Source organism: Haemaphysalis longicornis, unplaced genomic scaffold (genome assembly GCF_048455015.1).
Source record: "Haemaphysalis longicornis isolate Haplotype H1 unplaced genomic scaffold, Haemaphysalis longicornis Haplotype H1 scaffold_4, whole genome shotgun sequence".
Classification (NCBI taxonomy): Eukaryota; Metazoa; Arthropoda; class Arachnida; order Ixodida; family Ixodidae; genus Haemaphysalis; species Haemaphysalis longicornis.
In genome coordinates this window covers 84,689,308-84,761,396 of record NW_027526361.1, presented here as the reverse complement: position 1 = coordinate 84,761,396, position 72,089 = coordinate 84,689,308, and the positions used below count along the sequence as shown (strand labels likewise).

The 72,089-nt window shown below is 46.4% G+C and overlaps 1 long non-coding RNA gene across 1 annotated transcript; it reads left to right on the top strand.

Annotated features, from left to right (window-relative positions):
* Nucleotides 1-30,361: 30,361 nt before the first annotated feature.
* LOC144180418 (uncharacterized) lies at nt 30,362-68,479 on the top strand. The gene is made up of 5 exons (XR_013324410.1): nt 30,362-30,766; nt 33,175-33,236; nt 49,033-49,210; nt 60,471-60,597; nt 67,470-68,479. It is a non-coding gene; the product is annotated as an uncharacterized LOC144180418 (long non-coding RNA).
* The last annotated feature ends 3,610 nt before the right edge of the window (nt 68,480-72,089 follow it).

Below are 72,089 nucleotides of genomic sequence, written 5' to 3'. Positions count from 1 at the left end.
GTATCTGCCGTAAGCAACTCATGTGCGAACCAAGGCAATCACAAGTATACCACGAATCGGGTTTTTAAAAATACTGAACGACTGACATCAACTAATTTTTTCGTTTGTTTTTACCCCGATGGATCCTTGATAGTCCATAAAGTGCGTATTGCAATCCGCTGACGTGCTGCCGGTCAGGAATTATGGTGCCATTTATGTAATCTGTTTCTGTTTCGGTGACGTTTCTTCCACTATTAACTTTTGACGCAGTCATTTTCTGGAACCGTAGACGCTGTTAGTTACATTGTTTATATCCACGTGTTGGATTAATTGGCTCGCACCCATGTTATTCTACTTTTAGCAGGCGCCAAAGTTCCGAAACCCTGCTTCCCATACAAGTAGTTTTGCAGCTTGCTAATTTATCCTATTCTTCAATATCCTCCTCACGCTGTGCGAATACGTATGTATACAAATTCTTTCTAAATCCCACATAACGGTTTTTGTGTTTGTTGCTGGTCCCGTGTACTTTTACTAATTTCGTCCGAAATTATGCAAATGACAATCATTCGCAAAAGCATTCCACTTGCGGAATCAACCACTTCAGTAAAAAGAATATTTGTGAAAAAAAACTAGAGAGAAGAAAAGAAACGGAAAGCAAACGGAAGAAAACGAACAGAACGTTTATTCACTGTGAATAGCCAAATAAAGCGTAGAGGAAGAGGGAGACTCTGCCCCATTACGGAATATCCGCACTCCCCGCACGTCGCAACTAGTGCACCGTTAGTAAACACGGAAGCGATGCGACGACTTAACAGAACAAACAAAAGAAAACACAGAGTGTTTGTTGTTTCCAACCACAAAGAGCAAAAATACGAGGAGGCACTGCATTTTCCTTTCCCTGTCCGGTTCTCGCGAGCCGTGCCCATAACCACACGACATTTCAATGCTTCATCTTTATACGCCAGCGGGCGCGATAAGTATAAAATTTGTTATCAGATAAAAAAGTTTTAATCGTGGCATTCCACTCTCTATTTTTCCTCCGACTCGATATCACCACACTCCGTGAAGAATGGGCAGTGAGTCGGGAATCGCACACCTTTCTCCGCAGATGCAGCAGTCGGTGTGGATGGGAGAAACTCGAAGGCGGGGCTGCCGGCGCTACCGAGTGTTTAATGCCGGACAAACTCGGATGAAGGTGCCAATAGAAACTTGTAAGCCACAGACGGGGAACAGAGACAAAAACAAAAGCACCACATAAACCTCAAAATAAAAGAAGGAAAAAAAGTGAATGCAAAGGACGAAGGAAGGCAAAAATTGGGATTTAAAAAAAGAAACAGAAGTGCGAATGTGCTAGGCGAGGGGAGCACTGGATCAGGAGTAGATTATACGAAAAGCCTTATTAAAACCATTCCAATGACCTCATGTTGGCGCGTTTGTGCGTGGCGAACATTTACATTCCGTCCAGACTACTTATCAGGATAGCCCTGAATTACCCCCGAACGCAAAGCTCAAACTTCCCATAGCACGTTCGAGACCACGGGCTCTTTCTTGCCACGTTTTCGGCCGCAGACTAGGCCGAAGCGCTTAAGCAAAGAATAAGTGCAGATGAACGCCGCTCCTTTTTTCCAACTTGAGTTGCAGGTGATGCATGAACGAGTGCCTAAATCTTAGTTCATGAATGATGTAGGACAGAGATTAGTAGCTGTGTCGATATGCGCCATGAATGAAGCAAAGCACTGAGAGAGAATGATACCAAAAAATTTCCCCGCATTTCCCCGAGGGGAAAAATGTGAAAGTGCGAATGCACGAGTTGAATTTGCGCGGTTCAGTAATGTTCGCGAAAGAGAGATCACACACACACACACAACTACAAAGAAAGAAATATGCATTTATTCACAGACACCTATTTGTGTTGTCGTTGTACTTGATTGCTAGAGCGGATCTCAGCTTTGAAATTTCGTGTCAGTACTCCTTTAAGCGGGTGCATTAGCCCTTCTCACGCCCGATTCCTGGCCAATCCCCCGCGTGGGTATGTTCCATGTCAGCGGCCAGGCAGCGTGCGCCCATCTCCCCCCGTTGCCAAGGAAGACGAGGAGATTCCTGGCCAATCCCCCACGTGGGTATGTGCCACCTCCCCCCGTTGCCAAGAAAGACGAGGAGCGCGCGCACCCGCAGCTGTTGCTATGTGGACGGACGGCGGTCAACGGAATTCAGGGTCGCTTATAAAGTGCATTCGCACTTAAAACGGTTTTATAAAACGACAAAAAATGTGTTTTGTGCAATCTTTTGCCTCACAGCGTATAAACCTATAGGAGAGGAAAGAAGTAACGTATTAAGAGCCCCACTTTCGACGGCACTGCAATTAAAGCAGAAGGGGGGAATATCAGCGAAATCTATCCCCAGGCAAGAAAAAAAAAATCACGTACTTTGAACGGTTGCCGAAATAGGTGTTTTCGTTATTGCATATTTTGCGCGGACGTTGTCATACCATGCAATAAGAAAACAATTGGGACTTATTACCGAAACCACCGGCAAAATACTTCGAAATCAGGTGCAAGCGAGAGGTGGCGAAGAACAAAAAAAAATGCAAGCGCAAGAAGAAATAGCCGTGAAGCGGAGAACGTTGAACTCGAGGTGTAACCAGCAAAAGCAATCGACAATATTACAAGAAGTACCGTATGAAACGGGCGACTCTTAATCCAAGTTTTCCTCCTTGCGGAAGACGGGAGCGGGTCCGACATAATCAGTGGAATTGTGAAGTGCAGCCAAAAACAATTCTTCACTACTGGAAATCCATAAATGAAAAAAGAAAACTTGTCAATTGTGGAGTGCAAGTGAATGAGTTAGTATCCGCGCTATCGAACTGCAATATTTTTGATTGATTGTAGCTTTTAACGCGCCGACGCAACATAGGTGAGGAGGTGCGCCGTAGTGGAGGGCTCCGGATTAATTTTGACCACCTTTGGATCATTAACGTGCGGCGAAATCTCGTACACGCGCGCGTTTTTGCTTTTCGCCTCCATCAGAAAAGCGGCCGCCGCGGTCGGGAATCGAACCCGCGTCCTCGTGCTCAACAGAACAACGACTTAGCCACTGAGCCACCCCCGCGAGTTGCACTGTTTTTGATCTACAGCGGGCGTTGTGTGGAGGTCGCACCGACCATCTACTGGCGAAACCGGGAAATTATATTTCGCCTCGCTTTTTTTAGCATCAGAGCTGCTGTTACTGGCCGTAAGTTTGGTACTGCAGGAAAAAATACAAGAAAATGCCGAGCGCTCGTGAGCGCGTGCCTCTCAGCGACCACCGAGTTCCCGGCTCGCGCAGTGGCTCTAGCAAAAAGAAACAAAAAACTCAAGCGTTCTCCATACTTGTGGCAACAATTGCTGGGAATGAGAAAGACGTTATAGTGTACGTCGCTCATTCATTCGTCCTCGGGTCGTCGTGCGCATACGCTGGGAACTGTAGAAGAGCCCTCGTGCGCGGCAGCGTCTAAAAGACACCCTGCATGGGAGCGGTCACAGCGGCCGCCACATTCTCTAGAAACCACTATGGATAATTGGACACATGGCTACTAGTGTGCTACTCGTCCCCGAAACGACTTGCAGATCCCGGCACCGCTGCCTTGAGTCGATGACGAAGAGCTGGTGGAAGTCTACAATGCTGAGGATGACCTTGCAGCCACCACTCGCCGCAAAGAAAGAATACGACGACCTCTTCGATGCATATGACGGCGATTACTAGCACCGCAACTATGCAAATTAACAATGATACTGAAACTTAGCCATGTGTCCTGAAATGTTCACCTACAACAGCTTCGCTAATCAAGTCTTGCGCGTGAGTGCAAGTTTCCTTGAGTGTTTTTCTTCATTTTTGCAAGAAGAGCGCCTCTGCACGTTATGCGAGCGCCCTAAAACGTATGAGCACGCACTGCGGGGATAAACAGTCAGACTGAGGAAACGCTCTGCTCATAGTACAAGCGCTTGCCACAGACGGCGCGACACGACAGAAGTAACTACACAAAATGGGAGGGGCAGAACTGGGACCCCAATGCAACCAGAAGTAAAGAAATTTCCTTTCTGCTGTAACGAAGCTCCTGGAGACATTATTCGGTCCACCCAAGACACTTTTCTTATCCCAGCCCGGCTTGACAGAAAATACAACAAGTACAGCACTAGAAAGAATTTCTTTACCTGATTTCAATAGGTTCTTGTACGAGTACGAGGTGCGTGGAAGCGATTATACTGCGCAAACAAAAATAGTCCCGAAAGGCAGCGTCACCATTTAGTCATTACGTACATCATCAACGTGTTCTTTTACAGTGAATGAGAAAAATTAGTTTTTTGGGAGTACATGTATGGCCAGTTTATGTTTACACAAAATTACCAAGAACACTGGGTGTGATTATTGTGACAGTGTTTTCATCCCGAAGAACGTGCCAATTAGTGATGCGAGCAGCAAACATGAGAAATTTGCGCAGCGAAAGATATTAACAGCCTGCTTTGCTTTTCCGCGTCGTTACTACGCCACTTCAAAAGTACAAGGTGTTCATACAATAAATGAGCGAGTACCATTGCGCCAAACGGGAACCCCCGCTCTGGGAGTCAACGAGTTAAAGGCGTCGACGGTGTTACCGCGGCGTACTGCCACGATGTTGTTCAGGCTCGTTCTACCAAACACCCGGAAACACACATTCAAGAGCGCCTTAAACTTGCGGCGGGGGAGCTACGAATGGCCTCCTTCATATTGTCGCGTGGATTAGGTGTTAACAAGAGGAATCTCTTGTTTAGGATGTGTACGAGTCACTCTGTTTGGTACAATATCTGACTGACGGATACGTGGCTGTTCCTTGGTAAGCCGGGTAGCACGAAGACGACGACATAAACGCATGCCCCAGGTCGGCGTTAGCCATTCCGTTAGACATTTGCACTGTGACCTGAACTGCTGTCTTGCCCCTCCATTTTAAGCGCCGCGGCTAATAAATCGATGCAACACCGTAAAACCAATTTTGCCGGCATCTATCGGGACGCAACAATATAAAACGAAGCATTTAAAACTTTAGGTGGGAATTTGATTTCCCTTCGTTTATTGAAGCCTTAAAAGCCCGGAGGCATTGCAAACGGCATTATATTTCTTGATTATTTCATACCGCGAATCAGATAGCAAATGTTTTCACGCGTCTTGAGTGCGTATTTCAATTTGTAGACATAAATACGAGGTGTATTATTCTCAACACAGTAGTCCTATCAAAAACCGTTTACTTTGTTATTTCGTTTTTGTCTTTGTATATACCTAAGAGGATAGAACTTATGAAGATGGCGATACAATGCTGTACCAGGTCATAAATAAAAAGCGCGGCCTAAGTTTAAGGGATGGATAAAAGCAATATTTAGCCAACCTTCCGGGTACAGTTAACATTCAAAATTAAAACGTAATACGAATGAAAACTAGCAAGAAGCAAAAACTGCCCTGTTCTAATAAGCTAATCATGTTAATTGTGAAAAAAAGTTTCTGCCGGAAAAATGTAAAGAAAAAGGACAGAGCTTGACACTACGCAATGCTGCGCAGTTCGAAGAACTAGAAAAATATACCACAAAATTGGGCCCATCTCCCCGCGAGGGGGACTCGAGTAAATGCGTCGCATAGGGGGTAGGTCTATTGCGTTAACGTTTAGTGTTTAAAGAGTTGGTGGTAGTGAATGCGTTGTATCAGCAGCTTCTTGACGTAGTTTGAATGAATCAAGGATATAAGGCGCGTTCGTAGCCTCCCATTCTGTGTCGGCTTTGTGGCGAAGTGGGTAGAGCACCATGTACATTGCGTTCCGCCCGCAGGGTCGAAGGATCGAAACCAGGCGCCGGATAGTATTTTTTTTATATAGTGTAGGGGGAGGGGTGCGGACTACGACTACGGACGTCAACGCGGGTGACATCGTGAGTTACTGAAATGCTCTGCATTTAAAAGTTTTACAGAAATAAAAGAAATTTGAAGTTACGTCAAAGGTAGGGCTCTAAATAATTATGTTTCAGGATGATCATGCACGCAGGTGGGTAGCCAACAAGTTTCTATCTCGCGCGGAGCGGGCCTCACACTGCTTATTTGGTAAAGGTTTATTCCTTACAACACCTAAAAACCTGGTAGTGCCACGCCACTAGCCGGGGAGCTTCGATAGAATTAACGAGCTTTGAAAAATCTGTGCTTGGGCGCGGCCCACTTCATCGTGTAACCCCCCCCCCCCCCCCCCGCACCCTCCCACCCCCACCCCCCGCCCCCCCAAAAAAGAAAAACGCTGGACAGTGACTGCGAGAGAACGGGGAAACCCATTGCATTAACTTCGCCCATACCTGTGACCCTCCCCACTGACAACGCGAAGGACAAAAAAAAAACGAAAACAAAGAAGCACAAAAGACGGAGATCGTGGATGGGTGCGGGGTGGTGGGCTACAACGACGGCGGAAGCGACGAAACGAGACAGGAACAAGAGAACTACGGGAATAGCAGCGAGCAAAAGAAGGCGATTCCGCGTCGTTCCCACCGAGCTCACTGTTCAGACGGAATCTAACACCATTACCCGCAGTGAGTTTACGTTACAGCAGGGAGTATGCGGCGGAATCGTCGTTATAATTATTTTTGTTTTTTATTCTTTTATATCTGTACGTCGTAAATGGCCTCGCTTCTCTTTCGAGTCTTCTTACCCTTTCGCCACCCCTTTTCCACAGCTTCCTTTCTCTGCTTTTCGTTTCCTTCTTTTGATACATTGTGTTTGCCCGTGCGGTGTACTCCCCCTTTTCCCAGTTTTCATTTGCTTCCTTTCAGAAGCGGCTGTGCCAGCTGTCAGTTCCAGGTTTGCAGCTTTCGGCATTGGCCTCTTTATTCTTACGGTAGAGCGAGCGCATCCCCAGGACTCCACCTGACGACGTAATCCGTTCTGTGTCACGTCGGATTTTCCGTTTCCTCCCCCCCCCCCCCTTTCATTCGCTTTTTCTATAAAACAAAACCTGCCTCCCTTTCCGTAGGTAGTACTTGCCGTCTGTTGATTTACTTTTACTGTGAACCTGTACATAGCTACCCTGCGATGCCGGTTGATGTCCGTCCTGTGGTAAACCTGTGGCCACCCACTTCATTAAGATGGCGCCACACATCCCACCTGTGCTTTTGCAGGAGCCTGGAGATTATTTTCTTGCGGTATGCAGCCTTTTCCGTGACATTTGCGCCAACATTGGCAAGCAGCGGCCTCACAAACTTGGCCATCACTACGGACAGAGTGGTTGTAGCCTTTTGATCTCTTTATTGGCACGTGAGCAGGAGACAACGTTCTAGATGAGGCAAAATCAGTGCTTTCATCGGCAAAAAATCGTTCCCTTTCCCGATGTGCGGCAGGGCGATATCAAGAGTTTTTTTTAGAGCTGCCAGGACAGAAACATACTCTGGCTTTGGGAAGTGTAAACCTCCTCGTGCCCACAAGCTAATGAGTCGGGGCGCTGTCAAAACAGCACACGACGAAAGGGCACGCGACAGAAGAGCACCGACATAGCAGCACGGCGTCAAAAGGGCACCCGACAAAACAGCACACGACAAAACAGCACGGCGTCAAAAGCGCACGCGACGGAACAGCACGTTGACAAAACAGCACTGCGTCAAAACAGCACAGCGACAGAACGGCACGATTTTATGGAACGCCTAAATGGGCAAATATTTTGATTTTAACATAGATAAAAACACTTTAGTTGGCGCAAACTGCTCTCTCTGAGGTTCTCTTCACGTTGCGTTACTCTTTCTCGGGAAAAATACTACGGCTTTAATTATTACAGCATGTGGGATATCTGAAATGAAAGAAGCAAAAGCCAGGGACGACATTTGGTAAAACTTTTGTTCCTTTTTAGGTAGCCCTACAATTTTTATGATCAATCAATCAATCAATCAATCAATCAATCAATCAATCAATCAATCAATCAATCAATCAATCAATCAATCAATCAATCAATCAATCATGTTTATTTACGTGCCCAGGAACAGCCAGAGGCCTGAGTGCTGGCGCACGGATAGTTATATGAAAACAAAATACAAGAATCATATTGCAAGAAACAAACAAGCGACAAGACACACACATATTGAAGTAGCGAAAATTACAAAAATAAAGCACAGGCGGAGCCTGGGTACAGGTAAAAAAGAAAAAAGAAGATGCCTTTGTGGCTCAGCTTATTGTAATGAATACACAACAAGCAGAGAACAAAGTTTGACAGTAAGACAACAAAAACAATGACAAGAGTATAGAGACAAATGATAAGACAAGCATGATAAGTAAACAGTTTCAAAAACAGGCAACTATATTGGTTAAACAGAACCGCAGTGAAACCAAATTTCAGCAATAAAAAAAAAAGAAAAACGAACGACAGAGATATCATAGATGTTTAACATACTGTGTTCAACAGCGCAGTACGGTAAATTGTAAAGGAGCTTTGAAATATGTCAAGGCGTTCAGAGAAGCGGTTGTAGCAATTCTGTATTTTGCGCACTGGAGAATGATTGGAGTTGCGCGGAGCGGTCAAGAAAGGGCGATGCGACCTGGTGGGCCTCTGTGGAACACTAAACTCTAAACAGTTAAGCAGGTCCGCGCAAGAAAGGTCACCATGAACAACTTTGTGAAGAAATGTAAGGTCTGCACGCATACGTCTGCAGGTCAACGAAGGAATGGAAGGAACTATGGGTAAGTCAGAATCAGGACCCGGACTGTGATTGTGATGACGGTGCTTAAATATGGATAAAAACTTCTTCTGCACACGTTCTATTAATTCACTACTAGATTTGGAGATGCCGTTCCAGGCAACAGAAGCATATTCTAACTGGGGGATACATATTGCATTGTATAGCATTAGAAATGGATCTGGAGAAGAGAATTCCTTTGTAATCCGACACACATTTCCAAGACTTCGGAGCGCTCGCCGGGTGATGAGCCTAATATGAGAAGAAAAAGAGAGGGTACTGTCGAAAAGAACTCCGAGGTCCCTAATCTCCTCAACCCTTTGCAAAGGAGCTCCCTCTATACTGTAGGAAAACAGTAGTCGATGGGTTTTCCGGCTGTACGTGACAACCTTTGTTTTAGCTGGATTTAAAATTAGACAGTTTTTGCTGCACCAGACCGATAATTCCGACACATCCCTCTGCAGGGCACAGCAGTCCTGAAAACTGCTAATGTGCCTAAATAGTTTTACATCATCAGCATAGAGAAGAAATGAAGATTTTGTTAACACTGTTGACACATCATTGATAAAGATAGAAAACAATAGTGGACCCAGCACAGAACCCTGAGGTACACCACTCGTTGCAGTGTAAACACTAGACCTTTTGAAGTTTACATCTACGTAAAAGTACCGGTCAAGGAGATAGTTGGACAACAAGGCAACAAGGCTTGCATCAACACCGGGCATAGTAAGCTTGTTAATTAATAATTTATGGTTCATTACATCAAACGCCTTAATGAGGTCAAAATAGATAACATCCAACTGGCCGTTTTCACAAACTGCAGCCGAAGCCCGAGTCATGAAGCTTGCAAGATTTGTAACCGTCGATCGACCCGAGAAAAAGCCGTGCTGATTTGGTATCAGAACGTTCTTGACGCAGGCAGCAAGAACGTTGTGCAGAGCTGACTCAAAGAGTTTTGAGGCGACACAAAGGAGTGAGATTGGGCGATAGTTGGTAACGGCTGACTTATCACCAGACTTAAATATTGGAAAAATTCGAGCAATCTTCCATGCACGAGGAAATTTGCCGAAAAGTAAACAGTTATTATAAATGGAAGTTAAGACAGGCACAAAAATGTTGCCCTAAACCTTCATGAGGGCTGCTGGAATTCCGTCTGCACCACAGGAAAATGACGGTTTCATCCGTTTAAGGCTATCATTGACAAGTTTTTCATCGAACATAAGTGTACTAAAATTAGACATATTATTAAACGATAGGCGTTCGTCGTGACCATCTGGCAGTTGAAAGACAGAATGAAAGTACTGAGCAAAGCTAGTGGCGACATCCTCAACCTGTTCAAGAATAATAATAATAATATTAATAATAATAATAATAAGAATAATAATTTATTTCCGAATTTGCCGCTGACAGTTCTCCAAGACTGGTAGGCCCGGATCATTTCGTCCGCAGGCTTTCACATCTCTCCCAAAGTGGACCGCGTTAGCACGCGCTAAAACCGGTGACCGAGTCTAAAGTCAACGCCTGCGCTACGAACCCAAAGGAAATACTGTTCGCCCGGAATACGATCAGAGCAAAATCGGTAATAAAAACCGCAGGGTAGTCTTGGTATGTCTGCTTTGCGCCGCAGAAACATTTTGCAATTTTTTGATACGAGCTTTTTTAGCGCCGTCTATGAAGCCACCGCCGAAACCTCCGCGCTGGGCTGTTAAGTGCGCCGTTCTTTGCGTGCGTCTGCTCGGAATCCGTGCATTACCGAGTGAACCGTAGTGGTTTGGCGTTAAGTTGATGATGGTTGGATGTTTATGGCGCAAGGCCAACTGGGGCAAAGAGCGCCAAAACAATAGTCATATATGAGGGGTGAAACCTTAAAAACTAAGTAAAGTCAGCAAAAACAAAAGTGAAATTACAAAACGACAATGAGCATGGCTGGTGTATAGGGCCAGATTTCATGATGCGTGATAGGAAATGAGGTTTAAAAATTTGATGTCTAACAAATACTCAAACACACGTTTCACAGAAACAATGGCATCGTCACCTAGAAAAAACGATGGATGTAGGGGAATATGTTGTCTGTAGAGTTCTCTGAAGTGTTTGCGTCGTGTTGTGTGAAGTGCCTTGCATGTGATTAATATGTGCACTACGGATAGGGCCTCTCCGCACCTGCTGCACTGGGGTCTAGAAGATCCCGTCAGCAGATACGAGTGCGTCGCATGGGTGTGCCCTATCCGCAGCCTACCCAAGGCGACTTCCGTGTGTCGGTTGTGTGAGTCAGATGTGTACCGTCCCAAGTGTGGCTTTATTACATGTAGTTTGTTGTCTGCCTGTTCGTCCCAGTGTGTTTGCCATGTTCTGCGCAGGTGTTGTCTTATGTGTGGCTTGAGGTCTGTGTAGGGTATCGCTGTAATGTCTACAGTGTTCCTGAGTGCAGCAGCAGCGGCCCTCTCGTCTGCCAACTCATTCCCAGCGATCCCTGCGTGTCCTGGGACCCAGCAGAGGACCAGCTTATGCTTTTCTGCATACACGGACATGATAGTGTTAAATACAAGATTAACTATGTGGTTTTTGGGGGGTGTATGCGATGACAGTGCGCGAACAACACTCAAAGAATCTGTATAGATGATGGAATTGGGAATTTGATTTTCAAGAATGTGTCGTACAATCAGTAAAATTCCATACGCTTCTGCTGAAAAAACTGTTGTGTGCACGCTCATGGTTCTGTCTGCATTAAAATTTGGACCATGAGCAGCGCACGACACCATAGTGGAGGTTTTGGAAGCGTCACTATAAAATTCCGCACATGTGTATTTAAACTGCAAAGACAGAAAGTGCTGCAGTATTGCAGCTCGTGGTACACGATTTTTATCAAGTCTCATAAAAGAAAGGTCGCACGACACAGGGCGAACTTGCCAAGGTGGTAAACTGTTAGAAAAGGATGACCTGTACACGTCTAAAAACGAAGCACTGAGATCCAAAGCTCGCTCTCTCACTCTAAGTGAAAAAGGCAGAGGAACGGATGGGCGATTTACAAAGAGCAGAGATGCTGATGTATCATTAAAGACAGGATAAAAAGGATGATTATTCAGCGATGAAATTTTAAAAGCATAAAGCAAGTCCATGTATGTTCGTTGGTTCTCAAGGCTCCACTTATTACATTCGACATAAAGACTCTCAGCAGGGCTAGTGCGAAAAGCACCCGACGAAAGACGAAGGCCCAAGTGTAGCACTGGGTCAAGAATTCGCAAGGCTGTCTTAGTCGCTGACCCATATACCACACTGCCATAGTCCAAACGAGACCCAACCAAAGCAGTATACAAGCGAAGCAAGAGTTCTTTGTCGGAACCATAGGATTGGTGGGAGAGAACCTTAAGTATATTCATTGTTTTGAGACATTTATTTTTAAGTTCCTTGATGTGGGGAATGAATGTGAGTTTGTGATCAAACACCACACCCAAGAACTTGTGCTCCTTGTTCACAGGAAGCGACACGCCATTAAGAGTAATGTCTGGGTCCGGATGGACCCCACGCTTCCTGGTGAACACAACGCAGGAGCTTTTTGCAGGATTCAATTTAAACCCATTGTTGTCTGCCCAGCCGGCAAGTTTCTTGACACCAAGCTGGACTTGACGTTCGCAGATTGACATATTACAAGATTTATAGGATATCTGGACGTCATCTACATACATGGAATAAGAGATTGTGGGTGGCAGTGCCTTACCAAGAGAGTTCATTTTTACTATGAAGAGAGTGCAGCTCAACACGCCACCCTGTGGCACGCCATTTTCTTGCACGTGAACCCTTGAGAGTGCACCACCGACTCTCACTCGAAACGTTCTTTCTGACAGGTAACTGACAAGAGTGTTTAACATGTTACCCGAGACACCGAATGACTTCAGGTCACTGAGGATCCCGTAGCGCCAAGCGGTGTCGTAGGCCTTCTCGAGGTCGAAAAAGACAGTTAAACAGTACTGCTTATGCGCGAAGGCATCCTTGATGTACGAATCAAGAGCAACCAGTTGATCGTTCGTCGATCGCCCCACCCTAAAGCCTGCCTGGCAGCCCTCGAGAAGACCGTTGTACTCGAGGAAGTACACGAGCCTGCGATTTACCATCTTCTCGAAGAGCTTGCACAGGCAGCTCGTCAGGGCTATAGGACGGTAGCTTAAGGGGGACGACGGGTCCTTTCCCTCTTTCAGAAAAGCAACAACTATAGCCTTCTTCCAAGAGTTTGGAATGTGCCCCGAAAGCCATATCTTGTTATACAGGTGTAAGAGTGTTAGAAGAGTGTCTGCGTGCAGGTGTTGTATCATTGTGTATGTGATGTTGTCTGGGCCTGGAGCTGAGGGTTTACACGTGCTCAAAGCAGCCCTCAGCTCATGCAGTGAAAACTCTGAGTTATAAGAAGATGTTGACCTATTGTTATCTAGTATAGGTTTCTTTTCGGCCGTTTGTTTGTGTTTCATGAAAGTTTTTGTGTAGTGTGCTGAACTGGACACGTGTTGGAAGTGTTGTGCGAGGGTGTCAGCCTGGTCTTCGAGTGTGTCCCCTGTAGTGCTGACCAGAGGCAGGCTGTGTGTTTGTTGTCCCTTGAGTTTGCGTATTCGTGTCCATACTTTCCTTGTGTCTGTGTAGGAGTTTATTGATGTTATGAATGTACGCCAACTCTCTCGTTTTGCCTCACGGCGCACACGTTTCCCTAACGCCTTGGCCCGTTTGAACAAGAGGAGGTTTCCCGACGTGGGGTACCGACGAAGGATACCCCACGCCTTGTTCTGGGCCTCTCGCGCTCGCCTACAGTCCTCATTCCACCACGGCCTCCGCTGGTTGCGCGGGGCACCAGAGGCGTGGGGAATGGACTTTTCGGCGGCGTCGAGGATGTGCGCCGTGAGGAGTTGGGTAGATTCTTCAACGTGTAGGTGTCCTATGGATGTGTGGTGTAGTTTGGATGTCTCTGTAAATGTATTCCAGTTAGCTCGTGTTTCATTGAACCTATTATGGGAAGATGGACTGCATGGGCCTTTACCTATGTATGTAAGTGAGGTGGGGAAGTGGTCACTGCCATATGGGTCAGTTCCCACACCCCACTCGAGAAGAGGAAAGAGAACTGCGGAGCCAATAGCCAAGTCAAGACATGAGTATGTGTTGTGTCCTATGTTATGATATGTAGGCTGTTTATTGTTGAAAAGGCATGCTCCAGAGGATGTAAGAAACCTCTCTATCAGGCGACCCCGGGCATCCGTACGAGAAGAGCCCCAAAGAGAATTGTGAGCATTAAGGTCGCCTGTTAGAATGTATGGTTCGGGCAGCTGGTCAACCAGCGCCTCGACGTCAGAGCTCGAAAGTGTAACATCAGGAGGAATGTATATGGAGCATACCGTTATCAACCTATTAAATATTATTAAGCGTATTGCTACAGCCTCAAGGATAGTGTTTAAAGTGACAGGGTGGCATGCTAAGGATTTTCGGACGATTATGGCCACACCGCCAGAAGAGTGTGTGCAGCCATCCCTGTCCTTTCTGAAGACCATGTAACTATTCAAGAAATTTGTGTGCTTGGAATTCAAATGTGTTTCCTGAACACACATTACACTTGGCTGATTAGCATGCAGTATTTCGTATACATCGTCAAGATTTTTAAGAAGGCCTCTACAGTTCCATTGAATTATGTTTTCTCTTCCCATTATTTAGTGTGAGAGCTACTGGAGTGTGTGTGTTTGTTTATGTGTCGTCTTTCGGGGCTGTGACTCTCGCCTTTTTTGGCTTGTCGGGAGGCTTTGGCGTCGGGACGCGTTCCTTGCGCTGCGTTGCAGGCAGGAACGGCCCGACATCCATCTCGTCGTCGGATGTCCGAGGGGTGCCCGACGGACCGGGCCCCCTGGACTTGGCCCCCCCTCGGGAGCCCTTCGTTTGAGCCGCCACCGCTGAGGGCGTCCGGGGCGCCAGAGGTGGCACGGGCGGTGCGGTGGCGGTGGGAGCCAGTGCGGGGCCCGTGGTGTCCATCACCTCTGTACCCTCCAACGCACTGGAGGAGAGGGAGACAGAGGCGGGAGCGGCACCGGTCCCGACGGAAGAGGTTGCCACCACAACCGCTGCTGCCTCAGCAAGCGGCGTGGTGGCGGGTTGGGCTGCCAGAGGCAACCCAGGGGGGGGGCGGCGGAGGGACCAGGTCAGACTCGCTGAACTGGGTCCCTGTGGAAACCAGACGCCGCTCCGCCCCCCGGCGAGCTGCGTCAGCGTACCTCCCCAGGGGGAAAGAGGCGAACCTCTTTCGCGCCTCTGGGAAGGTGATGTTCTCAGTTACCTTGATGTTGATTATCTTTTTCTCAGTTTGAAATTTTTCGCACTTGCGGGAGTAGGCTGCATGCGCCCCCCCGCAGTTTACACAAGAGAGGGTGTCAGATTGACAGTTGTCGCTCGGATGGTCATGCGACGCGCATTTTGCACACGTCGTTCGGCCGCGACAAGAGTTTGTACCGTGCCCGAACCGCTGGCACTTAAAACAGCGCCGCGGGTTCGGGATGTAGGGACGGATGGAGCAACGGATAAAACCTGCATTGATGTGTTGTGGAAGAACTGCGCGGTCAAACGTCAAGATAATGTGCTTGGTGGGAATCTCCTTGTCGTCTCTGCGGATAGTGATGCGTCTCACGGCAGTGACGCCCTGATCCTTCAAGCCGGCAAGGAGATCCGCATCTGTTTCGTTCAAGAGATCCGTCTCGGATATCACACCTTGCGAGCTGTTGAGGCTCCGATGTGGTGTGACCCTGATGTCTAGATCAGCCAGTCTAGTCTGAGCTAGAAGCTTCGTGGACTGCAGTTTTTCATTTACCTCGATTAGTAGTTCACCAGTCCTTTGTTTTTTGCACTTATATGATTTTCCTATTATGGCTTCAAGAGATTTTGCGATCAAGAAGACTGACTGCGATACAAGAGGTTGGGTTGGATTGAGCGATTCCATCACAAGAAATCGAGAAAAATTCTCCGGTTCAGGAAATGTTAAAGATGGCAATGAAGGAAAAGATACTTCGGTGCGGCCCCTTTTCAGGGACCGATCACGTTTGGGGGGGGGTTTTGTAAGTACCATAGGGCATACTATAAAAGCAGGGAGACTGGGGTACTTTCTCCTTTGACCTTACCCTGTTAGTCAAAGAGGTCCCGGAGCTCCCTGCCTGGTAGACAGGCAGGGAGCCCATCGGCCGGAGCTTGACCAAGGCTCCGACGGCCACCGTTCGTGGTTTCTAACCCTCCACCTATAAACACATCGCCACGGTTGGATCCAGCTTATGTTTGGGGGCTCGGGGTCCGCGGTATCGCCAGTACCGTCACCAAGATTGCTCAAGGTGCCCCGTGCGGGGGGTTTGGCGTTAAGTTAGCGGTTGCAGTGCTTGTGTGTGTGTGTTCTGTTTTGTTTTCATCATCTGCGGACGGATTTTAGGTCCTGATTTGCTGCCAGAGCGGGAAATTCCGACCCCGGCTGTTGAGACCAGCAGCAGTAGCAGTGTCGTGGTGGTGCCGGTGGTGCTCCGCAGTTCCGCGATGAAAACGTACCGGTATGGCACCGACTGACATAGAAATCGATATCGGGGAGTGAATACGTGTTTTCAATGCCACCGTGCTTGTTATGTTCACCGATTAGTCATGTTTACGGAAGCGCGGACGTCGAATGCGGAGCGCGCATAGCATATGTGGGTCACGGTGATCCGTGCTCGCGATGGACTTTCGACGAGGCGATTGCTACGCTGTTGGCATTGCAATGCAATATAATCTTTCTTAACTAGACTTATGACGGTTACTGACGAAACGAAATTACCCGGGCGGAAAAATAACGCGACCGCACAACCAGTCAAATTACTATTCGAAGGTTGAGCAAAAGGGTTGACGTTCGGGCGAGTTAATATTGGTTGATCATGATCGTGATCATGATTGACCTAACTCTGCGCAGCGCATGTGGCCTGTCGCTCGGAGCCCACCTTTGTGAAACCGCTGCTTTCACCACAAATGCTTTACGCGACCAGCAGTAACTGTTTTGTCATTGTAATACTTTAGATTCCGTGGCAACGCAAAAGGATTAAAAGCTTTTCCTTTGACCGCGTTGTGAACAGGTTGAGCTATTTTCCAAATGCAGCGTTCACGCGTACCTCTAGCTGCGTTTCCACATTTGGCTGCCTGCTTATCCTGCTATCGACCAGCAGTGTGCGATGTAGAAAGTTATCTTTTCAAATCGTTTGGCAGTGTAATGCGTTGGCCTGAAAAAAAGTAAACAGAACGCCGTGATTTTAAAGTTTAGATTAGATGAAAAGGGCATGGTTTAATGCCAATCGGCTGTAATGACCAAACAATATATGGTATTTTAAATTGACTACAAGGAACCAGAAGTTATTGTAGTGTTGTATTGTATCGGCGCTCGTGAAAGATCCCCAAGTGGTCAAAATTAACCCGCAGCCCTCCACTACTGTGCGCCTCATCACCCATGAAGCGTCGGGGCGTTAAACACCATAATGAATGAATGAATGAATCAATCAATCAATCAACCAATCAATCAATGCTGTATTGTAAAGGATAAAGTTGCTTCTAACATTTCAGGGGGTTCCCTTCCCTGTCGCAGCTTTGCGTGTGATAAATGGATTTTGATCCGTCTGCTTGCCGTCCAAGTGCACCCAACAAACCCTGGAGTTGGTCGTTGGTACAAAGTCGTTGCGATTTATCAACGGAATCCACCGATATCTCAACTCTGTGTGCGTTGGGAAGCGATGCCGCAAAAACACGCCGCAACCGCACTGCATTTTCTCCAGGCAGTGACGTGCACATGCGTGCTGTCAGCGACTGTTTCTCGCTTTCTCTGGTTGTTCAATAACCCACCACCGCGCAGTGCTGACCAGGTGACGTTTTCGCCTTGAACGGCATCGCAGCATTGGCTAAAACAGTTGAAAGTTCCGCAAAAACTAAGCACGCGGTGCGAAATACTCCTGAACTACGCAGTGGAGCACACCACGCCGAGCGATGTTAGCAGCCCAGCGCGCTCAGGCAACGCTGGTCGGCCGCCGAGAGAACTGGTTTGAGAGTATTTTCCTCCTTTCCCGGCTGCTTATGGAGAATGGTGTATAGCAGGGGAGCAACTCATTGTACGTCTCCGTGTGCGCATTGTACGCTCTGCGTTCCACAGCAGCCACTGCCCCTTTGTTCGTCTCGGCGGCAACAAAAGCCGACCCAACCTTCGTTTTCGCTCCGGAGAGGGAGGAGGTCGAGGGGAAACGAGAGGGGGCAATTGCTAACATGCGCATTGAGTGGAGGGATTTCGAACACGAGCCAGTTTATTTTGAGAGCGGGACTTGGAAACAGGCCAAACGCGTTCGGGTTGTTTCGTGGTCCACCCGTTCTTGCATCAATCGTTGCATCAATTGTTGGCTTTTCATTGTACCATGACAAGTGACAGTCTTTGATTCTCGCAATTTCTAGGAAAGTAAAGCCGTCAGAAAGATTCACACGAACATGTTTATGTATTTTAGCGAATGAACTGCATATGTTTCTGCACAAATGCGGTTCCCAACAACAGAGTTTGTTGTTTATGGTGGGTGGCCTGTTTTTATGAGCTCACCTGCTGCCGTCAGCAATTGTTAGGCTCCCGCAACACGCCGGCAAATTGAACAAAGCCTGTTAGCCAGCAGTCTTCTAAGCCTTGCAGCAAGATAATAGGCGTCATAGATAATAGCTATATGTCATATTTTCGGGGAAAATCAAAAGTATCGAAGCTGCAAGCTGCAAAAGTATCAAGGTCCAAAACCTTAGTGCCGCTTCGCTTGATTCTAACTGCAGATATCGAAGCATTTCAGATGAAGAGCACAGTATCGCAGCTTAGGTAACGCAATAAACCATTCATCGGGTAAAGTTCGTTTTTTTTAAATAGCGAGAAATCGGCGAGCATGATCGCTAGTACAGCTTTATGTTGTCTGATATTCAGTGGTGCCGGCCCACTCCCATTTTCGATACATCATGTAACCTAAATAATATTGTGCCTGTAAAAGCGCTCACTGCACAGCCTGAATCGTGATATTCGCTTCTCAAGCGTTAATAAACGGAAGGATACAAGCAATGGAAGCACGGGAGAACATACTCGTAAGACGACAAATTCGCATGCAGCATTTATTTCAAATAATTTCAGCCTTAGCAAATATATTATGTACGGACCGATGCAAATACATTGTGCACAAATACAAACATGTAAAGACAAATAAACTGACCCCCTCCCTGCTTCCCTTATACAGGCGCTCATGCATAGGTGAAGTAGTGGTGGGACATTTTTTTCCTACTTGGAAGTTGGGACATGTTTTCCGGCACCGGACATGTTTTCCGGCGTTCTTTAAGATCAACCACACCAACTATTCGTCTCCTCGCTTACAATGCCATTATCCGTCCTATACTGGAGTATGCTGTGGTCATATGGGACCCGTTCACTCAGACTGATATCCAAAAACTTGAAAGGGTGCAAAAAAAGGTTGTTAGGTTCATTTATAACTCGTACGGTCCTACTTCGATTACAAACCTTCTCTTGAAAAGCAAATTGCCAAACATTCCGGACCAAAATCGAATATTGCGCTTAAAATTTCTCTTCCAGTTGATAAAAGGTCACTATGCAGTTGACACATCACATATCGTTCACTTTTCATCGGGTTACGCGACAAGACAGAGACACAATCTTACTATCTCTCCATTGATGCAACGAACCAATTGTTTCAAATATTCTTTTTTTCCTAGGACAATCGTGGATTGGAATAATCTACATAACGATGTTGTTACCCTAAGTACATTGTCTGCTTTTGAAGATTCACTGCAGAAATGATTGTTATCTATGTTTGTACCTTGCTTTTTGTTGATTCTCTTGTCTCGAAGAATCACTGCAGCTATCAGTTACATAAGTTTGTACTTCATTTGTTTTTGATTGTTTGTTTGCCTGTTACCACTGATGTTCATGTTTTGTACCACCCCTGCTATGATCTTGTAAAAGATCGCAGTATCAATAAATAAATAAATAATAAATAAACCATTTGTTCCGGGACTATCAGTTCCGGGGCCAGTAGCTCCGGGACCATTTGTGCCGGGACCATATCGCCCGCACATCGTGCGTATGGTCTTCTGCTTAGCAGTTACACAGGAAAAAAACAAACACGCCTCAAGTTTAACGTACAGGGGGGATTAAAAGAAATGCGAACAACGGAGCACACAGTCTCCGACGCATGATGCACCGTCTGGCTGCCAAGTCAGTAAACTGCGCGCATGCGCCCTTTCTCGATAGTGTTTGAGAGTGTGACCTTCATTTATGGGAAATGCTTGATCAAGAAGCCGGGCCGGTCGTTTATTTAGAGGCATCTTTTCACGCTGCGTCGCCACTGAGCAGGGTGGTCGTTGAAGGCCATCATGCGAGCTTCAATCAGCATGCTGCGTGCTTGTCTCACGAATGTAGTAGATAACAGTATGCTCAGTGGCGACAGAGCATAAGAAGGCGCCTCATAATAAACGACCGGCGTCCCTTCTTTATCAAGAATTTCTACTAACGGTAGGCCACACTCTCAAACGCTCTGAAAGAACTACGCATGCGCGCAGTTTACTGACAGCGCAGCCAGACGGTGCGGCATGCGCCGGAGGCTGTGCGCTCCGTTGTTCGCATTTCTTTTGATCCCCCCTGTACACTGCGATGACGTACACTGCAAACACCCCACGAGATTAGCGTTGCACATCCTATAGCAGTTTTTTTCGCAATAAGGCGGGTGTTCGCGAACCACTTCCGTGCGGCCGGAGCCATGCACAAAGGATTGCGTATAACGCGGCTCTTTTTACGCCGCACCAGGCACCCTGAAACAAATTTAACGTTCTCTCGCATTTAGCAACGTATGCCTGCGTTTATCTTTAATAAAGTAATTGTTTCTAGTAGAGCTACGGGCTTTTGGGCCTCTATTGATGCTGGCGCGCATGTTGGTATGAAGGCCGGATCACAGTCTGGTACGCCATGATGATTAAGATGATGATTATGATGATGATGATTAGAAGTCCTCCATCTGTATCGGGACGTCCGTTGCCCCCAACCAACTTGCCTGTCTTATTCTACTCATTAAACCTACCCTTTATTACCCTAACGGGTTAGCCCTCCGCCTACCGGTTTTAAACCCGCTTCTCCTATTGCCGTTTTCCGCAGCGCCACCTGTAGGGGCTGGAAAGAGCGGATAGCGTTGAGCCGCCGACCCGAAGATAGCGAGTTAGATGCCCGCAATGGTGGTTGCATTTCAAATGAAGGAGAAGAGCGAACACGCCGGAGTGTCGCCGTTTAAGCCTTTCAGTCACCGTGTCTTCATATGGAGACGCGACTTTCTTCGTCGTTTTCTTCCTGAAAACGAAAAGAGTTCATGCTGCAGAGCGGTGCGGCTGATGTTCGAAACCTACGGAGGTGACAAGTAGCCCCATGTGATGGGGAATGGCGGAACCGCACTTATAAACATCGTTTAAATATGGACGCCACCAAGTTTTGTGGGAGCTCCGATGTGTTGCCGTCCTAAATGTTTTTTTCACTGTGGCGTAAATCATTTATAAAGGCTAGAAACACCTCTTTCATGTGCAGAAAGTATTATTTCACCTCCTTGTTTGTAAACTGCCTCAGGATATTTATTATATTTTATAGGGAACAGCAGGATTGAGTAATGGTGTCTCCGTATGAGGACGCGACGCCATTTGCGTAAGAAGTATTTTAGAGAGACTAAACTTTGTTTTCTTACCTCTAGACACTTGACATTGCTAAACATCTAAGTATGGAATTTTTCTGCAGTGAATATAATAATTCGTGACTGAAAGGGTTAAATGCACGCGAAGAAGTGTGAAGTCCCTCACTGCGGAGCATCCCATATTCCAAATTTAGCGTTCTGGTTGTGAAGCCTAAAAAAGCTGAAAGAAATGAAAGCTTTTGTGTGCTTCTTTTATTGAGTCCGCACTGCGAATACAAAAAAAAACGGCATCAAGGCAAGAAAAGACCGTAACCCGGTACCGAGGCATGCTTTGCAGCGGCCGTGATCTTTCGGCTCCCACAAGAAGATCTTCTTTTGCTGCTGTTTTCTTTTTCGGCTGTTTTATCGAAAGTATAAAAAAAGAACAAGTGCCAGTTGCAATAGGCATGCCTCAGGTTATCATGAGCCGCTGCAACCCAAATCACCTGGAATATGATGGAAGCGAAAAAGCCGAAGTGTAATCCTTAAGCGCTACTATTCTGACGGATAATTTGCTTCTTACTGAAGTCCTACACCACTTAATTCTAATTTATACATGGGGGTTTAATTTGTTTAACAGCACAGAGGAGCTCTTAGTGGGTTAGAAATATTTCCGCAACAATATTGCGCGTCAAAGCAGCGTCCGCGAATATGAGCTACTGTGGATCGTGGCTCATTGGTGGCCCGGCAGCTCACATTCTTCACTTTAGTGAAAAAGACCGTCACTATACATCGAAGTTTTCAAAAGAATGGCGTCAATGAGCAAATGAATAATTCAAACAATATTTATAAGAAAAGTAATTAAATAATAGAGGATCCAGGAACAATCCTCAGTAAATTAACACAGAAAAAAGTGTTCACGAAATATGCAGATTCATGGCTCTGCGTTAAATTACCACGAAAAGGGCACAGATGCCGTCTTCATAAAAATAGATCCCTGAATTCATGACCAAAAACCAATCAATACAACGGGATCGAGGAACCACCTTTAATAGGCAATTACTGGAGTAGTCGTTTCATAGAAATAATTGCACATATAACCATGCGTGAAAAAGAAAGTAATACGAACAAGTAAAATCTGTAATTGATATCAACGGCTCACTATGTTGTGTTGCTTCAGCCTATCACAGGCACACCTAAATCTCTTCCTGTACCGAAATCGCCCTCCACTGGAATATGCGGGTGCCTAAATGTCCATGTACTGATATGTTCCTGCACAGATAAGTCTTGTAAAAATAAGTTCAAATGAATGTGCTTTTCTATTCCTTACTTGCCGCAGAGTTTGGATTCCGTTCCGGCGAGTGCACTATGCCATACTACCTAGCAACGCCACCGCACCCAACTTTTACAGTGCTCATCTCTTGCAGTGTGCTGTTTTGTCGCGTGCTGTTTCGTCGCCGTGCTGTTTTGTCGCCGTGCTCTTCTGTCGCGTGCTGTTTTGACGCCGTGCTGTTTTGGCGCCGTGCTCTTCTGTCGTGTGCGGTTTTGTCGCTGCGCGCTCTTGTCGCTGTGCTGTTTTGACGCGTGCTGTTTTGACGCGTGCCCTTTTGACGCCGCGCTGTTATGTCGGTGCTATTCTGTCGCGTGCCGTTTCGTCGCGTGCTGTTCTGTCGGTATACCAATGAGTCCCAACACCGTGTGAGCAGAACTTCGACATATCGTGCCCTCCTCAACAACGTTCACTAAAAAGCCTGCAATCTAGGCTACTCTTGCATGTTCCACAGTTTAGTGTGTCCGCCGCACTGAAACAATTGCACTGAACAATATGGTATGAAAGCGACATTGAAAAAGTGGTTATGAAGAGGTTAATCCCTGTGTGCACTATTTGACACACCAATGAGGTACATGTGAAAGCACACAAGAGTTTACCCTTACGAGGCACGAGTTGCGGTATCGCAACCCCTCCCTCAACTTCTGCCCCGACATCTCCAGGTGAAGTAAAGCAGGAACAAAAGCTTATATTGCGTGACATATATGCGGATCAAACAGCCACAAAATAGGCACCACCGCTTTATTTCACGCGAACTGCAAGAAAATTAATCAACCATGCATACTTGGATGGAGAAGCCTGTGCTCTTGAAACAGCGTTCAAAGCTGGCCCTAAAGTGAGCGATGTGCCGGCATCACCCTGTAGGCTGCATAAATGAATATTGCAGGAACTTCACATTATTATTTTCAAGCGTGGAAGCTAAGTTAAGAAGCGATGAAAATGCGGCACCTTGTACAAACTTCCCGAACACCTAAGGTGTTCTAACGGGCTAATGAAGCTGTATATAGCAAGGACCAGAATGGAATGCACTTGGTTTTGAGCATTCTATATACTCATCCTAAATTTATCTCGCTGCACCCAACATTGAATGCTTGCGATGCACACATGATGCCAGTTTGCGATACCTTTTCGAGACCGAAGGTGACAGCTCTGCCATTCAGACACTCATTGCCCTCCCCCGCCCCCTGTCGACGGGCACTATAAACAAGCTCGGCAGGATCACTTGAAAGGTTTCTTGTCAGCACATAAAAGAAACCGCTCCCAAAGAGGACCTTCACACTTACCACAGTGGACTTGCTGGTCAGGAGCAAAGCTTCATACGTTTCATCGCTAAGGGATTTTTTCCACTCCTCTTGCAAGCGGTGTGCAAAGTTGTAGGTACTAGGTAAATTCCTCTTCAAGCCATCACGGGTGTTTTTTTGTTGCCCAGAAGCACTGCATTTGATCACGCCTGTTTAAGTGCAGGTGTGCTGTCCTCTTGCCGACATTGTGTATGGAAAACCGCTTCTGCATTGATTTGATGACTGTAATTGTTGCAGCTGCATCTCTTAATGGCACAGCTTTAGAACTGTAAGATGGGTTCTTTTGAAAAAAAAAACAGCTACTATCACTTCATCCAAAAAAGCAGCACTGCCGTGTCAACATTCATCTTTTCAAAACTCCTTCCCTCCACATGCTTTTTTGTTAAAAAGCGAGCTCGCATGAGGACGTCATGCTTCTCGTACTGCCCAATTTCTTGGCAGGCTCCCGATGGTCATTTCACCGTCAATAAAAAGATTCCACATATTCGTGATGATGTGTGATTGTTGAAAGGACAGAAACAGCTCTTTGTCTGGGTCACAGGGATAGACAACAACAGGCCTACGGAACCCATTTCCCAAGTGTCACATCATTGTCACATTAATCTTGTGATCATCTGTCGCAATTCACATGACATTTAAACCGCACTCGTCAACATCCAGAACCACATGCTTCATTAGCTGGTGGAGCACTTTACCACGTGATTGGTTCGTGAAAAAACCACACAAAATTCTGTATGAGGTTGACAGCCCCACTGCCATGAAGCAGAGCCTTATTTCCAAGCTAAATGTTGCTAATAATTTCTTGCCCTTCTGGCTCGCCTTTGGTGGTTTGCTGTCCAAAGAAGCAGTCCATCCTGTGATAATACATGCATGTTGAACTTACGCCAATTTCATCAATGACTATTGAGCAAAGCTTCCCTTCTTTTGGCGGGCCCACTTCCAGTTGCATTTTTTTCTTCACCAGTTTTGTGACGCTACTCTCGCTGTTGTATTTTCTAGCATACCGCAATAGGATGCTTTTAAAGGAAGCTTTAAAAACCCTCGTTTCCGAATACATCGGTAGGCCTTCGGTGAAAAGTACTAGAGAATGACGCACTCTCAAACAATGCAGGTGACCAAACAGGTCTTAGTCTGGCTGAAGCTGCAAGCTGTTCATACGCAGTCCTATAGGCTGACCTGTGGGGTCTTCACCTTTTATAGGCACCTTCTTGGCGTAGAGTAGAACCTGCTATTCTGGAAGCCACTTCGTGTCTTCCTCAGATGATCATTATCTTGTTGTAGTCTTCTCTAGGAAACACCGCTCCTAAAAAGATATACCCTTAAACCGTTTATTTGCCGCACATCTGCAGGATTATATGACAATCAATCTTGGCCAGATTTGATTTGTGTTTTCTTTTCTGCGCAGCTGGGCAATTTTTGTTTATTGCACCTTGAGTGTCTGCTTGTAGGTCCCCAGCTGGGCAAGAATGCCCCAAGCTGTCAGCAAAAATTACAGGGGGGACGTTTGGTGAACGTAAGAGGTTTTCGCTATCATCCTTGTGCTTTGAGTTCTTTTACTGGTTCCATTTGGCAAGGACGGAGCGTACTGTCAGCATTCGCTCAAACTTGCGTTGCTTTGGGTGGTAGTTGTGGCTGCATGTAGCTTGTGTATCCAGGGAAAACACTTGGAATGATATGTGGCTTCAGACGCCGAAGTTCCGTGATCGTGAGAAATGACCACTCTCCTGGAAATGCAGGCCGCAGACCACACTGCTGTTGAACTTGTCATTTGGTATGAAACCCCTCCTGGATATAGCCTTTAACCAAGCCTGCCGCACGCTCACATCAGAAGAAAACTCATGGAGACTGACTCCAAGCTTCTTTTTATCCGGCTTGCACTTTGACACACAGCAATAAGACATCTTGTATGAAAAAAAAGTAAAAAGTCAAGGGATGCTTAAAGTCGTGAATGCAGCAAGAAAAAAAGTTCAAATTTTGCACCAGGGCCAGTGTTGCCTTCAATCCAGAGGGAGAGATAGGAGGCATGCACATCACACCTGTGGCATGGCATTTCAAGCATATACAACTAAATTATCCGTGCAAAAACAATGAGGGCAATAGTTTTAAATTTTTTCCAACCACCTAAACAGCGCGCGAGCTGTATACCGGACCATGAACTCAACACAAACAATCAACCCGTTCGTATCGTTCCCCACCTCCGAATTCTGGTGCTCACCATTCCGAAAGACCGGTCGGGTGCCCAAACAATCCTACCACCCAAACGTACTCTCTCACGATTGCTGCTCCTTATCCATCGAGTCTCTCACCGAAAATTTGGCCTTGAAAAATCAGGTACTCTGCGCATAACCCAAGCCGGACTCCATACAGTGCTCTCTACCTAGCCCTAAAACACTCCGACCAAATCAAACTGAATACTACGGTGCGGCAAGCCTACAAAAATGCCTTAGGATTACCCTTAAAACTGCAACAAAAAAGGTACTACAACTAGGCGCACAAAATATGTGGGAAGAAATCGAAGTCCATCGAATTTCTCAATTCACACTCCTCCAACTAACTACCACGGGAAGAACCACCCTCGGCCGGCTAGGGTATTCAAACCCACAAAAGCAACACGGGAACACACCCACTCCCGGGCCAATTCGACAATAAAATATAGTGGCACCAATCACACGTTACATGCATCCGACCTATATAAAGGACGACGAGCAGCAAGGGTACGAGCAATCCATGTGCAGTAGAGCAGCTCCCCTTAACTCGCTATGCAGACGCTTCTTCATACCCCCCCAACTTTGCCCATGCTTACAGTCTCACCGACGCCAACGGAAAAGAATTAACCGCAGTCATGACCATTAAAATCTATAGAAACAGCTGAGGAAGTTGCTATAGACCTAGCCGCCACCTCTTCCAAATACTATGTACTTATACTGACAGACTCCGAAGCTGCATGCCGCAATTTTCTGACCGGACGAATATCCCTACCAGCATTGGCTATACTAAATCAGATTAAACAACTTCTAGAACTGCAGATTGTCTGGTTACGTGGCCACAAATCACTCAAAGGAAATGAGTCACACATGTCGCTGCCCGCGCCCATACACACCGGGTCGTTTCCCAAGAGGGTGATAACTTACAAGCTGACGACATCCTCAAGCCTAAGCCTGTGCGAAAATACGCATACATACTAGTCCAATATCGGCACGATCACCAACAGCACCCAGTGCCCCAGCCACACCTATTAGGATGCATGCGAGGTGGAAGGAAAACGGACAGACACATGTTTGTTCGCGAGAATACAGCTCAAGGGATTCCAGATTTTAAATAGTTATGGGAGGGACGCATCCGTTCGTTTGGAGGAAGAGCAAGAATTGAAGCTTTGGCGCGAACACAAGCGCGAATCGGCGCAAAAACAACATAAAGCTGCTTGCACCGTCGTTACTGCCTCAAGCTCAGCTCGTCAAGTAGCGGCGAATCCCTCCCGGATTAACAGCAAATTACCGGCTTGGAACACCGGCGTGAGCCAATATCACTTCTTCAGTGGACTTTCAGGAGAGATATTCGACACTATCACTTCTAAGCACGTGCACATGACCGGTTGCCGGTTTATGCGTGCGCAGGTCTGTAGTGGAGAATAGTTGGAGGTAGGAGGGGAGGCGTTCACGCGCAGCTGTAGGTTTCATGCCCGCACTGATGGATGGCATGTCCGGTGCGCTAGTGCGATATTTAAACGTGGACGTTAATAGGCGCAATGGGACCTGTCCGGAGTCCTTAGTGGCAGAGCTGATTGGGTTTGTGTGTTAGGTTATGTTCACAATATCGACACAAAAGCCGTATCGTGACCTATTGATGTAACAAATGGCATATCACGCAGTTCGGTTGGCTGAGACGTGAAATGACGTCATTCTTAAAGTTATTACAACAGTTTCGGCAACAGTCTGATCCCGGCCTTACACAAAGAGTGAGGTGCTTGCGACGCGGGAGGGACACAGGCAGTTCCATGTTTATCGGCAAAAACAAAGGTTGGATCCGTCAGCGATTCATTCAGCTGATTGGCTAGGAAATTCTCCATCGCAAATTATGATAAACGTGTTTTGTTTCGCGCACTCATTGGGCTGAGTCCAGCTTTGCAGGTCATCCTTCTTCACAGAGTGGAACGGCACTAATTTTTTATTTCTGCCTCCAACGCGGCTGGGTGAGGCCTTTACACGGCACCATGCTTGTCCCTGCAGTCTCGGAGATGACCTTTTCGCAGGCGCCAGAGGGTAGCAACATAAGAATTAGCTGCTAGTTTCGAACAAATCTTGCGACGTTGTCGCTTTATGTTTCTTCGCGGTGCCGATGTCTTGTACAGCTGCCTAATTTTAGGTGCAGAGCATTTTAGGGGCTGGACTTGTCGTCGTAGCTTCCCGTAACGTGTAACACTAAGCCGCCAGAATCAGGCAGCGCAGCGAGATAACGGGCCCAAGCAGAGCCCGGCGTCTACAGAGGCTTCCAACACCAAGTGGTTTATATAGTCATAAGCGTTCGAAACTGGTGAACAGCTGCCGCTTGTCATACATCTCCCTGTTGTTTAGCGCAAAAAAAAACTGCAGGTACATTTGCGTCGAACTATACGCAATTAACCGGCAGCGCCCGCGTTGATTTAATTAGGAATGCTCGTTGAGTTGGTTTTTGCTATAGTACACGAAACTAAATGTCAGTGCGAGACAGAAATGGCGCGTTCCAACATGCGCATTAAGACCCCGGCGGCGCCGGCATGTGTGGGATGAAAAGCAAGCACAAAAAATTAGTGACCTTTCACTGTGTGGAAAATGATGACCTGCAAAGCTAGACACTGTCCACGGAGTGCACGACATAAAGCACGTTTGTTGTAATTTACAATGGAGGATCCTTCCTAGAAAATCAGCTGAATGAATGTCTCAAGGATCCAGTCTTTGTGCTTGCAGAAAAACATGGAGCTGCCTGCGCCCCTCCCGCGTCGTAAGTATCTTACTGTTTGTGTATTTTACAATCCCAATCCGCTCTACCACTAAGGACTCCGGACAGGTATCATGTGGCCGGTTAACGCCCGTGTTTAAACCTCGAACGAGCATAACGGACATGCCATCCATCAGTACGGGCATGAAACCTATAGCTGCGCGTGCACGCCCCCGCCTCTCTGTGGAATTTGAGCGGAAAGAGTGACGGCGGTTTTTGATAATTTGAGAGGGAAATCCTTTCTCAGCCGTTACCTGGGCTTCGAAAGAGTGGTGTCTGCTTATGCCCGCATAACCGAGTGAGCGAGCGCAGCAGCGACGAATGAAAGAAAACGGAGAGGAGTGTCTAGCGAAATGTGAGGGGACGCATGCGGCTACGGTGTCACCTCTCTCACTGCCTTTTCCTCACACGTCTCATGCGTTGCCACGAAGAAACGCCCTCCGCCTGACACTTTCTCCAGACGCTGTTCCATTCTCCGCTAATCCAAACTAAGTGACTTTTGTGCGGGAGGTTTAAACACGATTTGCCACAACATGCTCGCTGCTCCCTTGTGCGGAGTTGTGCGGGGGGAAGCGGCGCGCTGCGTGGTAGCAGCAGAGTAGCGGACACCGCTGTTCGTTCTCTGATCACGCGAACACTTCCTGAGACGCATTAGAAATGCGTCGTGATCGAGAAGACTGCAGATTGCGCTGCGCAAAAATTTTGTACTTTGGAGTATAGTAATCATCACTGCATTTTTACGCCCATCCGCGCTTCCGTTTATTTTTCGCAATTATCTGATAACCGCACTACCGCGGATAGCTGCCGACTGCGCAACTTTCCGAAAGGGCATCCGTGAAGGCGACGGAAAAAACAGTCGTGAAAGACGTGTCAGCGGCGGTGAGGAGGAGCCCCGGAGCGGCGCCGAGTAAATCGATGAGACCGGAATAAAAACGAGGTGGGGGTGGGGGGGGGGGGGGGGGGGGGTGTTAGACATATACTGCTTTGCAGTAAAAGACCAGAACTCCTGCTTGTGCTGTTCCAGGCATTGGATGCCTGAGCACTGCGAAGGCCGGAAATTTGAAATCCATTGGACAAACATCCGTTCCATTTATTAAGGGAGAAGTGACACAGCGGCGAAAAGCGTAATGGGTGGTAGCAGTGAGCGGATAACGACGCTACATCTCATTATGGCGAATCACTTCTCTGCATTTCAGACAGCTTTCTTGTTTGGTGAAACGGCTTTCATTTTTTTTTTATTCTCGCGGGTGCGTCAACTGGCCATAAGCTCAACGCCTCATCATGGTATACAGGAGCGAATTACGTGAGGGTAGTTCGCGCAGTTCGCATGCACATAACGATTCCGGCAGTGCAGCCGTCGTCTGCTGGGCTGTTCCCGCAAACACGACACAAGCGCATTCCGCTGGTTATCCTCCGTGTTGCCCTGAGCAAGGCGCAGGTGAAGTTTCTATCACCGCCCAGCAATGAAGATCGCCGGCTGATTATAAGGGGAAGGGGTTGTTTTGTGCTTGCGCGAGCAGCCTAGCCGATGACGGAGGCACTGACGGGATCCGTCTGCGCATACAAGTCCTCTCTCGTTTCGCCACCCTCTACCCTGATAAAGCGCTGACACCCCGGCTGGTCGACGCTACCGCTATATTGCTAAATCATTCGGCGGATGTACCTTTGGCTGTTCAATTTGGGTCAGGGATGGCAAGAGACTACGTAATTCCGCCCAGGAAACGCGACGCAGAAAGCAGAAAAATTTGGTTGCATAGAGTTGAGCGGGCAGACTTCAAGCCGACGCTATCACGCCTTTGCGAGGTAAGTTTGGGGATTTTTGTTCTCTCTTTGGTAAACTCTGCGCACGTTTTAGCAATCATTTACAAAGGAATGCGTATTCACTCCGCAACGCTAGTCCACCCTCGGTTCTGAGTGGCATTACGCGCAGCGGAGAGTTTTTCCCGTCGCAAGCTTTGCTTTTGACATGAGGCCGCGTATTTGCTGTATGCGCGCTTACTTTGTAGCTTAGTTATCAGCGCCGTAGCATGTTCAGTAGGCTGTCGCAAGGTTACCGTGCCGCGTAAAATATATTCACGTGAATTCGTGCGTGCTTTGGTGGACGGGAGCTTGCGACTGACCGTGTACAATGTGTGTGCACCGAGTGCGTGTGGGCTCTTTGTTGCGTGAAGTCGTGTTTTGTGTGTACGCGCCCAAGGTATTATTATAGGCCCGTTGTGAGGACAGTGGAACCGTTTGCTGCGCAATATGTGCTTGGTAGGTTCGGCGCACATTATGGCAACAGAAAGAAAAGTGTTCGGCTAAATAAAAAAAAATTAAGACCAGTTAATTTAATGACCGCGCCTTTGACGTACGTATGGTTCGCAATTTATGTTATCGCTATGTTAAATTCGCGCACGTTTGAGTGGGCACTTGGAATGCCTAATCGCACCACCACGGCTGTACGGCCTTTCTTCCGTGTATACATAGTGCACAGAGGACCGTTCATTACGTCTTGACGTTTCCTCTGCACGCGAGGCCGTGCATTTGCAGTGCACGCGCTTACTTCAGCTTAATTGTCAACGCGGGCGCGTATCCGGTTATTGCGATGTGAATCAAACAGACTGGGCAAGTATACTTTCAGCAGACTTATTTCTATAGAGCAAGACTTCTTTTAACGCATTTAATGTCCGCCGGTTGAGCGTGGATGTGGCACTGAAAAGATGGGCGAACAAAAATTTGGCTATGATTGAGCCGTCCCGAACATTCTTCTGCATTGCATTATCACCTATAATTACGGATTGTTTGTGGCGCATCTGAAAAGCGGTGGTGATATTTTTTTTCGCTTCTCAATAGCATCATTTCACGAAGGCTCAATTTGAGCAACAGATATTGGAGAAGCTTGTCGTTAAAACTGAAACCAAACGCCACTCTTAGCATTTTTTCCCACAAGAAGCCACCTCGGGAGCCCAAGCTCCCTGAATGGTGTCATTAACGACCTTTGTGACACGCCTCCATTTCTGTGATACACCTCTTTGTTTTCTCTTGTTGATCATTGTAATATGGTATTCTGTTGGAGATTTTCCCGATGTGGTCATCAATTAGTGCCATGTACAAATATGCAAGACAATATCCCAGTGCAAAGTAATTGTGTATCTGCCTCCATTAAAACGCCTGCATGGGATCCCGCCCCGTAGGAAAAAGATCGTGCAAGAAGAAATATCTGCAACAATTAATTGAATGAGCTATTTGTAAATATCCATTGTGCTTCGAGGAACTCGATCTTTTGTTAGCATGGGAACTAAGAGGCCACAATCTGTAATTTCACACATTAACCCATCGAGTGATCACAGCCTTCTCTGGTGTCTGTTCGAAGAATTACGTGCATACGCTAAAGGCGAGTTTTTTGCATTTACCTCCGAGGGTTCTGTCACGATCGTTGGTGCAACAGAAAACTCCCGCCGTACGTTCTCTTCCTTCCTTCTTTGCTTCCTTCATAAAGAGAACCAAACTCGAATGTATAATTCTTAATGATGGAATTTTTTCTTTTAATATAGACGAAAGATTCAAAACCCTTTCGACGTAGTGAAAGTCAGAGCCACATTTGACCAGTCTACGGCCAGTGTTGTACAACCTTGAAAACACCGGGACACATTTCACAGGGGGCTGGGAGAGGGGAGGTAATTATTTTCGTGGACACAAAGCACACGAAAAACCGTTCGCATTCAAATCGCACACGTCGATCCACATGGGAGATGGATTCTGCCTGAGTGCTTTGTTTCTAGCTCAGAAACACCACACTGATTCAATAAATTTCGCGGTTCTTTTGTTTCCCCGAAGCTACTTATTCTCGCCTGCTTCACGAAAAAAAATGCCCGCAAATACAAACGGGTAGGTTTGCGTTGAGAGGGATCGACCAATTAAATCAGTAGCACCTTTATTCCGTCAAATCTGAAGGAAAGGACGCTCTGTGTCTCTTCCCTTTGCGACCACACAAAAGACCTCACAAGTGATTTTCTCTATCTTCGTGACTCGGTGCTTCTCTCTGCTACAACTGACAGGACGGAAGGCGGAGGGAGCGCCGGGGATAACGATGGCAGCATGGAGTTAGTAAATTCGGTCACAGTTAGGCTCTCCCACTTAGCCGCGTTCGAGGATCGGCCCTTATTTGCATATTGACGAGTGCGCTTCTTTCTCAAAGCTGGCTGATTGCTCTGATCCACTCTATGCAGGTGGCGGTGACCTGCTGCAGCACTCGGCACACGCTCCCACGTTCGCTCTCATCTCCCTAGCCGTATGTCACCTTGTTCCCTCTAACGATTTTACAACTCTCCAACAGGTGTAGAAAGTTTAGTTTAACTAGTTTTTATGCAGACAGGAGCCCTGCTATAAGGTTCGCCGACGTGGAAGCATAAATTGATTAGAGAGGAAACTATGGAAGTGTTGTATTGTTAAATTTGCTGCTTCACGAGTACACCGCCTGTTGCACTCGGTGAATGCGGCGGGAATCGACAGATTTCATTAACTAAAATACTTAGTATTCGTTTTCACTCTTACGTGTTGGAAATTCGGTTATTCCGTAAGGGCTGCCAAGAAATAAGTACTAGTGCATGCATTTACGCACTAGCGATTGTAAAATCATGGCCATCAATCTACTGGCAGCGTCTGGCTTTTTGAAGGAAAGAAAAATTCTTGACGACGCCAGCATTTCAATGTTTGTATAGGACTAAATTAATCTTTACGAGGAGAGAGATGCACGATGTTTACCATGCACTAGAAGCTACAAAATAAATAATAGAGGGGAAGAGTAAAAAATGGGACAGTTACTTTTGACTCCCTTGCGTACAGTGAGTGTGTTGTTCTTCCTTGTGTGGGCACCTACAATTGCAACCTGAACGATGCATTAAGAGGTTTTGATGCTTTTTTTCTGAGGTTTGTTTACGAATTGCAGATTTGATTCCGTGCTCAGAACTAGCCTTTTGTGGCCTTGAAAGCCAATCGCATTGCCTTGTGGGCGAGCACTGTGCAAATCATTCGAGCCTCTCTGTGATGTTAATCATGTTACGGGAAACGTTACAACGCAATAGCGGGACACACAGGTGACAAATATCAACATGCCCAGGCACGCTAGTATAACGTACATTTATGCTGCACAAGATGAAAGGACGGAGCGCACTATAAGTAAAAAAGAAATACAGACAATACACGCAAAAGATTCTCAGTACGGGACGGGATAAAGCAAAGAAGATCACAACGGGGAAGCGGCCTAATAAATCTAATAAATAAATAAATAAATAAATAAATAAATAAACCGTCTTATGGGTGCATATGGTACGCTTTTGGTAATGCAATGACTTTGTTAGAGGTAGAAGGACGGTGCGGGGTGCCTCATCCAGGCAAGAGTGAGGAATGAGGCAGAGGCTGGGTAAGTCGTTGTTGAAAGATGCGGCGAAGGCTAACGAGTGTTTGTAGCAGAAAAGTAAGGCATGGCACCGCGTCGCCGGTAGTTTGGGGTTGTGACAATAGCCGCGGAGCACCAATTTTCGGGCCGTCCAAACGAGTCCTCAAAACTCTGAAGGACACTCCTTGAAACTGTAGAGAGAGAGAGAGAGAGAGAGAGAGAGAGAGAGAGAGAGAGAGAGAGAGAGAGAGAGAGAGAGAGAGAGAGAGAGATAGGCAGACCGAGACACACACAGAGAGAAAGACAGCGAAAGAGGAAAGTTTATTGCCCGCCAGGCAACCTTCTTCAGCGCGGGCTTCCTTTTCCTTCTTGCCTTCCCGCCTTACCGTTGTCCTCTGTCTGCATCACTTCTGACAATGACGATGACGATGCCAGTGGGGTGTCCACTACGATGTGGCAAAATCTTGCGCTGGGCGTTCCTTGTTCATTTCCGTTTTCGATTTCTCTCCCATCATCACTCGCTCCATTATAGTAATTAATTTTTCATGGCACCGCCATTCCTGCCAAAATAGTGCCCCCCTCCCGCTAATAGTGCCAACATTCCGAAACCTTCAACTGAAATTCAAGATGTTGGCTCAAGTGTGCAATACAAAAGTCTAAAAATTGCTCGCTTTTATCAATAATTATCTATTCCCTACGCTTGTTTATATTTGTTTAACACAATATTGGAAAATAAAGGAGCATATCATGGCTCTCCATTAGCTACGAAGCACTTGCTGAGTGGAAGTGACGCTTTTCTGAATTGTATCTCCGTTCACAAGCTGCTCCTACAGTGGCCATTTGACGGCTACAAAGGACTTGTGCCATTCTCGTAAATTTACGTACGCGTGCATCGTTTGTCTGCGCGTGACGGCCTCATTCGAAAGCTTCGCATTAACGCGGGCCCGCCAATTATGTGACCGTTGTACAGCAAAAACCCTCGTCCCACGTTCCTCGAAGCTAGTGGTAAAAGATCGCCACAATCATGTGAAGCACGGAATAAGGCGCTTACGACGGGTATACGAGCGGACGCGCATACGGGGACGTTTCTCCACGCCTCCACTTGTAGTTTATGGGGTAATGTACTGTGAGTATCGCAGGGAAGACCATCTGGACATCACGTACGTTGGGCGTATGATGGCGGTGTTGCATTTCAAGACTGCTTCACGACGCCATTTAGATGGCGTCGGGACGGCACTCTCATCATGAAAAGAACAGGCATTGTGTCGATAGCGTTGTGGGCTGCATACAAAACACGCGAGCGGGCCGCCGTTTTTGTAGCACTCGGCGCAGATACAAAGCCGCTCTGCTGTCCAATGTTTCGCTGCAAAAGTGGTGAAAAATTCCCAGAAAAATCAAGCACGAACCCTTAAGACACAGCACCATGATAACCATGGGAAGAGCAAGCTGCCAGGGGTTAAAAATAGAAATGAATGCGGGTCAAATTTAAACAAGCCTGTAAATTAAAAATGTACGGTTGGGAATGTGGTAAATGAACTAAATTCTGTTTCTTTTTGCGTTACACTGCCAGCAGACATGTTCCGTATTCTAGTATTAAGGTGACCCGTATTTATACGGCGTCTGTTGTCAAGACTACGCCTCCGCATGGACGCGCAGGTTTGGCGGGCGTGGTAAAGACGTAGCGGGGAAGTAGGGGCGTGATCGCGAGGGAACGTCGTCACTCTGCTCTACTTTTTGCCGTTGTGCTATACGCATGGCTCCACGCATGAGTAGTCTACCAGGGGCTGAGTTCTTTTCGCATGGTAGATCTTTTAGGAAAAAATCGCTGCCATTCGCTCGGCAGCGGGTGCAACCGCACTGCGTTCTTTGGAGAGCGTTATTGATGAGTGCACGAGTGGGCATCTATATTGACGGATGGTTTGTTTTAGGGAAAATACCAAGGGGTGCATTCAGATAGAATGTGATAAATGCGGAGTATTGTATAGGGTTAAAAAGGGAGCCGTAAGAATTTGCAAGCACTAAAAATAACGATGTTGTGAAAAAGATTGCTGTTCTTTCTTCCTTCGTTGAAGAAGTACGACATTTTTAGCCGCCACGACATGAATGGAACTCCGAGCAGGTTTGACCGCAGAAGAAAATTGCGAAATAACTTATGCACTTTGTATTTTGCTGGGCTCATAGCCGCAACACTTTGGTTAGATGCTTCGTGGTAATAGAATATAACGAGTGGGCGTGTTCATTCCCGGTGTTCTAAACCTGGTTCAGGTGCTCAGAACCATGCTTGCAATCATGTATCAACAATTAAAGCAACGATATAATTTGAGTACCTAAAGTGGTAGATAAGGAACTATTAATGAGAATAGACGTGTTCAAACCCTACACTACATGCGGTTTAGGGAAACCAGGGGTCAAGTCCTTTATGTTTAGGTTACATGAAGGAACATTATTAGTATGAACGTTTATGGAAGAAAGGGGGTTATCGGTACCGTGGGGGACAGATTGTTTTAGTTGTAAATCACCCGAGACGATTGATCATGTATTTTTGCATTGTTGGGAGGGGGTATGTCTTTGGGATGTGCTACAGAGTACATTACACAAAGACTTTCCACTTGATCCTCACGGTATACGTTTTCTTGCAACAGATAATGAGGATGGAGTGCCTTACGATTTAGTCATGGCACTGGGTCTCCATAGTATTTGGCGCTCACGTACAGCAAGGTTGTACACTGATGTTGATGCGCCATGTGCAAGGGAGTATTTCAAAGAGAGCATTGGGCGATTCGTTGAAGTTAGTAAGTTTCACCAGGAACTACCTGATTGGGTGCCCGAAATACAGCAACTAATCGATATTAGGGCATTTTAAATTGATGAAGTCAGCCCTGTAGTGGATGGCAAGTCAACCTCTTGTATGTGTACATATTTACGATGTTGAGATGTAATCTGTTGTAAGTTGTCAAAGACAGGCAATAAATACAAAAAAAGTCGAAATGGAGCAATCAGGTAGACGCCGGCTTCGTAACGAGAGGGACCCAGGTTTGATTCCGGCCACGAGTAGCGTTTCTTTTCCTTCACTTCTCCCACGATCATTCATCATCATCGTCAGGGAATGTTGGCTTCCCTGCAGGGCGTATTCGCGTACACAGGCATCAGTGACGATTCTAAAGCTTCGCTTTGATAATTGTCGCAGTCGTCTTCTTACATGCCTATTGACATGCCCAAATAATCGCCACCACACTAAACGTCGCCTTCGGTGATGTACGAGATTGCCCCAAGAAGCTTAGTTAAAACTGTCATATAAGCGGTCGTTTTCGTGTGCACTGTCTGCCGTGGTGCCACCACACAGGTTGTTGGAACCATGGCGTTTAGAAGCCAATATAAACCCATATAAAATGATTGGATAAAATAAAAAATATTCATGTTTACAACCACCCCAAAAAACACAAAAATAAAGAGAAAAAGTCCGCAAAAAAAGTCCGCAAAAAAGTTTAAAATACAAGTAAAGAAATGAAGAAAATGGCGACAAACCGTGTAGAGCCATGCATATCCAGAAAAAGCCAGGTTTGGGGAAAAAGAACAAATGTAATCGTTATAATAACGTAAATTGAGATAATTGGTCAAACAGAACATTAAAAGCAAGAAATACAAACAATAAAATTTTCATCAAAGTGATCTGACAAAATAAAATATATGCATCTCCCACAACTCTCCCCAAAACGAGAAAATAAAGAAAAAAGTCCGTAAAAACGTGCAATATATGAAGGGAAAATAGTGAAAATGGCGAAAAAACCTTTTACGCCTTGTATTCCACAAAAGTGCAGATTTCGTGGAAAAAACAAACAGCTGTTGTAGCTGACCGTAATATGTGGCGCGTACCAGGCAATGCCCAACACATTAAAAGTACGAAGAAATGCCGAGCCCTCATCAGCGTGTGCCTCGCTGCGACCGCCGACCGTCCCCGGCACGCGCAGTGGCTTTAGCAAAAAAAGCAAAAAAGAAAACAGGCGAACATCCAAGGAGCGAGAAAATGCCGAGCGTGCATGTGAGCGCGTACCTCTCAGCGACCGCCCATCGTTGTCGGCTCGTGCAGTGGATTTTGCAAAAAAAAAAAAAAAAAGAAAGAAAACAGGTGACGAGAACGCTGAGGAGCGGCTCGCGTTGCTTAGAAACCAATAACGGCACAACTGGCGCAACACCTGCTCCACGAACCTCGACGCGATTCCAGGAACGCCGCGCATGCGTCGTGCACGTACGCGCTGCCGCTGCACTCCAGCGGTCAAGCGCTACCAATCATGCAATGCTTGCCTCACGTAACTCGACGATATCGATGCATATGACTATGACTACTACTAGCAGAGTGGAAAGCAAGGACGGAACATGTAAATAAACGATTTCGAATTTGTACGATTGTGTGGTGATGTCTCCTTCAATGCTCACGGAGAAAGAAATCCTGCAGCTTCGCTAGAGTTCAAGCCTAGCGCGACTTGGTGCCAGCTTCGCCAGTTTTTTTCTGTACGTGGTACGCTTAAATGACTTCCTTCCTCAACGGTCTTTTTTGCGCAAAACGATTTTAGCATCTTTGAATACCGCAGCGCACCCGGGTAAAAAACAATGACCCGCGACATACGTGTACTAATTACTTTTTAGTGCACGATTGTGTTTGCTCAATCTGGTATTTATACGCTGAATTGTTTGACAAATGTAAACATTACCCCAAAAATATGCCTGTTCATAGATAACTCACACTTTACAAAACTCGAACGGGGACATGTGCGTAACTGCGCAATTTTTTTTGTACCGATATCCAGATTCGACATCAAAGATTTGTATCCCGATATCGGTTTCAATGAAAAGTTTACTGCTACTAGCCTGATTAGATTTCTTGGTATACCGATAGGGTTACGATTCGATTGTAGGGTTTAACGCGCCGACGCAACGCTGGCGATGAGGCGCGCCGTAGTGGAGGGCTCCGGATTAATTTTGACCACCTGGGGATCTTTAACGTGCGCCGAAATCTCGTACACACGGGCGTTTTCGCTGTTCGCCTCCATCAGAAAAGCGGCCGCCGTGGCCGGGAATTGAACCCGCAACATCGTGCTCAGCAGCGCAACGCCTTACCCACTGAGCCACCACGACGGGTGATAGGGTCACAAAGGAGAAAAAGAGAACAGAAGTGCACTCGAAAAGAAAACTTGCAAGAGCAGATTCTATTGCTTTATGGGTTGCAAATATTTGAGTGAATATATCTGGTTCTCACGTAAGGGGCACTTGTAATCCAATATCCCAGCGGCTATATGTAGTCACCAGTGTCCTGTTAGCGATCGCATTGCGCCTTCTAGACCAGAAGTGTTCGCTCTGTTCACGCTCCTGTCTGAAAAATTGTTTCATGTCTTTCCCCTTCCACGACAACCTACTCCCTCCACCTATCCCTCGCTTCAGGGCCAGTTCAGCGACTCCATCTGAGGCATATTGGGTCGACTAGCTGAGCACGTCAAGCACATTCTTACTGCTTACTGCGTCGCTCCTTTCTCTGTAGCTCGCTGTTTACATATCTACCATCTTGTGCCACCCTTCCACACCCTTGTTCACCGCCATGCCTTCACCGACTGTCTCGGTCCTCACAAGGGTCGCAATAAAACCATTAAACTACAAAAATCTCTCCCTTCACTTCATTCCCATCATCTAGTCAAACATTAAAAATGTGAAATATTCAGTGTGCCAATTCTTTTATTGAAGATTAGATATGAATATTTAAAATTATATGAACGGCCTCATCAAAAACCCAAGCACGGCAGAAAATCACGCGTGCATATTCGTCCGGAAATTGTTTCTTCCTTCTTTTCCGTAGGAACCATTTTGCCTGATAAAAGTGCGCTGGCGGCCACAATAAAAAAATGAAAGTTTCAAAAAATTATTTCTTATTGATGAAAAACTACGTCTTTCCTCCTGCGTAATTATACGCAGTCCTATTTCAGCGTTTACGTGTTCTAGCTTATTGTGAGTTTTAGGCCTAAAGGGAGGCTCAGCACAGTTATCACTGCTGAGACCTTTAAAGCCACATATTTCATTCGTTGTTTTTTGCTGTGTTATTGTCTTGAAGCCGCGAAGGCAATGCGAGCATTTCGTCATGGGAACAGCAAAGACGCTAGCAAAGTACATTAATTTAGAGCTAGCACGTACTGGTCGGACAGGATATAAAGCAAAAAGAATAAATTAGTAGCAGCTAACCATACGTCCTTACTATTCCGCTCAGGCCTGGAATACACGACTATTGCATCTCCCTTTTACCGGGGCATAGAGCCGACACAATTTCTACCAGTACTTTGCGAGTATTCTCGACGACTTCCGTGGCCTTCCGCTGCCATTACTTGGTAGGCAACAGAGGGCCCCTTTATATTTTTCTCCGTGTCTGATGTTCAAAGGCAGCCGCCGCGGCAGAGAGAATAAGCGGCATTTAGCTATGCTGTCAGCACCCCTATATCCCAGGACAACGTCTCGCCATCCAACAGAACAAATAACGCAATAGAGTGCCCACCCACACTCTCCTTGCCCTTACATCCTGTGGCTCTCTTCTTCCTTTCCTTATCCTAACCTTCATCCGGCTGCAGAGTTGGCCCCAAGAGACCAGCCGGGCCGTTTGCCGTGGAACTTTATTATCGGGCGGCACCTTTCCTCGACGTGAGTTTATGCAGCTGATCAAGGGAACCGTTTCCCCTTTCTGTGCTCTGCGCGACGCAACCCCTTTCTCCGTTATGCACTTAGCGTTGTGTAAGTTATTATTAGTATTACGTGGTATTAAACGTAATGTTCTTTCCGTTACTGGCGAGTTGTCGTTCTTATGAATATGTGTTCAAACTCTTTTGTTCATATTTAAAGTAATACAGACGCCGATGCGTTCTGCATGGCGTTTGTGTAGGGTGGTTTGTAAGTCATTGTCCCGTCGCCTCGCATCCTTAGTTTTAACTCCAGTCTCATTTACGATTTTTCTTATCTAGGTGGCATAATTTCTCTGCGGGCGTGTCGGAATGTGGAGACGAATTTTGAGGATGCCTTTTGCTGACGCAGCCAAGCCAAGTAACGCTTTCCCGTTAAAAACATCGGGCGCAAACTTTCCTCAATTCTACGAGTATTAGGCAGTTTTAGCATATCGCTACCGTGTTTGCGTTACCGTTTACCGTGTTACCCGAAGCCGCTGGCGACGGTGAAGCCTGTGCCGGTAAGTTACCGTTCGCGGTAACTCTCGCGCTGCGCAGTTGACTCCCCCAAACACGGTAAACGGTAACGTAAACACGGTACCAATATGCTAAAACTGCCTATTGTCTCAAAAATGATGTTTCCGGCCACGTCTCGATGCACTGCTGTGATGTAAAACATCAGAGCCCTCCACGCATATCGCTGCAGGGAGGGCGGGAAGGGGGGGGGAAGGAAGTGCAAATGTGCCTGTTCTTTTTTTCTCTTTTAAATGGGTTCCTGTAACTACTACTAAAGGACATGCAGTAATAAAGGCCTGGCTATCATTTACGTTCGGAAAATGCTTTCTTCTTCTATTATACAGGCCTGCCATCTCCGGTTCGAAATGTTAATTGAGCTTGTAATATCGCCGCCAGGTTTTGTGTTATATGGTGACGGCTGTTCAACCCAAGCAATAAATGCGACACCACGTAACCTTAGGTACATTGCATAAATTATAAAGCTTGTACTTTATATAACACAGCCTGGAATTATGAACATAATGCGACCGACACCTGCGTTATGCGGCTAAATATTGTGAAGTAACAAATTTTTCTGGAGAGCTGCCAAATTCAAGGCGAGTATACCTGTACATGCGCTGTCCATTTTGGAGAGCCGGTGTGCACGTGACACAGTGCAGCGGGCCACACATCAAACAGACTAAGATATTCATGGTGTCAACACGGCAAGTGCAGTTGTCCGCTGAAAAAACGAAATCACTGTTTCAGCCAAAGTTCCGTGTGTAGCTCGAGAGGCTGCGTCACTGGCACACCGCTCTCTTCATGCTATATAATCCTGTTAACCTTTGTTGAAGGTTAGCGCTGTGTGTAGAGTGCGCATCCATTATACCTTCACCCATTATAGCCTGCGGCTGTGCTCATAAATTATCAGTGAGGCAGGTAGTGTAGCGCAGCCGCCAGGCGCACACAGACCTGCCGTCCAGTAGCCTAAGCTCATAAACGGCACGCATTGTTTTGGTTACGTAAGACGGTGTGGTCTGAATGGGGAAATGCGAAATTTCTGTACCTGGTTGATGAGCCTTATATTATACGTTCAAAGCAAAACCAGGGGGTACACTGGTTATAAAGGCTATTTTTATTCGTTCTTCAGTCTTCTTTGTATTTTGCGATTAATAATACATTCTCTCAGCTTCTTTTTTTGCTACTGCCAGTCGCATATTTTAGCGATCGCCTCCTTTCAGAGCACCTTCTATTTAAGGGTCTTCCCTTGTTTCATTTCTCCGCGTCTATGGGCAGCAACTGAACTCAGGTCTGAGAGTACGGAACAGAGCGCAGTCAAGTAAGCATGCGCCGTCAGCCAGCTCACGGCAGTGCAAACCTTTTCCGTGCATATGTGTCCAGCCTACAATATGTATTAATTGGTTTCGAACCCTGAATTTCGTAATGGTCGATCAAGCAGGCTATCCGCGGTGCCAAAGGTGCACGAAGAGTTGGAGGTGACGGCTAACTAAATGTCGCGCGCTGTTTTGGACGCCGTGGTTGCTGGAACGCGCTGCATGCTGAAAGACCAGCATGTAATTAGCACATACGGAACTGGACTGGAACCACTGAAGTAGTCAGAACCATTGAATTTCATACTAATATATGGTAGAGCGAAATTTGTCGCTGCAATCGTGTATTGCGGCGGGTGCAGCCTTAGAAAATAGCAACGTTTATCTCATACGCGGCTTGACCAGCCGCACGGCTTCTTTGCTTTTGAAGCCAAGTCAACAACAAAAAGAAAAGCGTAACATTTTTTCTTGTTCGTCTTGCATGAAGCTTCCAATAAATCTTTGGAGCTCTATCTTCACATTATCAAAACAGCCTCAATATTAATTTAAAATATTATTTTTATATTTTCGTACCTACTCGCAACTTTTGAGCATGTTGACAAGCAATGTAAAGGACAAGCAGACCGTTCCTACCCGGTACGTGCACCGGCACACTCGCTTAAGTACGGCTCTCCTATACCGTAACCCCAGTTTCTATGTAGTATAATTTATTATCTAGGGTTAGACCCAGTCACCCGTATTTAGCAAATAGCATCCCTTCTTGCGAACTTGTAGTGTATGCAAAGCACACATCTTGCAAGTTATCTTCGTGTTTGCGTGGTACATCTATCAAGGTCATGAAGTCGAGACAGTGACAGAATCCCGTCTGGCCGGGAGAATACATTTCAAACACACCAGACGCCGACCAGTCAAAAAATTGTTCTTGACGTTTTGGCTTCAGGCACGGAAGCCTTTTTCACAATGAATACATCACCAGAAATGGATCGTTTAAATTGGGTTGAGCAACCGCTGTAAGGAGCGCACGTAGATTGGATTTAGATTTCCGTCGTTACGATTAACCGTGTTAGATGTGGTCTGAATGATTTGTGATTCCCGATGTAGGCGTGAAGTTGCCGATTTTTCTGTCGCGACGATTCTTACACCGTCCCAGTCAATCATGTGGTCATTCGTGACGGCGTGCTCTGCTAAAGCGTTGTTGCGAACGCTCTTATTCTTTACGTCACGAGCTTGGAGACAGGGGAACTCCTCAAGGCTCGGTACTGTCTCCCTTTTTGTTCAATCTAGTCATGTCCAAATTAGCTAGAACACTTCTCGATATTGAGGGGGTTGAACACACCATCTACGCTGATAATGTTACCCTGTGGAGTGCTGGGGGCAGTGACGGTGAATTGGAGGCTCGATTGCAAGAAGCTGTCAGGGCCACCGAGCTACACCTCGCCCCTTCGGGTCTTAAATGCTCCTCAAAGAAGTCGGAGTTGCTTTTCTATAGCCCATCTAGACCAGGGCGCAAGCCCAGGGGTTGGGAGCAGGACAGGAGGCCCAACGTTGCGCTTTCTGACATGCACGGCAATCGCATTCCGGAGGTCAATTCCATCAGAGTTCTGGGCTTAATTATCGAAGGAAACGGTTCCAATAACTTAATGTTAATGTTACAGAAGATTACTGGGGAAGTTGAAAACGCGTTACGAATGTTTCAACGCATTCTCAACAGGAATAGGGGTATAAGCGAGGAGTGCGCCATCAGGCTTATTCACGCTTTCGTCCTATGCCACATTTCTTACGTCGCGGCTATGCTCAATTGGAAGAAAACCGAAGAGAAATGCCTCGACACCATGATTCGTCGCGTTTCTAAGGTAGCTTTGGGGCTTCCTATCAATGCATCCACAGATCTCCTACTGAAACTAGGGGTTCACAATACGTTATCAGAAATCGCAGAAGCCCAGCACACTGCGCAGGTACGTCGACTGTGAGGAACTAGAGCAGGAAGAGACATTCTGGTCACTCTGGGCATCTTTACCGAACAGAATAAGGAGAGTGTTAAACACCTTAGCAGAGAAATCAGAGACTCGATCGTGGTCCGCCCTTTCCCCAGAAACGTCCACCCTGTCTTTAATCAAGGAAGGAGACTGTCTCGAGCCAAGGCACTTTTAGCTGCAGCTCTCGAGAGCCCTACGGAGTCGGCTTTTGTAGATGCTGCTCAGATAAATGGAAGACAGGCCTTTTCGATAGCCGTCCTTGATGCTCAAGAACGGATGTGCAACGCACTTTCCGTGTTTACCAAGAATCCGGAGGTTGCTGAGCAAATGGCCATTGCACTTGCTCTGCTTGATCCTCAACATAAGGTCATTTATAGCGACTCTAGGGCGGCCACTCGAGCCTTCGCAAGGAGACTGGTTGATGCCAAAGTCTCCAAGTTATTGGAAGATAGACACATTAGTAATCATTCGATAGTCTGGTTTCCAGCCCACATGGGCGACCTCGGGGGAGGACAGCGGAACTTCAATGAATCCGCACACGAGGCGGCGCGAGGACTTATCAGCCGCGCACCCTCCCAACCACCCCCGTCTCCAAAAAGGGCTTTCAAGGATCAACTTCAGACCTACAACGAGCTCACCAAGCACTTCTACTTCAATCGACGGGAATTTGCGCTCCCACACAAAGGACTCAACAGGGAGCAGTCAGTCACTCTCCGCATGTTACAAACGGACTCATACGCCAATCCTTGGAAGATGAGCCACATCAACTCGGACTACGACGGAACTGCTACCTGTTCAAAGTGTGATGAGCGTGTGAACTTGGGTCATATGTTGTGTGGTTGTGCTACGCAAGCCTCCTATCTGGAGGATAAGGTCAAGTGGGACAGTGCTCTCAGGAGCAGTGAACTTAACGATCAATTCTGGGCTGTCCAGAAGGCCCGCGTAGCGGCGGAGAGTCTCGGGCTCCCCGTCCCGACGTGGGAGATGCCCTCTACACCTTTACACCGGCCAGGTGTCCTTCAGGACCCTTTTTGGAAATAAAGTTTCTCCACCACCACCACCACGAGCGTGTTGCTGTAATCGTTTCTCGTATTTTCCTGATTCCCCGATGTAAACACCGTCGCAATCTGCGCACGTAATTTCATACACAACTCCGGGGAAGCGTTCCTTGGGCAAGCTGTCCTTCACTTTTAACAGCTGGTGACACATCCTTCTTGCCGGAACGTGTGCCACCTGTACGTCATACTCCCGTAAGACACGTGCGAGACATTCGCTTGTTCCAGGAATGTACTAGTTGTTATATGACATCCTGTTGTTTTCATATTATTATTAAATGTGTTGGGAATTTTCGTGCATTAAATTTGTTGTAAATCTATCTCTGTTATTCTTTGCAGAAAAGTGTGTTTTGCATTTTATGTACGTACCCACTCCTGCGATAGCCAAATTGGGCTGCAGTATGTATAAATAAATAAATAAATAAATAAATAAATAAATAAATAAATAAATAAATAAATAAATAAATAAATAAATAAATAAATAAGTGAGTAAGTGAGTGAGTGAGTGAGTGAGTAAGTAAGTAAGTAAGTAAGTAAGTAAGTAAGTGAGTAAGTAAGTGAGTGAGTGAGTGAGTGAGTGAGTGAGTGAGTGAGTGAGTGAGTAAAACTGTGTAAATAAATAAATAAATAAATAAATAACAAGCTAACAAAAAACGCGGCGCTGCATGCGGTCATGACACTACGAATAGATAGATACGCGATATGCCTATACAGGCATACCGGTGCAAAGCGGCGATGAATAAAGAAGTATTCGTAATTGTTCTCGACCAATATAGCCTGGAATTGGTACAGCGGGCGACGAATACGGTCTGTTTGTCGGTTTCCTTTCTTCTCTCTATCGCGTTATCGATCCGCGGGGAAGCTTCGGCCTTCACAGGGGGCTCCTGTGTTATTTATGAGCTCGAGCCGTGGCCTGCACTCTACGTGGTCGCGATGGTGGTTTTGTGGGGCAGTCTTGCGTCAGCTGTGCATTTCCAGCAGCTCGCCGTGGCTCCTTGCGGGCCTTCAACAGTTGTCTGTGTGAGCGGCCTTTAATTAAGAGAGCAATGCGCCATTGAAAGAATAATCCTATACGCACCATCCTTCACTTATTAACTGTCTCGTTCCTTTGGCCTCACCATCGTCCTTCTCGAAGACGGTGATGAAGGAGGGCGCGCTTGTGAAGCGAATGAGGCTCGTTGAGTTAAGACCGCCAAACGTTTCGTCGCGTTAGCAGTTCTGTTATAAAAAATAAAAGGAAGTTCTTGGTTGAATTGAGGGAAGAAAGCAGCGTCGCTTAGCATAACTGAACATCAAGATGCTTTTCTTAAATCCTTGCCAAAATAACAAAGTGTTCGCTATCAGCGCGGCGTATTTTCGTCCCATTGAACGGTTTAAGAGAAAATAACCCGCAGTGTCGCGTTTTTTATATCTGATGCTATGAAACGACTGATTGTAACACAAGCAGAAAAATACAACGATTTCATTTTTTCGCCAAATGTCATTGAAAATTTCAATACCATGGCAGGTTGTGAAAATCATTTAGGTGACAGAAGCCAGATGTCAGCTTCATCAATATATTTCGGGATTTAGCTCGATATCACAAGTGAAAGAAAACTTCCCACCATTACTAAAAGATGAAGCCAGGGAACTTCACAGCAGGCGAACATATCTTGCGCTCCTCATATGGCGTGTACTGGCGATATGAGACCTGCATACACCAACTGTAGGCGCAAAATTTCAACCCCAGGCCATCTGTTCCGCTACTTAGTTGTGTGTAGGTTGTTCAGCATCAGCCAAGCTGATTTTCACCTCGGCCTGCAGTGTGGTGCTGTTTAAACAATGTTACGCTTGTTATTTAGGCTTATATTTATTTTACTCCGTTTTCTTTTTGTCTGCCCCTTTTTACTAGAAGACAGTATGTGCGAATAGAGAATATTTTGTTTAGGGGGTTTATTTAGAGGACCTGCATTAATATGAACCTTTCCCTTCTGTTGTGGTGGGTGACCAGCGGGGCTGCATAAAATACACACCATATGCATGGGGAGAGTGTACACGCATCATTTTTTTATCATTTGGTAATGGTAGCCACCATGGTTTTGTAATTATCTAATAAATCTTGGAAGAACTAGAGCTTTGTCCCTGCAGACAAACCTGTGGCTGTCCGTATCCATCCCGTAGTAGTCCTTGTGTGAGCAGCAGAGAGGAATTGTCTAACGTTTGGGACTTCACTGGAAAGTAACTATGGCAGGAGAATTACACTCGTGATAATGATAGGGTCGTTTTAGCGGCCAACTGTAATATAATTGTTTTTGGGAAGTTTTCAACATACGGAAGTTACAGCGGTGTTCTGCTTAGCATCCACTATAAACTACAATTTTTCGCTTTTCGCACACGTTTTGTTCGCCCAAGGTTTGTGAAGGGACACGAAACTACACGGAACATTAGCCATCAATAGCTTCGCCCTTAACAACTGCAGGAACTCAGAGAATTGCTTGGCTACGAATAGCCCAAGGCGTTGGGCTGTTTTACGATTTTAATTTTTTACTTTCTTTCGCCAATGATGTAAATATATACCATTTCAGCAATTAGGTGTCATTGCTTTACCACTTTGTATTCTTTCCGCAGATGTAAGGCGTATGGCAGGGTTGGCCTGTTTTTTTTATTTGTTATCCATATTTCAAACGTTTTTTTCCGTGTGTTTTAGTGAAGTTCTTATTGTTGGGAGCACATGTATAAGGTGCATATTTTTTATTGCGTCAAATATTTTTTGTATTTTTTTGTCTCTTTCTCATCTTTTTTGTTTTCTCAAAATTCTGCTCGACCAATTAAGATCTTCGTGTACGCCATTATAAGAACCACAGTGCTACTTCCGACATAATTTTTTTGGAAATTCATAACGCTACACAGTATCCGCATGGCGTCATTTTTTGTATGTGTTCGATCGTTTTCTATGCGGGTATTTTGTGCTTACACTTCGGTTTTGTGGGGCGATGTTTAAGATGCTTATTTTGGATTTTGTCAGATTATTCGCGTCAAAACTTCATTTTTTGTATTTTGCTCTTTTTCTTTAACCATTTCTCTACCAGTTATCTCCATTTACAATATCATAACGATTAATGCGTTACTTCCGCTAATTCTGCTTTCCTGTACAAACGCAGGGTGCTTCATGGTCCTGGCTGTAGACGTACACGGCAAAACGCATTCAAAACTGCTCGGAAAGGTCGGGCACAGCGCCGGTAAAGGGTGCAGTGGCACATAAGTACAACACCTGCGGTAAAGCAGACTTCGGAAAGACGTATACCAGTCCTTGTCTTCTTTGAAGAGTACATCTGTGGGGTAAGAGCTTTCCCCTCTCTTAAGGAGCCGAAAATGACGATAGTTTTAATTCAGTTCAGTTCAGGACGGATTAAATTGAGTGCCGTTGACATCACCTTCATTGTTCGCTCCTTTTTTTTGTTTTCTGCGTAAGAAAGATTGATTGATTGTAGGGTTTAACACGCCGACGCAACGCAGGCGATGAGGTGCGCCGTAGTACAGGGCTGCTGGTTAATTTTGACCACCTGGGGATCTTTAACGTGCGTCGAAATTTCGTACACACGGGTGTTTTTGCTTTTCGCCTCCATCAGAAAAGCGGCCACCGCGGCCGGGAATTGAACCCGCGATATCGTGCTCAGCAGCACAACGCCTTAGCCACTGAGCCACCGCGGCGGGTCGTAAGAAAGATAGTTACACACCTACTGTTACGCTTGTCTGGACCCAGTTATAGTGATGTCATCCTGTTGAGAAGCAAAGAATTGAGTGGAAAGAAAAGCGACAAACAGGAATTGCAAACAAGCGCTGCTCATCACGTAAATGGAAGCTGTAGGGAAGAAACCGGTGAAGAATCACTCAGGAATTAGGACACTTTCAAAGTTTTACTAAAAAGGCGACTGTTTATTTAACGGCGGGTGCCAGTTAGGGAGGCGGGAATTTGTAAGGAAATGGTGGGCATGTGTGATACAACATTACCAGTAGAAATGGTGGCATTAGGACCTTGAACGCCATTGTTCATCACTTGATTGATTGTAGGGTTTAACGCGCCGACGCAACGCAGGCGATGAGGCGCGCCGTAGTACAGAGCTGCTGGTTAATTTTGAACACATGGGTTTCTTTATCGTGCGCCGAAATCTCGTACACACGGGCGTTTTTGCTTTTTGCCTCCATCAGAAAAGCGGCCGCCGCGGGCGGGAAACGAACGTGCAACCTCGTGCACTTGTTCATCACTTCAAGCCCTTCAGTGGGCGAGTGCTATTTCTAACCGTTCATGTATGTAACAGCGCACACAGTCGGAAAATATCAACAACACACACAACGCATCGTGTGTTGCTTCCCGTACCTGCTTTTGGAGCACTTCTAATCAATACCATCTTCGAATAGCCCGGCTTTCCACGATGCTTCATTTTTACGACTACACAGTACAGAAGCACCCTAACTAACCCGTATCTCGGCGTCAGTGAAACTTTAGTTCTCACCAGGCAGGAGAAGGTACACCCTCGTTTATTGACTATGCCATTTTTTCCCATAGCATTAGCATGGCAGCCTCTATCTCTGCCGAATTTTCAATTAAATCCCATCCAAAATATCGGGTGCCAATTTAAGGCCCTAATATTAATTACGGAGAGCTGTTCCGGGTGGTTCAACGGGCTTCAGCCAAGGTCGAACTATTATTTTACAAAAAGTATACGCTGGGAACTTTTCCACTCTGCCACGATTTGGCCGACCGAGGCATGATGAATTACTGCGGCAGCCAGCGTAGCATAAAAATGACTTGCAACGTGTAGTTACCTTCGCGCGATTTTTGAACAGGAAAGCTGAGTGGTTTACGGAAACCTAGGTCGCGCGAAGTTTGGCGCATTGCACTCGGCATAAACTATACCTAAACTGCCAGCAGAATACTAGGGCATGGATAAAGTGGCAGGAAATTTCTATTATGTAAAAGCAGTCTTGGCGTACAGCGACTGTCGACGCAGTCGTTGTCTGGCGTTTTGCGTAGAGTAAATATCCTCCTGTCTGTAGTCTTCGAAATAGAAGCATTTTTATTGTTCCTGTTATTGTCGTTCTTCAAAGCTCCGCTTCATGCATAGAAGTGCACCATGGCTTGGCAAACCATTCCGTTTCTAGTCTGCGTAGGACTTCCTTAAGGGGGGTTAAGGAAATAATCAGAGGGCGGAATTATGATCAGCAAGACATAAAAAAACAGGAAATGGTTCATGTGTGATCTAAACAAGTTTGTTCAGCATTTCATGCTGTTTTTCATACTTAAAAGGAAACAATAAAAGAGAAGAAGGGAGGGAATGCCGTCTTTGCAAGTTGATCCCTCTGAAAAACAAAAGAAGGTTTACTTAGGTTGGCCTCTATCAGAGTGAGCTACAAACTGTCAGAACACTGCATACACGACACAGAAGTTGAGGATGTACCATAGGAGACGCAAGCGAAGTAGAACTCACCAGGACAGGCTTCTGTCCCGAACTAAGCATACATCATCGAATACTGATGCTGATTATGTGTTTTCATGTATTTCTGAAAGCTGCACCAGTGGAACCTATGAAGAGAAGTTCCCACGGACGGGCACGATAGTGTAGGATTGGGACATTGTTCTTCATTCGAATGCGCATTAATAAGACAAGCAGAAATGGCTCACAGAGACAGGCACTTATAAAGAGAATAATACAGACAAACCCGGTTATAGCGAACTGCAATATGCGCCATGATTAGTTCGATATATCCAATAGTTCGATATAGCCAAACCCGCCTACAACGAGTTTATCGTTACGAGTTCGCAATACGCGTGAATCTCCTTGCCATCCCCGCATTCGGAAACGAGCAAAATAAAGTATCTTATTACCACACACAAAACAACCGATTTATTGCAAATAATAAAGATACTTTCCGCCATAACGCCTGAACTGCCTACTTCAAAAAAAAAAAAAGCGGTGATTTTTGTTTTCCCTTTCGTTTTGGCAACGTCAACTAGTACGGCATTCTTTACTCAAGACAATGTTTGCAGCAGTTCGAGTCCGTGTCCTTCAATATCGAAAAAATATTGGCGGAGGACATCGACTGCCGAAAGCACTTCATTAAGCGTGGGACGGATTTCACTCGCGACATCCTCTGCGCCTCCTCGGTGCTTTTCATCAGCATTACGACTGTGCTGCTGACGGTGCCCGCATCCGAGGGGCTTGCACTGACGGCAACGTCGTCGTCGACACTCAGGAAATCTTGGAAGGACACCCTTTTCGGCACAGCATCGGGAAGGTTGGCGAGCTGCCGTCTTGGTCCGGACTCACTGACTGGGCGGGTTCCGTCGTGAGTTAAGCGCGTCGGAAACAGTTACGGAAAGTGCCGGGCGTCATTTCACTCCATACGAGGCGCAATGTATCAGTCACGGCCTTTGCTCAGTGGTCGCGGCCAATCAACATCTCAATCGCCGCACTGAAACCATGCATTTGGCGGCCATTCTAGGCACGCCGAGTTCGATATATCAGATGTGAAGTTCGTTATAAGGAATATGTTTTGCGTGTATTTCCGTAACTGATTTATTTTTGTTCGATATATAGCATAATTCGCTCTATCCGGGTTCGTTATAGCCGGGTTTGACTGTAGTCATACGCACAAGGTCGTGCGGCATGTGTTTGACACCTTCTGCGTAACAGCCAGTTGTGGCATGCACCATAGGGATATTTATTGCAGCTCCACTATGTCTTCTCGTTTCGTCTGTTTGGCCCTCTTGGAGGAATCGTGCACATAAGCCGGTTTAAATTGCACCTGTGTGTTGTCCACCTCAGCCGGGAGGTAGCCACGGACACATTGTTCGGGAACCCCGTTCCGGCAATAGCAGAGAACCACAATGCCATCACAGCGTTTCCCGACAATGGGCCACTGGCATAGGGCTGTGCGAAGAGCGTCGCCGGTTTCACGTTCACCGAGCCTTGTTACGACAAAGCACGGAGACATTGGCACGCCTATCCCTGAAGACCGTTGTGCATGGGGTCGACTGCCGAGATTTTTTCTCGAAGTTTATGCAAGAAATGGGAGCGGTGCGTGTCCACAGCACGGAAGAGTTGCGATGCATTATCAGCCTCCGCTAATTCCGTATCAGAACTTAGTACCGTTCAAAGGCAGGCTCGAAGCTGTGGGCTCATTTGCGAGATGGACAATATCGCAGGTTTTGGTAGCCTCAAAACAATGGCTACGCTGTTGGTATTGCGAAACATAATGTTCCAAGCACCGATTTACTCTATCAGCGACTGTATTCGGTGCCCTTCACTTACTGTATACGCAATAGTGAAGTTTAATTTAGCGGACAAATAACTACTAGACTGTTTTATGCGCGACACTGCCCCCCCCCCCCAACATTGGGTAGCTTCTATCATTATTTTAAAAGAACGATCACCCATACACAAACGTTAAAATGTAAATTTTACACATTCTACTTAGAAATTGCTATCACGTGCATTCTGAAGTATTTAGGACACCGTCTAGTGGGAAAAGGAAAGCCGATAATTTTGAACGCATTTTTATTCACAATACTACGCACAGGTACTGTTTATCGTGCAGTAATTGGCTAAGTAATTTTTTTAGGTTGCAGGTTATAACTACATTTTTTCTTCATATTTGCCAGAGAAGTGTTTTGAAAGAACGCCTCCTAAGTAAGATTACAGGCTTACAGCTTACGCTTCCCATGTCATTTTGGACATGCGATTGGCCAGACACGCCCTGTTTAGGCCTGTGCCCGTAGCGTTTCGTAAAGTTTTTTTAAGCTTGGAAACTCGCACAAGCAGAGTGGCTTTCGCTTTATAAGGTCTTGATCATGTCTAAAATGTGTTGGTTCAAACAAGCTCTCCCTTTTTCATGCTCTCCGCTGCCCTGTTCTTACTTCAGCTGTGACGACGCCTTCAATACTCGGCCGGTCTGCATTATCCGGAATGCGAGAAAATATATCCTCTAGAAATTGCATGCAAGCAAATCAATACGCACACAATAAGACAATTTATCCATGTCGTGTTGCGGCGGTTGTACGTTAAATTACAGCAAAGGGACCATGGTGTTTTATTTCTTTTCTCCTTAAAAAACAAACTAGGGAAATCTACTTTCGCTAAGCGGTGCTCCGTTTAAAACAGCTCATTCAATTTGCCTTGTTTGCTCTTGCCTTTTGTGAGGCAGCCTGATGCGTATTTGTAAATGCTCAGTGCACGGCAGCCGAGTAGCGGTAAATGGCGCACAGGGAATCCACAGAAGAAGGATCCCGTTTTGTGCGGGGTGCCTTTCTCCCTCCCACTTTGATAGCTTGCGTAGGCGACAAGTCACCGCAGTTGCAGGAGTCCACTGCTACTAGGCCACCGCGGACAGGAGGTATGCAGGCTATTCAACGCAGAAATTTGGGCTAGTTGGTGACACGACTTCCACATGGTTAAAGGTGCGACAAAACAGGAACAAAGGAAGAGACAGTTACACGGGGCGAGCGCTAAGGTCCGGGGATAAGAAAGATCAACAAGGCGGAACAGAAGGTTCAATGTAAAGAACCTCAAATTACTAAAAAAATTATATTTCGTCTTCCACGCAAGTTGAATTCTTAGTTGGGGGTGGGGCAGGAATTTTGCGTAATCATTGCTGGATAAGGGAGGGCAAGCAGGGTCACTAATAGAAAGATATCATGATGCTGATTTTAACGTTACGTATCTAGATGGATTCACTTTTCTATAAATTATCGCATTTGGTGCCACTACAGCGTCATCCACGCTAAAAACCAGGAAGAAAGGGATAAAGCGGGAGGGTTGGTACGCAGGCCTAAAGGTACAATAACAAGCGTACGCTATTTTCTGTCTACCTAAACCATGCCCGCGACAAGGATGGACATGCTTTGGCGGTTGGCAGTGTGGCTGGCAGAAAGAAATGAAATTTTGATACTGCGATTGCCCGAATCAGGAAGTGAACGAGGCGACGAAAAGACAAACTGGGGGAAGGCGCCTCGCTACCAGTGCCAAATTGATCTTCGATGCATCGCCGTCGCCATGGTAATGCCATCGAGCTCGAAGCGCAGCCTAAAAACAGAGTGCTGGCTAAAGCGGAAACTTTATGCAAACAAGGTTGACGCAAGGCACAGGCGCCTATAGAAAGGCCGGCGCCCCCAAGCGAACAATGCAACCCAAGAACGAGAACGCTCGAGCGCAGGATAAGGAAAGTGAGATTAAGAAGCGGAAGAGGAGGAGAAAAGCCGTGAGATTTGTTTCAGCGAGGCGATCGATCACGGGTCACTTCTATCGTCAAATAAAGCGGTGTAATAAACATGAAACTTTGGTGCCTCTAGACATCGCCGCCAGCCCGACTCCGCATCCTGGGACTGTAAGGCAAGATAGTAAACTCCTTGAAGTCGAGACCTCTGCTTGGAATGAATGCAAAGTGACATGCCAGGTGCCCGGCAACTTTCACCGAAGGATGAATTAAGAGAAAACTGTATATCCAAAACCTGGCGGGGGCTCTCAGGGAACGGTAAAATGTGCCTTCGGGGGCAATTATAATGATGATGTCTGCTTGCCAATGCTATGTTATTTGTTTGACATTCGCACCGCGTTAAACCCTATGCAGACAAAAGTTTACGCAAAAGTGTTTAACCATTCCTACCAGGCTCCCTCATCCCCTCTTGAGATGACAGGTGGGCCCCGGTCGTGTTAGTCACTCACTCATCACTTTCGAAAAGACAGGAGACTAGACAACCACTTATTTGTAGTAAGCCAACGCATGAAGGTGGCGAAGATGCAAAACCGTCCTTTGTTGTTAGCCTTTCTAGACATTAAAGCGGCGTATTATAATGTGGAGAGGGAGCGGCTATAGAATATCATGGAGGAAGAGGGCGTAGGGGCAGAATTTATTATTTATTTAATTTATTCAGGGAACTTTCCCGGGAGAATGAAGTCCAAAACGTGTGGGAGGGGATAACATGAAATAGGCCTGTATACACCTTCAAGGGTTTGAAACAAGGATGTCCTCTCTCCCCACGGCTGTTCATGATGTACGTGGCGGGGTTAGAAAGGAAGCTTATCATACATAAAAAAAAACGGCCAGGCAGGTGATGGAACAACGGGTTCCAGGATGAATGTAGGCAGACGACGTACTGTTGATGGCGGATAACGGGATTGGTATTCAGGGCTTGATAGATGTATGCGGCGAAGAAGCGACACACCAAGGGCTATCCTTAGCAACGAAACATCGAGGATCATGATGTTTAACGACGAAGTGGAGCCAAAACAGTATCAGTGCAACAAGCAGAAATACCAGGAGGAAAGAAATATGAATATTCACGAGTTTGGCTTCACGACAGCGAAGATTACACGCATGCGCATGAGGCTCACCCTAAGACGAAAGGAAGACGGAACGTGGCTGTAATGAAGCATAGAGCCCTCTGGGGATGCAAAAAATACGAGGTGGTAAGGGGAGTCTGGAAAGGTGTCATGGTATCAGGATTGACTTACGGTAATTTGGTTCTCTGCATGGCACCAGAGACCGAAGTGGGCCTGCAGGTAAATCAGCGGGCGGCAGGGTGACTGGACCTACTTGCCCTCGGCAAAACTACGAACGAAGCGGTGGATATGGGCTGGTTGTCGTTGGAGGCAAAAGAGGTGCAGACGAAGATGAAGTTTGAGGAGAGACTTCGCCACAAGGAGAACACAAAATGGGCCCCGAGAGTCTTTAAGTACCTTCATATGAGGAGCATGGACACGCGGTGGAGACGGAGGACCGGACAGCTGGCCAAGCGCTACGGAAAGTTCGTAGGGGAAAGTGGGGCATGAACAACAGTTAAAAAGCAGGCAAAAGCAGCGGAGGCGATGAAGTTGGTACAGAGAACGGAAGCGAAAAAAACCTTAGAATAATAGGACAGAGAAACGAGAAATCAGGAAGGGAGGGTTCTATTGCAGTACTAAAATGCAGTGCACAGCTCTTTGAAGCACTGGCGGGGTGCATGAGAACCTGGGCATACACCTTCATCTACAGGCAGCAGCATGAAACTTGTAATCGCTGCGGCAATGATCCTGAAACTATAGGCTATATTGTCAAGGACTGCACAGATGTACGTCCGCTGTGGGGCGAGGGGAAACGTCGTCGGCGGAGTCTGGGTTTGGGGTGCGGTGGAGCCTCAACTTCAGGCAGAAGAGGCGGCTGGAATATGGTAGATGATATATAGGGAAGATATGGGTACCCAGGTAGGGTAATCAAACGGATGAGAATTTAGAACAGCGGGGAGGAGGAAAGAAGTCCGGAGGGAGCGATGGGAGTTTGAAGCAGGGGTGAGGGGGAGATCAAAGGGTCAAATCTATTAGGATAACTAGGAGTCGGTCAAGTAAGAGGAATAAAACAGGCAGGTTGGTTTCTCACAACGGACGCCCGGATTCAAAGAAGAACCACTAATCATCATCATCAGATGGCGTTTTCTTTATTTGCTTGCGCAAACATCAACCATCCATGTATTTTTTATTAAAAGAACAATGCAAATATCCCTAATGTACTACGTCTTTACTGAAATATGCCTAGTGTTTTCTTTTTTGCTGAACAGCGTTCAAAAGTATAAACGTTGCCACCATAATTAGTAGTTTAGAGAAACTTCGCCTATATAAGCGTCTCGTTCGGAAACTTTCTAAACTTCCTGTATGTGCGCTCGGCGCTTGCTCACCTCCTCGATGAGATATTCCCTTTCCGCATGCTGCAACCGCGTTGCCACATTTCGTTTCGTGAAAGTCTCGGCCAAGAGAAGCTTCACTGGTAATGTAACGACCCAATTACTCCACGCCACCCACTGGTTTCATGGTCATGAGGACCTCCAGCAGGTCCTCAAACTGGCGCTCTCCCCAAAAGAAGTCGCCGCATGAAAGCCGTACTAAGGACTAAGGCTGCTTGTAAAATGAAGTTCGATTCTCACGCTCTGTCTGTCTGTCTGTCTGTCTCGTGCATACACCAGAGCATCGTGTGGCGGTACGTTTGTTATCGTCGCACCCACAGTCGAGCTCATCGTTTCTGCGTATGTTTACATCAGAACTTCCTTTACGTCTTTCACTTTTCTTGTTCACCCGCAGCGGTGGTTCAGTGGATAAGGTGTTGTGCTGCTGAGCACGACGACGCGGGTTCGATTCTCGGCCGTGGCGGCCGCTTTTCTGATGGAGGCGAAAAGCAGAAGCGTCAATATGTTCTAGATTTCGGGGCACGTTAAAGATCCCCAGGTGGTCAAAATTAATCCGGAGTCGTCCACGACGGCGCACCTCATCACCTGTGAAGCATCGGCGCGTTAAACTCCGCAATCAATGAAACAATGAATGAATCAGTCAATTAATCAATCAATCAATCGATCGATCTATCGATCAATCACTTTTCTTTTCCGCGCCAAGGTGCTTCCGGCATGTTATATAGCCTATTTACTGCCGTATTCGGCGTCGGCGTTCCAAGCGGGAAAGCTGCAGTTTATCCGGGAGGGATTCGCAGCTACTCGACGACCTGTAACTTGAGGAAGTAACGGTGGCGTCAGCGTTTTTTGTTTTCGAGCGAATTCGCTCTTCTGTTCGGACGAATGCTCCTTCAAATCCCGCTCTTGTTGCTCTAGGCCAATGACATACGTTGGTCTCACAGTGATTTAAAACCTGTAAGGCCGGGAGCTTTATTCTAGAGGAGAAAAATGTGACCGCCCTTCTTCTTCCCCCGTCGTGGGCATGTTACTGTCTGTGTAACACAGTAACACATGAACCAAGACCCAAACCGCTGACAGGGCACATCGAGCCATGAGACTTCCAAATTTAAATCTCCCACTAGCACAACGAGCACGACATCAGCAGCGGCCTGAATTCCAGCTGTGCGTGCACGCCCCCTCCTTTCACCGCTTTCCCGTGCTAGCAGAAACCGGCAACCTGTAACGGTAGCATACTTCCACTTTAAATACACCGGCGTTCCAAATGGGCAAATTTCTTTTCAGCCACGAGGAATTCGGACCTACTCGGCGAGGTGGACTTTTTGGCGGTAAAGACAGTGGCGGTTTTCGGTCGTTTTTGCTTCCATTTGTGCTTTCGTGGATTCTCCGCAGTCATCTGATAAGGGTGAATCACCATTGTCAGCCGATTGTGGAACTTGCGAACGACGCATCTTTGGTAGCAAGGAAAGTAAAATTTCTTGTAAGAGGGACCGGGGGTGGCGAAGAGGAGCCTAGGAGCGGCCCCGAGTAAGGCGACTTCACAGGAATAAAGACCGGGGGGAGGGGGGAAGGTTATACATATACTGTTTCGCAGCACAAACGCAACAAAGGCGGTGTCGAAGGGGGCGGAATTAAAAAAAAAACGGCTGGTAATTGCGATACCCCCTAATGCGCATTTCAGCGCAGCGCAAAGTGCAGTCTTCTGGATGACGGCGCATCGCTGCTGCGTCTCGGGATGTGTTCGCGTCATCAGTCAACGGTGCGTGCTGTACTCTGGCGTTACTTCGCAACGCGTCGCCGTCGCCGAGCATGTCGGCATACCACACTACCCGTCACACTTTTCCCACTTTCCTCCTCCGATTTCCTGCTCGCTATATCACGTCTATCTTTGGTGTCCTCTTTGTTCGCTCAGTTACAACGAGGCCGATGGTGACGGAAAACCACACTAGCGGGCGCTTTAGAGCTGGGCTCTAAAAAACAATAAAGCAAAACAGCTCGAGCTGTGCCAAGCCCAAAAGAAACAAAAAATCCCCACAAATAGCGAGCGAATAGTCCAGACACGGAAAATTGAATCGAGTTTGCATTCACGATGTGAGTGGAAGAGCCTGAAGAACTGGAGATGGGGATTAATGAGAGGGGGTAACGATAGGGAGTAACGTGGCAGAGGCGGCCCAAGGATTGTAATCTTTCTACGACATTTCGATCGAAGCAAGCACCGGCTCTCATGGGCATATGCACCAACGGAGTAACTGCTGGTGGTAGGAGCTTGATTTCGGTGGTGAGTCTCAACTTGATAGTGTTTACCAGAAATATGTTCCTGAACCTTCTGCTCCGCGCTGTACCACGTAATTACTTTGTCATTTCGCGCTATCTAATGCACCGCATTCCTCGTGATTTAGTCATATTTCTTACGGTTTCTGCTCAATAAACAAACCAGCGAAAGGAACGCTGCACGAAGAGGAGAAAGAAAGGCACAAGAACAGTCACCTGTGACTGTACTCGTGCCTTTGTTTCTCTTCTTCGTCTAGCGCTTTTTTCTCGCTGATTTGCTTATTCAGCAATTATGAACGAACGGGCCCAGGCTACACCTTACTTAATGATTTTTGCTTCCTGACCACTGGTCTTCGCCGGTCCGACATCTCGAACTTGTGAAAGGTAATCGTAACGCGTTGCTTGTACGTTACAAGTTCTTTTCTCAATGACATCATGAGAAAGCACAGTAAGAGTACCGCATAGAAGTAAACGATGATTTGCTTGGGAATTTTAACTATAGCAGGAGGTTATTGCACTTTCAAGTTGTAGCATTGTTTATAACTATATGATTATCGTTTTCAAGTGCGCGCTTTTAGGAAAATGTTAATCGGGTTTACCTTAATCTGCTTCCCGCAGTGGCGCCCCGCTCCCCGACGGCACCTTCAACTAGACCTACAAAGCCCCCTGTTCAATGCCTCGGATTCAGTGGGCATGGCGAAAGGGCGCAACCACCCTGAGAGCACGTGTCCCCTTTGCCATCCAGGTAAGTTACTCATGCCTTTCTCTCAAATGCAACTAAAAGTGTCTGGTGAACCTGGAATAACCACACACATGTTAATATATTATCTATGACTGTGTTTCTCTGCAAACGTCTCTTATACGAAGATGGTGCAGCTAATCCCGGTCTCAAGACTCGCTCCGCTGACTTCCTTGCTCCTAAAACCTTGCCCGATGATCCCGCCGTGCAAATGAACAATATGTTTCACCTGCTCACAGACCTGCAGTCGCGTTCTATACATACGGCAAGCAGTCAGGCTGATTCGGAGGCTTGCTTTGAAACCCTCCAAGCTGGTCAAAAGAAAACTATGCCAGCATACAGAACCTTCAAACGCGTCTCTTGGCACTAGAAGAAAAAACTGAAGCTTTGAAGCATAGCGATCGTGTGATGGCGTCACTGGCTACTCGATACATACCCACTGCCTACATATCCCCTCGCACTATATTGTCTAATGACTACGCGTCATGGTACTCTACACACTTAAAATGCTTATCTAACCGAAAAAAGCGTTTGTACAAGGTATCCGCCCTGTTTCCCAGCTCTTTTCGTTTGTCTGCCCACACGACCGCATCCAAAGATTATGTCAACGCTCTTAAAAAGGCCAAATAATTTTTCTTATTACATTTCCATCGATGCTAAGGACTGACGTAAAATGTTTTGCCGAGTTAAAACCGTCCTTAAATATGGCGAGTTTAACACTTTCTGATATTAGTAACACCTGTATTCCATCAAACCGGTGTGCTCAAGTTCTGAACAAAGTATTTTCATCCAACGTTTTTGAAATCAATAATGGCCTACTACACGTATCTCGCCATTATAATCCCAGCCAGATGCCTCCTCGTACCAGCGATTCTTGTCATGTAGAAAAATCTATTATATCAATAAAATCATCAAGTGCACCTGATTGCGACCAAATCAGCTAAACAATTTTGATCAGTACTAGTTTCTTTTATTCCATAATACTAACAAACATCTTCAGCAGTCGCTTAATCATGGGGTCGTACAATATCAATTTAAAATCGGGAATGCGGCTCTACTCCCCAAATCTGGTAAAAGACACTCACCCCTCAACGACCCCCTATTTCATTACCTATTATATTTTGCAGACTAACAGAACATATAATATTCTCTAATCTAGGTAGATTTTGAAATACAACTCCTATTTTTCTCTATCACAACATGTCTTTAGGAAAACGTACTCACGTGAGACTCACCTTGCGTTGTTCGCACATAAACTACATACTTTCCTTGACCAGATCTCTAGTGCCGATTGCATTTTCCTCGATTTTTCCAATGCTTTTCATAAGGCGGGTCATTGTTATTTATACTGCATCAGCTTAACCTTGATTCCAAACTTTTATCTTAGCTTGAGTTTTTTCTTAACAACCGTTCTCAGTTTGTGTCTGCTAATAATGTTAACTCTGAGCTAACACATGTCCATTCCGGTGTGCCACAAGGCTGAGTGCTTGGTCCTCTTTTCGTTATTTACATTACCGATTTGGCTGCATGCGTTTCTTCCAACATTCATTTATTCGTCGACGACTGTGCTGTGTACCGGGAAATAACTTGTGACCATGACATAACCGCCTGGCGATCCTATCTTAACGTTATTTTTTTCTGGTGAGAAATTTGGCTGATGGAACCGAACGCTAACAAATGTGTGTCCTAAAATGTGTGAACGCTAAACATTTGTGTGTCCCCAGAACACCTCACCAGCTACCTACTTAATTTATTTATGACTCCCGATTAGATCATGTGTCGTCTTATAAATACCTCGGTGTTCACATTTCCGCCGATCTCAATTGTACCAGTCACACCGAGGATGTAATTGCAAATGCTAGCCTCACGTTAGTATACCTGCGACGCAACTTCCCAAAAGCCCCTCATCACTTAAACAACTAATGTGCAAAACATTATTTCTTCCCACGCTTCAGTATGCGGCACCCGCGTGGTATTTATATCACGATACCCTACCTCAGTCCCTATAAATGGTACAAAATACCCTGTTCGATTCATTCATTCTTTCTAACTTTATTCGCACTGCCAGCATAACTTCGATGAAATGTAGCCTTCAACTGCCTCCGATATCTTCTGGCCGAAACCTTTTACGCTTCTGTCAGTTCCATAGGAAAATTTATCACTCACAGCTACCTCATCAGCTTATTTTACCTCCACACTTTAGCTCGCTCCGCTTGCATCATGCTAGTAAAGTAGGAATACCATCGTGAAGATCAAATGCGTCCTTTCAGTCTTTTGTACCCAAGATTTCAGTCGAATTTAACCACCTTCCTGCATCAACCGCTGCCATTATTATTCATGAATCATTCAAGAACACAGTAGCTAACATTGTATAATTAAGAGTCTTTTTTTTTCTTTTTTGTCCTGTTGGTGTTCATTAGCTGATATTGTGAAAAAAGAAGTCAACTTATCTTTCTACTTTCCTCACTACGCGTCAGCCATGAATGTATGTTTAGAAGCCATTTTTGTAACGTTTTTTTTTATTTTACTGCCTTTATCAGTGCTTTACTGTATGTAACCACTTCCCTCTCTAATGCCTTATGGTCCTGTGGGTACATTAAGTAAATAAACAAACAAAAAATTTACTTCGTGAAAGTCAAGAGCGCACTTTCAAGGCAGCTGTGTGCAGTAGGGAAGCCAAATTTAGAGACGCCATTTGCGTAAATCACTTTAAGCATAGATGGGGCCTTTTGGAGAGTATATTAAGGGGCGGCATGAAATAACTTATATTGCCACAGGAAATAAAGTGCGCCCTGCAAAACGTTTCTAAAGAGCAAAAACAAATGAAGGAAGCTCACATTAACGCGTAAGACGGGAAGGTGGCGAAGATGTACTCACCTTCACTACCATCACGAATGTTTAAGCTGACGATTGCAGCCGATTTGCTTCTTCTTCACTGCCGCAATTTTAATCCATCTGTGTTGCTATAACGGTGAATAAGAAGCAAATCAAAGAAGCAGGGCGAACGCACGGAGTGAGCACACCTAAACTTAGCGCCCGCAGGTGCAACGTGTACCCTGTCACGTTTCTCTGTCGAGCAGGTGTGGTGATTCCTTTCGCGGCTTCGCCACAGTCCCAGCCGAGTGAGGGAGCCGTTTGACTCTCGAATACTAACTCAAGGTCGCAGACGAGTGAGTAAGACGACTGAGTAACTCCGTTGATCTTCCAGACACAGGTACGAATCCGATCAAAGCCGGTGATTTCATTTTTTTATACTGTTATACTGAGTTTTGTGCAACACGGGAATCGAGGAATTGCTAAACAGCTTCGCCGTTAAAACGAGGTATATAGCAGAGCGGCTCACTCATTTTCCGATAATTCCCACTTAAAGGGAGCTTCTACTATTTCGTTTCAGATAGTAACGACACGTACGGTACGTAACAATATTTATGGTCCAGTGCATCCCCATTCTCCTGAGTGCATAACGAGGCCACTGCCCCCCGTTACATTCGTTTCAACTTCGAAGGCCTTCTGGCGCCTGTATAGCTGCACTAAAAAGAAGGCTGTAGTGCCTTACGGCCAGAAACATTGTCGCCACCATTCAGATAAAGCGGCTCACTTTGTTTAGTCACCATACGGAGCACCGCTCAGTCGGACGCAGTCGTTGTCTGCTTTCAGTCTATACAGATTGTCATAAAAAAACATTTGGACATAACTCAGGCACACGGGCCTGCTGAAGACACAGCTCAGCCGACCATCTGAAACTGGTTGCGAATGCTCCCTCGTTAAAACAGGACCGAGTCTCTGATGTGTGCCGCCTGCGCGTCCTCATTGGGGACGACGTTGTGCTGCGCCGAGAGCGAGCACTCGTCGTTAAATACGGTCGGGTAAAAAATTGGTAGAGCAAGGACGACCTCTTTTGGAAGGGGGCGGAACCGGGACATGATGAAATGGGAATGCCTGTGCAAATATGGCACGCCAAACCAGTGAGAGAGAACACAAAAAAAAAAACAACAACAGGGCACTATGTTTAGGTGCGGCAACAATCTGCAGACTATATGCAGGGACGATGTGCGCACTCTGGTGTTCTTCCCATTATCGCGGTGGTGGTCGCGTGGCTGTTAAGATGAATGGCGGCTGCTTGACGGTTGCAAAACGACACAGTTTCAAGGCTTATATTCTGTGGTCGCGACCAAAGCTCTTGGTACGTCTACGAAAGGCGATATTAGTGCGACCGACACGGAATGGAGGGGTAGAGGCTGTTGAGGTAGCAGAAAAATAAAAAAAAAAGCAGGGACCTGAAAATTACCCATTCATGTAGAAGCATGGCCGGAAATAGAAAGGGAAACTCTGACAGCACGTGGAGAAGGCTTTTCATATTGAATATGCTAGGTGATGTTTAGAATCGGCTCGCTTAGTACGGCCGCCTAGCACTTTTTGGTTTAGCTCGCCTTGTGTACGTCTTGACACAGTGTGTGTGTCAAGACGTACACATTGTGTTGGCTTCTGGAAGGTCTCTGGCGCATCGGAGGATCTAGAGAAAAGCTGTGGATATTTGGCCTGTGAAGTACGGTAATAGTCTGATTGACAGTCGGTTATGATTATTGTTTCCCGGAAGCAGAAACACAAGAAACTACGATTTCTCTTCCAACAATCACCGGCGAGCGCCAAAAAAAAAAGAAAAGTGGCGCTCAAAGGCTACGAACTTACGTGCCGTTTTTCTTACATACTGGCTCTCTAAATGCCCGTTTGTTACCGCTGCCCCAAAGTTTTAAACACCTATCCCGTTTTTCATGCCCGAGCGCTTTATAACAGTCATTTCGTTACCGGTTCCCAAAAGTTTTAAACCCGCTTAGACGTAATTAAGACAGCAACAAAAACATTAGGAAGGCGTTGAAACGAGAGAGATAAAAAGTGGCACTTTATGGGGAGCGCTGAACCTGTCGAGCTTTTTGCACTTAGGCGGGAGAATACCCGTAAGGGGTGCTAAAGTGAGAAGCGGCAACTGTAAAAGGTGCATCGTGAATAAATTACATCGTAAAACGTTTTGAGCAAAAAGAAGAACGCGGCTAGAACTGCCCGAGGTCATGAACGATTGCGAGTTAAATGTTTCAATACACCGCGGGCCAGTCCTGGACTAAAGCTTCGGTGATGAAAATGAAGAAAAAAAGCAGACGGACTGCCTAAGTGAAGATTGTTCAGCCGGCTTCTCCTTTGTTTATTCCTATGGCTGCAGTGTTGTTTCTGCGATTTGCCTCGAGCCTGAAGTCCTCGCTAATAAGAAGAGCTGACTAAACGAGGACGTTAACCTTGTTGACCTTGCTTTTTTAATCGAAAAGTCTTCGAGATTACGTCCTTTTTTTGGTGTTCATTTCTGCTTCGGGCGCGGGAAGCGAAATAGCCCGAGGCAAATGTTACAAAACAGGTATAAAGACATTGTGCCCCTAAACCTTTCTTTGTTGCACACGGATTCCTTCCAAACCAACGTTGTTGTTTCGAAGAAAAGATGTTTATCCAGGAGAGAGAGAGAGAGAGAGAGAGAGAGAGAGAGAGAGAGAGAACGAACTTTATTGAGCATACTAGTACCATTAGGTGCTTGATGGGGTGGTGCCCTCTTCTCCGGCCCCAGTGTTTCCAGGAACTCCTATCCTCTGGTGATCAGCGCAATCTGTTCTTCCATGGCGGGGCTTCACAGCAAGGTCTCCCATCGCTCAGGAACAATGACTTTGTATAAAGAATACAGTGTACGTCGTACGGCATTAAGGCATAATAATGATATTCGGAAAAGAATACAATGAAAAGAAAAGTAGCAAGCACTCAGAACTTTTGGTTGAAGAACAGTGCGAGTTTCGGCCTTCGCCTGCGTACTTTGCACTGCAGTCGCCCCTGTCCGTGAAGATACCCCAATTCGATATTTAAAAAAAAAAAAAGCCCTATGAATGCTTGTTTCATCAAGAGAACTAAAATGCGGGGGTGCTGGTTCGGGCCTGTTGGTATAATATGACGGAGAATTGAAGCGCTAGGACACAGGGACAAGCGAGTAGGACACACAAGGCGCCTTGTGTCCCACTCGCTTGTCCCTGTGTCCTAGCGCTTCAATTCTCCGTCACGTTAAAATTCGGAATGATATGAGCTTATACAGCGCAGATTACTACATCGAGCCTGAAATCCCCATTGACAGAATAAGAAAAGGTAACTTGGGCTACTGTTGAAACGGTTTAGATGTTGCTTTTCACCCGTCCGGAAAAACCACAGGCGATCGTTCTAGTGTAGACAAGAAGAGACTGGAACAGCGAACTAAACGTGCCTTGATAAAATCGAATAAAAAGGCGGCTCAGTAGAGAAGCCGATTCAGAAAATGTCTTGGCCGAAATGCCAATCAACATCAGATGTTGATTGGCATATGCATGCGAAGTGTAAAGGCGGCGACCCTAGGTTACGCTGTGCATCCTATCCTGAGGCTCGCAGCATTAATTACAGCAGGACAGGAGGGATTTCGTCTGGTTGGGATTAGCGCAAGTTTGACACTGAGAGTTTGGCAAGAGCTTTTTGGGGACGCAATGCCCGAATACCCGTGGCAGCAGCCAAGGGCGTTCCGAGTATATGAACGTCAACTATACATAATGACTACCGGAAGAAGGAAAGCGAACCACTCTGGATGAATCAAGGGGCCTTTATTGCTGAATACCACTATATAGTGGACCCTCCCTGATCAGAACTGCTTCGCCCATGATAATGAACTCAGGACATAAGAAGGCGAAGAGGGACGGCAGATGGTTAATAAATAAAACATTGCGCTAAATTTTACTAGTATGTGTCCCCCCCCCTCCACCTTATATTTTGGTTCCGTTGAACGATGCGAGTTGAAGACATTCCGAAATCCGACACTCTCGTTCCAGGTTGAATCGCATTACAACACTGGCGCAATGTGCTTTGCTGAACCTCGCCGGTCATCTACCCCTCGCCTTCACAGAGGCGAAATCCTACGCCATGGCATCCGCTGAGCGCCCGGTGGCACTAGGTGATACAACGGTACCGAACTGAGATGACATTCCGACCACCGTTGATCGTCCGGGAAACGACTACACCAGGATCACTGACGTGGCATACGATGCCGCTCACCGGCTAGGCGGCCAGTTGAAAATCACGAGCAAGGTACCGGAACCACCTTTCTTGCTGTTACCTAGCCTTGCGGGGCCGAAGCGGAAACGCCAATGTTTATAGATGTAAACTTGGCTGGCCTCTCAGCCAGCTGTCGGAGACCTACACGACGAGCTGCCCCACTAGGCGCACACGGCTTGCTCTGAACTTTACAGCGGAGCTGCGATGTCTAATCCTACCAGTTATCACGCCCACGTGGAACGAAAACTCGGCGTGGGGGACGAAAACTCTGGGACTTGAGTTCAGCGTACGGAAAAACCGTCAAATAGGCGAAGGTCTTAGGGCCTCCATATTTTGATGTCCTAAATTTCCCCTGAAAATAATTTCGTTGCAGGAATGTAATCATCTGAAGGGGTGAAGCCGACTTTAAAAATGTTGGACTGAGCTTTGTTTTTGTAAGCTGGCTTCTCCCTTTGTATTGCGCAGTGAAGCATGGCCATTTTTAGACGGAGTATGGCTAGATCCCCACTTTACAGCCCTCCTCCACCACCTCTTTCCGGAGTCGTGTAGACGTCTCGACGCACGCGGCGTCTATCTCCCCCCTGCAATTTTTGAGCGTGAATTTCGAGGGACGAGAGGGGGGGGGGGGAGGTGCAGGCAGGCTTGACGCGTTCACCCTTGAGGTACCCTTTCTCCTGGGGGGATGCGTAAACATGGACTTCTCGCGGCCCGATGCCACCTGATTGCTGCCCACCGTAGCGTTAGACTATCCCGGGAACTCTAAACTAGCAGTCCGTTGTGGAAATAAAGTGACTTATTGTGCGGTCGAGTGGTCTTGGTTGGTGTTTTACATAGACAGTAAAATGCCTTCGACGGAGGCGAAAAAAGGACAGCCCCGTCTTTGGCACCTAGGGAAAACCTTTAGTCCTCCTAAGTTTCATTCAGCTAATAAGCTAAAAATTATGCTCAATTTCGAAGTAGAAACAAACGTTTTATTTTTGTTTCGTGGACTTTTTGCACTGCACCCAGCTTCTCTGCTCATCCTCCTTCAAAAGTTGTAAGGACACTGAAAGTTTTTTTTTTTCCTTTTTAAATGAAAGCGCTGTGGGAGCGCGCTAGAGTGTGAATATGCGTGTCCCGACGGGTACATTTTTCAAAGACAAGACAATGATTTCGGTCCTAACAGCCGATCTAAATGCAAGACGTTCTGTTACAGGTCATCTTCGTGGGACATTTTACAAACAATGCAGCATTTTGTGAAATCAAAGACGTGAGAAAATCTCTAATGGAGCTGTAAGGGCAACATTGCTTCCTTGACGTGTATTCACATTAACCAGATCAACGCCTCTTTTTCTGAACGCAAGCGAAAGGTGATTTAGCAAATACCCGCAGGTCGTGTCTGTGCCTCCTCTATTCGTTCGTCGTCTTCTTGGAGCGTGGACGCTACTTGTGGCAAATTACGCCCTTTCTTGTAGTCCCCGCTTTCATCATAGCTTTGTTTTTTTTTCAGTCTGTGGCGACAGAAAATGGCCCACGTGACACAGCTCCCAGCTCTCTTCCATGACGACTCAATGACTGACCAGTGACCACTGAATGATGGTTGCCAAGCAGTCCCGCCGTCCTTGTGTCTAAACTCTGCTCGGTAGAGGCCAATCGCACTCTTTTGTCACGAGTTTCTTGCTGTAAAACCCTGGGCTGTCAGTGTTTACTTCTAATATATAACTTTATTAGGGTTATGACAAAGAATTTCAGCCATTACGATAAATTATAAACAGTTTATAAGAAGAGTGGTAAGGAATGACAGGGAGAAGGGGCTACTTCAAGCTGATCAAATGAGAACGCTGATCAAATGGCTGGTGCTGCTGCTCTCATGACCACAGTTGACATAACAACAGTACCTTACACCGACCTAAAGGCACACATCAGACGACAGCTTCGTAACACATGGCAACTACATTGGAGTCAACAAACAGACAACAAACTACACGTAATAAAACCACAACTGGGACGCTACAAAACTGACTCACACAACAGATACACTGAAGTCGCCTTGGGTAGGCTGCAGATAGGGCGCACCCATGCAACGCACTCGTATCTGCTGACGGGATCTTCTAGACCCCAGTGCGGCAGATGCGTAGAGGCCCTATCCGTAGTGCACATACTAATCACATGCAAGGCACTTCACACAACACGACACAAACACTTCAGAGAACTCTACAGACAACATATTCCCCTACATCCATCGTTTTTTCTAGGTGACGACGTCATTGTTTCCGTGAAACGTGTGTTTGAGTATTTGTCAGACGTCAAGTTTTTAAACCTCATTTCCTATCACGCATAATGAAATCTGGCCCTATACACCAGCCATGCTCATTGTCGTTTTGTGATTTTACTTTTGTTTTTGCTGACTTTACTTAGTGTTTAAGGTTTCACCCCTCATATATGACTATTGTTTTGGCGCTCTTTGCCCCAGTTGGCCTTGCGCCATAAACATCCAACCATCATCATCATACTTCAAGCTGACGAGGTATGCCCCACTTACGGAAGGTCTTTCTACTTTATATGGAGATGAGCGAAGCTAAGTGAAAGTTAGAAGAAAGGAAAAGAATGGCGCACAGCTTCAAAACATATACTTTACAATATAGTGAAACACAAAACAACACAAAACTGCAACAGAGGTGTGGACAACACACTGCTGGAACGTGAAATCGGCGTTAATAACTGGAAATATGCGCGCCGAAATGAAAAAAAAAAACTAGAAGTTCATTAACACCACAGCAGCTAATCGAGTCCTGAGGCTCTGATTAAAGTAAAGGAAAATTCTGTCCCTAGCACCAAATTCTCATATTTGAGCAAGCGATTGATACCGTCGGACATTCACTATTGCTTTAAACACGGTTGCTCGTGCATTAGCACATCTTGGGAAGAAGTACAATGTCCTTACATAAAAGTAACCGTAGGCACAACGTTGATTCTACACAGACTGGCTTAACCAAGAAGCTACGGCTGTATGACACGCTAGTTGTTCTGTATTTATTCCACCTTCATTTCGCCTGGTCATATGTTGGAAAAGAGGAAACGACATTGTGGGTCTATTTCCTGAAGAGGCTTGTGCCTTTTTACAGGCTCCTGCGAAGCTGACAGCTGGATTTTCCATCCTAGAACAAATACGGCTTCCCTGTCCTCATCTTCGGAAAATGTTATTCCAGGGGTCGATTGCAGGTTGTGGATTTCATTTGGAGACACATCGGAGATGATGATCTTCCTTTTCCTTTCCGTGTCCCCCTCCGAAAAAAAAACAAAAAGAGTGGCGCACAACACCCGCAAACGCTAAAGTATGTTAGGTTTCCAGACAATTAGGGAAAAATGAACACGACCGAGCACTTAAACTCCGAATTTTAGAAAAAAAACATCGGTATAATAATAGAAAACACATAAAATGGGGCTCTCAATAAAATCAGAGCAGAGGAGCAAAATACTCACCCCAGTGTAAAAGAGGTACCGTAAATTTTGCGCAAAGTCTTCGGTTTGCGCAAAACAAATCAGCAGCTAGATGTCAGCGGCAGGAGTCTCCCTCTCTTCATCTTTTAAGGGGAGGGAGAGGAACTGCCCCTGCGAGTCCACTGCGCCCTGTATCTGTGCATCTGAGAACCGCCGACGAGGCCGTTCCTAGACCCACCGATAGAGGCCACTGGCGAGTTTGGAAACCGGCTCCTACCCGTGCGTGACGCACGATCTACAGCAGACGGACGAAAAGGCTTGACGTACAACAGCTCCGCTGTTTAAAAAAACGGGTGCGGAGTCGATAGGCGAGCAGATTCAATGAACGACATTTACACGCACCGACGTCCAACTGTCTCCCGCTCACCCATTTACCCAGTGGCGTCATTACCTGCTGGCTCGCTCGTTGATCCATTGCTCACTTGCTTTATGGTGAATGGCTGGTTTCTCTTTATGTTGGCTACTCAAAGTGCTTGAACCCCGTGCCCGTGGTAGCGAGTGGTGTGCTACTACGCCTTCTTCCCTGCGGTATGGCCAGCAGTCCTGCGTGGGATGTGTGTCACTGAAGAGACACTTGGACTACTCTCTGCCAGGTTCACCACGCAGAGGCAGCATCTCTCAACCACACAGAAAACGTAAGCAGCCGTATACAGCACAGACTATTATGCGGCACAAGCGTTGCCAGTAGAAGTCCCAAACTGCCACAAAAGCCTACTTTACTTTTTGGAGGTGTCAAGTTTGTCTTAACGATTACAGGGACATTTCCAGAGTGCAACGTCCTTCGGTTGCCCATTTGACCGGCTTACATGCTGTGTTCTATGCTTCTTTGTTGTCCGCGGTTCGTCTCTGTACTTGCATTTCTCCGTTTTCTTTTTTTTTCGCCTTCTCCCTCCTCGAACCCTTTTTTTTTCTTCAAT